At 46.6% G+C, this 60948-nt stretch overlaps 1 long non-coding RNA gene across 2 annotated transcripts; it reads right to left on the reverse strand.

Moving 5' to 3' along the window:
- Nucleotides 1–25209: 25209 nt before the first annotated feature.
- LOC131509705 (uncharacterized) lies at nt 25210–55684 on the reverse strand. Of its 2 annotated transcripts, XR_009260662.1 has the most exons (6): nt 55565–55684; nt 46649–46782; nt 45996–46123; nt 35291–35573; nt 32886–33053; nt 25210–25628 (listed from the first exon to the last, which is right to left on the reverse strand). It is a non-coding gene; the product is annotated as an uncharacterized LOC131509705 (long non-coding RNA). The 2 variants fall into 2 exon arrangements; XR_009260661.1 differs by lacking the exon at nt 25210–25628 and having other exon boundaries at nt 31097–33053.
- Nucleotides 55685–60948: the final 5264 nt, after the last annotated feature.

The following is a 60948-nucleotide window of genomic DNA, read 5'->3' on the forward strand; positions in this document are numbered from 1 at the left end:
AAACATAGATACATACTGAAAAAATATATAAGAAATTAATCAATAAGCAAAGGACTGGAGGAAACGTTATGAGAAAATAACCATGTTTTTCCTAAAAGGGTGATTACACATAAGAACATTTTTAGATTTAGGTAATGCCAGAAAACATAGATGACGTACGTTAGAAGGAAATTGCTCACAAATATAATGCCACGTTTGTCACAATAAAGCAGCCAGTTCAACACACTGCTGTTGTCTGTGTCCATTTTCATTTTTTATTTTTGTGTTTCACTTTTTCACCAATGCCATTCATCCTTCGGGAACCCCTGGACATGCTGGAGCTGGACTCCGGCAGCACGCCAAAGAGGAACTACTTTGAAAATAGAGCAAAAGGGTGAAAATAGATCGACAGAGGGCCAGAGGTCTTCACGAGGAATGAGAATGGGCAGATGTGGATAATGCAGTGACTAGGGCCATTCCTTGTCCATGTTTGAGCCATGGAGCATGCAGCCAAGCAAATGGATGCGGTTGCCCCATGGCAGAGCTCTCTCTACCCCCTTTCTTCTTTCTCCCTAGTCACTTCCCTAGGGTCTACTTTTTCTTTAAAACATCGTCACAGTATGTATGTGCCAATGCACATGTGGGGATAGTAAAAGGGATAGTAAAATGACCGCACATGGACAGGAAGTGAGCAAGATTCTTCTCAGAATATTAGACTTTCTCAATTCTAATCTCTATTGGTAGTGACCTGCACCCAATAATACCTGTGGTCCTGCGGCCCATCTGTGCCCCAGATGGAAGTTAGATCCAAGACAGGTAAGTGCAAGTGCTGTCATTCGCAGTGGTTAGGCTGCTTTGCTGGGCCCCACCTGCAACAGGCACAGGCTGGTGTGAAAAATCTATCCCTGGGCACGGGTCGAGTGAGTGACAGCTCTATGGCTAAGTCAAAACAGGGAAATTTTTAAAGAAACATGGGAGGGCCCAAGTTCCACATATCCGGATATTTCTCTGGGGCAATGGCTCGGAATGGCACCCAGAGAGAAGGGACTTTGTATACAGAAAAAAAGGTATTCATTGAAATGGACTTGCGAATGGCCAAAGTGATTCATTACTGAAGAGACGGGGACACAGGTTAGAATGAAGTGGCAGAATTTTCTGGCAAGGTCCTGCATAAGGAGGAAGAAACACCTGAGGGCAGAGAAAAACTAAAACTCTAAGGGAAAACCTACGGAAAGCCCAGTCTGCAAGAGGTCTGCCAATATTGTTCTGCAAGAGAGGGACAGCTTCCCGCCTTGGGTGTTTTCCCTGCCATTCCCATCAGGAGATAGAGGCAGCAGAGATTCAGGGGTAGTGGGTCCATGCTCCAGGCTGTTGCTCAAGTGTTTGGAACCATTCCTGTGACGCGTTAGGTTGTAAAGGGCCACTGTCTGCACTGACCAGGTCCTGGAATGTAGCTCGTATGCGTGGATTCTGTGCTCCTCAGAATCCGAGGCCAAGCAGTAAGTGCTCTCTGAGAGCATGGCCATCTCTCCTGTGGGTTGTCAGAAAATAATTACTCTTGGTGGGCACAGAAGCAGCGTGAGAACTCACCATCCATGCCTGGGAGCTCACTGTGTGATTGACAGCCTCACTGGCTCACCCAGCCTGCAAACCAAGTCCTAGTTAGCACATAGCATTGGCATGGGAATGGCTCTAAGGACAGCCAAAGTTTCCTTTAAGGTGAGAATGGAAGAGAGCTGAGAGGGAAACGGGTTGTGCCATTGTCCTTGTGCCAGAAGTGAGGTCAGCTGCCTCCCCACACCCTTTGGCCCTAACTACACACATTCTCTGTGGGTACTTTCCCCTGACCTACATCTCATGTTGTCAATATACATCTGGAAGGCATGTTGCAAGGCTCCTAGGGCCTTGCTACCACAGGAACTATTCTGCTATCACAAGAACTCATCCAGAATCCCCAATTAAAATCAGAGGGAATTGCTCTGAACCATGGGCCCTGATGTGTCCATGGGAGATTCTCGTTTTAAAAAGGGTGAAAGGGGGGCACCTCGACGACTCATTCGCCTAAACCTCAACTCTTGGTTTCTGCTCGTGGTCTCCTAGTTGTTGAGTTTGGGTCCCTAGTCGGGCTTCGTGCTGATAGCTTGAAGCCTGGAGCCTGCTTCAGAGTCTTTGTCTCCCTCTCTCAGCTTTTTTTCTGCTTGCACTGTCCTTCTCTCTTTCTCTCACTCTCTCAAAAATAAAATAAATGGTTTAAAATATTAAAAGAGATGGGGCTACTTAGGGGTTCTTGGGTGACTCATTGGTTAGGCATCGCTTCATTGCTAAAGTCATGATCTTAGGGTTTGCAAGCCCACCCCCACATCAGTTCTCTCCTGTGAGCAGGGAGGCGCCTTGGGATCATCTGTCCCACTCTACCCCTCACTGCCTGCTCTCTCTGCCTCTGTCTCCCTCTCCTCTTTCCCTCTGTCTCTCCCTCTCTCTGAGAAGTAATAAAAACACACAATAGAGAGGACATGGTGGAGTTGGTACATAGAGAAGCAGTGTTCTTATGAGAGATGCAAATGGGATAATTGTGTGGATGAAATGACTCCTACAATTTCCTGGCAATCTGGTCAGGAAATAAGAAACACATATGGGCAAGGGCAAAGGGAAACCTCCGCTCATTACAGTAGGAACCTTCACGGCAAGATACCTTATTCTTACTCGGGAAAGAGAAGTAAAGCTTGGGGGTTCGCTATTTTCCCTTTGTCACCTGGCCAATGGGTAGAGGCAGAAGTGTTACCAGGGGAGTGGTTTTGTGTTCAATTGTTTCGAACTGGTCTGTGGTGCAGTAGTTCTTGAATGGTCTCTTTCAGTGCTAACAAGGTCCTCGAGAATGGTGCCACGGGTGAACCAACTGGTCGTCAGAGTGAAAGCATCCTTAACATGCCGGGAGGGAGACAAGTTGGCTAACCATTATTTCTTTTCTCAGCCAGCCAGACACCAAGTACTCCCAGGAAGGCAATCTTTCCTTGGGGATATCAGAAAATGATTGCTCTTGGTTTAGCACAGACAAGAGTCAGAGCTCATTACGAATATCTGGGCACTCACTATGTGTAGGTTGGCCTCCTTAGCCTTGCCTGGGACCGAGGAAATAGTTATCAATGCAACCCGGGAATTGGAATGGCTACACACACGGCCAAAAGTTTTCATTTCAGCTGAGAATGAGATAAAGTTGAGAAGCAAATGTCCAGCTCCATGTTCCTCTTGTCCCAGAAATAAGGAGAGCTCTCTCCTGATACCCCTGACCCTGTGTACACACAAGCATTCCTGTTGGGCACCTTGAAATGCTCTGGGCTTATCTTTGTCAACAGGGTGCTGAAAGGCATTTTTTTTTTTTTTGAGTTACATCCAAATTAGTTAGCCTCTAGTGCAACAATGATTTCAAGAGTAGATTCCTTAACGCTTCTTACCCATTTAGCTCACACCCCCTCCCACAACACCTCCAGGGACCCTCTGTGTGTTCTTCATATTTAAGAGTCTCTTATATTTTTGCCCCCTCCCTGTTTGGATATTATTTTTGCTTCCCTTCCTTCATGTTCATCTGTTCTGTGTCTTAAAGGCCTCAGATGAGTGAAGTCCTATGACACTTGTGTTTCTCTAATTTTGCTTACCATAAAACCCTCTAGTTCTATCAACGTAGTTGCAAAAGGCAAGATATCATTCTTTTTTATTGCTGAACAACACTCCATTGAATATATATATATACACCACACTTTCTTTATCCATTCATCCATTGATGGACATTTGGGCTCTTTCCATGCTTTGGCTATTGTTGAGAGTGCTGTTATAAAACTTAGGGCGCATGTGCTCTTTCGAAACAGCCTTCCTGTATCCCTTGGATAAATACCTAGTAGTGTAATTCCTGGGTGGTAGGGAGGTTCCATGTTTAATTTTTTGAGTAATGTCTAGAGTGGCTGCACCGCTGGCATTCCCACCAGCAATATGAAGAGATCCTGTTTCTCCACAGCCTCGTCAACCTCAGTTGTTGCCTCCGCTGTCGATGTTAGCCTTTCTGGCAAGTATAAGGTGGTGTCCCATTGTGGTTTTGATTTGTAATTCCCTGATGATGAGTGATGAGCATTTTTTCATGTGTCTGGTGGCCATCTGGAAGTCTTCTTTGGAGCAGTGTCTCTTCATGTCTTTTGCCCATTTCTTCAGTGGATTCTTTGTTTTGTGGGTGTCGAGTTTAAGTTCTTTACAGATTTTGGATACGAACCCTTTGATAAGTCGCTGGCACATATCTTCTCCCATTCTATCGGTTGCCTTTAGTTTTGCTGTTTCCTTCGCTGTGCAGAAGCTTTTTATTTTGATGAGGCCCCAATAGTGCATTTTTCCTTTTGCCTCCTGAAAGGCAATTTTTGAGGGATCCTGTGGCCCAACATATCCCAGAGTGACAAGAACGGGGCCAGACTCCCTAGATAAGCATAGAGGAAATGGCTCTGTGACAGTGTGCCTCTAATGGACAACAGGGAGAACTGAGCTTGAAAAAGAGCAACAGGGTGGAGGAGACTACACAGAAGGCCAAAGTTCTTTATGAACAGAAGAGATTGGCACATAGCTAAAAAAATGAAGCGACTAGCAGAATCTCTTGGCAAGATGGTTGTCTCAGCAGTAAGAACACTGTGTGGGCTACAACAAAGGAGACCCCCTGCATTGTTCCTTCAAAAGGAGATGGAAAGTTTCTGGCATTGGAATTTTTTTTTTTTGCCCTATCCTCTGAGAGAGCAGCGTCTAGCTTGTGGCTGACCCTCAAGTGTTTGGAAAGTGCCTCTGTTGCACTGGTCCTTGAATGGGCTCTTCCTGCACATTCTGCATGGCCTGAAGTATTCTGCAATTCAGTGAACTGTCTGCTCTTCAGAATGAGGGCATCTGTAGAAGCCAGTGGTTGCAGTTCTGCTGTCTATTCCCATGCAACTCCAGTCATCAATATGTGTGTGCATGGGGGGGAGGGTGGGGGGACGGGGGAGGTCAGTGTAGCAGACACTGAATGCTTTCAGATAGCATGGGAGCAACAGGGGAACTTTCCACCAATCCTTGCTTTTTCACTGAGTTATTGCCAGGCCCATTGTGCCTAGTGGAAACCAGGATATAATTAGATGAACCACAAGGGATGGGCACATGGATGGCTCAGTCGGTTAAGTGGCTGGCTCATGATTTCAGCTCAGGTCACGATCTCATGGTTGTGAGGCCATGCCCCGCATCAGGCTTTGTGCTCACAGCATAGAGCCTACCTCGGATCCTGTGTCTCCCTCTTTCTGTCCCTACCCCCACACATGCTAGCTCTCTCTCTCTCTCTCCCACTCAAAAATGAAAAATGTTTAAAATCAGGATCCAAAAAGGAAAGCAAACGAGTGACAGAATGGGAATGGACAGATGGAAGGCCAAAGTTCTTCCTTAAAGACGAGAACGAAAACAAGCGACTAGTAGAATCTATGTGAAGCTGGCTATCCTCAGAATAGGAAGCACCTCTGCAGTGAGGAAAGGGGAATAAAACCACTGGTTTTACCTGGAAGCCCAGTCCAGAGGAAATCTTCTTCTGGAATTCAAAAGAAAACGGGATACAACTGGAAAAGTACCGTAAGGCTCATTGATCCTTGTTGCAGAAGCAGGACTCGTTTTCTCCTAACTCCTCTGGGCCCGCATACAGGCAAGCATTCTGTGCTGGGCTCCTCCAATGCTCTAGGTTTCCTGATGTTCGCATGGTTCTCAAACACACGAGGTGAGAGGCCCCGTAGCCCAAAATATCCCAGAGTCAAGAGAACTTGCCCCAAACCCTCACTTTAAAATGAGAAATATTTGGTCATAAAATCTGGCCCCAAATACCTACCAGAGGAAACGTAGTTTGAAAAAAGACCAAAAATGGACATGGATACACAGAAGCCCAAAGATCTTTCTCACAGAGTAGAGACAAGGAAAAAGCAAAGAATAAAGTGACGAGCATAGTCTCAAATGTAAGACACTCTAATGATTTGTACCCGGGGAAATGTCCCCTGACTAAACCTGACGCCCCTACTGCAAGCAGTGTTTATCTAGAAAGTTTGGTAAGCCCGGAATTCTTCTGGCCATTGCCTTTCCTCCTGCCCTTTGCATCAAGTATAGAGTCAGTATTCCTTCAGTGATTGACGGTCAGTCTCCTTGTAGACCTTCAAGTGTTTGGAACCTGGCTCCGGTGCAGGAATCCTTGGCTTGGGCTCTTTCTGCCCTGGCCCATGTGTGGGAGCATACTGCCAATCTGAGAGCCTCCTGCTTTTCAGCATGGAGGCAGCTCCATGAGCCTGGTGAGGGACACAATCAGGGTAAACGTCCCCATAGCACCTGCAGCTTGGGAGGCAGCTCACTTTCCGTCAAAGCAGAGCAAGTTTGTCTTTGGGATGTCAGAAACTGATTGTTCTTGGTTAGCACAAGCAGGGATGGGGAGCTCTCCATTAATCCCCGAGTGCTTTTCATGTGAGTGACGACCCCATTTCTCCTATGACCCAAAACCTTGTTAGAAAATCCGCAAAGGGGATGGGAACAAACGGAGGGCCAGAGTTCTTTATTTTAGGAGACAAATGGGCTATGACAGAATGCGGGGCCAGCTTCATTTCCCCTTTCTGCAGAAGTGAGTCTGTCTGCATCCCACTCCCCTGTCCCTGCCTACATGCATTCTGTGCTGTGCTGCTTACAATGCCCCATGTCTGTTGTGGCCAAAGGGAAGGCTGAAAGGCAAGCCCTGTGGGGGGGGGGGGAGACATGTTGCCCAACTTTTCTCCAAGTTGGGAGGACGTGGCCCCACTCCCCACTTGACAAGAGAGGACATGGCTTTTACATTCTGGCCCTGAATCCCCACAGTGAATGTGCCTAGGTAGAGAAAGGGTGAGGGGATAGGAATGGAGATATCAGTGGCCCACATTCTTCACTGCAGATGAGGACAGCATTGCTGGAGTCCAGCTCCAGCAGGTCCAGGGTTTCCCGAAGGATGAACAGCGTCGGTGAAAATAAAACAGAACTAAAGAAGAAAAACTAAAAGTAAAATAAAAATGAACACAGACAACAGCAGTGTGTTGAACTGGCCGATTTATTGTAGCCAACGTGGCATTGTATTTGCTAATGATTTCCTTATAACATAGGTCATCCATGTTTTTCTAACATTGCCTAAGGTGACGCCTGAGGTGTCAGAAAGGGGCTGAAAAAGCCTTAGAAACCCATGCCTCATACATTCTCAGAGAGACAATGCACCTAGGAACGAATGAACCATTCTGTACCTTAACCGACTAGGTTCAGTCATCATCTCGAATGCCTCCAGAGGGCCAGGTGGGCCTAGGGTTTGAAGTCACCTGTGCCCAGAGATACACTCCTTAGTTGCCGGAGTGAGGCTTGCAAATCCATATGTCTCTTCTTAGTCGGCTGTCTTTGCTGGCAATTACATGAGGCTATCCTTCCTGCAAGTAGAGGAGTCTCTATAGGGGATGGCAAGGGCTATATGTAAGGCCGCTCAATTTCTTGCAGAACCTTTTCTTCCCTAATGGTTCTTTTCCTAGGGGGCCTGTCGAGGGCAATTCCACAACAGACAATACCCCAGGTACTTTATTTTTTAAGGCCAAATTACCTAAAAGCGGAACTACAAGAAGCTTCACTGTCAGTGGGTCGCCTTGTAGTCACCAATCCGTCCAAAGCCCGAGCCTTGCCACTCATCTGGGATAGCTCGGCTTCCCAGCACAACATAATGCTGAGAGTGAAATGAGTAGCCAAGCTCCTTCTGGCCCCGCAAGGGAGGCCCTCCCTCCCAGCTCCTCTGGACTTGGCCCATGGGCAGACATTCTCTTCTGGGCACCTTGCAATGCCTTAGGCCTCCCTTTGTCAATAGACTTAGGAAAGGCACGTCTCAAGGGGCCCCCGTTGCTCAACCTATCCCTAAGGAAGTTGAGCTCAATGCTTACTGTCCACTTAAAAGTGGAGGAGATCTCTCTTGGACGCTGGCCGTGAACATCTTGCAGGGAAGACCCAGTGTGAAAAAGGGCCAAATGATAGAAATGGAGGCATGGAGTGCCAAAGTTCTCCCTTTCAAATGATAATGGAAGAAATGTGAGAATGAAGTGACCAGCACACTGTTTTGGCAAGCCGACTGTCTTAGGAATGAGAAACACCTCTTGGCTGGGGCAAAGGAATCCTCCCTTGGCTACCCTGGCCACCAGTTTTGCAAGAATTCTTCCTCTGGACTTCTGAAAGGGAGGAGAAGCTTCTGGCACTGAGTGGGTTTCTCACCCTAAGCTACGGTGGATGGACACCAGTGGTTTGCGTGTAAATGGGTATTGACACTTAAGTGTTTAGAATCAGGCTCTGTGGAAGTATTCCTTGAACAGGCAAAGCCCTGGCCAGTTCTGGAAGCTAAATGCCCATCTGGAAAGCATTTGCTTTTCCTTATGAAGGCATCTCAAGCAGCCAGGGGAGGGAAGCAAGCTGGGTTACCATCAAGGCCAAGCCCCACAAGGTCAGTCACAGGTAGTGAACCGTTATTTGGGAATATCTGATGCTGATTGCTCTAGGCTAGCATAGGAATGGAGTGGGAGCTCGCCCCCAATCCTCGGGCATTCGCTGTGTGAGTGAAAGCCCTACCACATTTCAGTGTGACTCAAGACCTCCTGAGGAAAAAAAGCTAGGGGACCCGAATGGATCCATGATGGGTCAAAAAGGGTCTTCATTTCAGCAGAGACTAGGATACATCTGAGAAGAAAAGGACAAGCTCTGTTGCTCTTCTCCCCACAATTGACGGTGCTTCCTACCAATTCTTTGGCTTTGCCTAGGCACCAACAGTTTGTGTGGCACCTTCAAGGGCCCTACGTCTCTTTCTTGTCGAAACATTTCTAAAAGGCAAGTCCCAAAGGGCATTTCGCTCAGCGTATGCCAGGGTCAGGATGGCTTGGCCAAGCTCTCCCCTTACAAAGAGGGGACACTGCCCTTAGATCTGGCCTTGAATTCCCTATAGTGTGGACTTACAACAAGGGCAAGGGGATGGGAATGGATACACAGAAAGCCAAAGATCTTCATTTCACACACAGAGACCCCCTACACCAACCAAGGTCCTTGGAGTGGAGGTGAGTTTCCAAGCCTTTCCTGAGGCAATGTGGGGCTTTCAGTGTCTGATATCCCAGAGGAAGCCAAGTCCCTCTGTCTCTGAGCCGTTGGTGCTGGGCAAGCAACGGTATTGTGGGAATGGATAGTCACACATATGCTGCCCTTAATGGATGGAGCTACTCTCATGCGGAAGAACAGACTGTGCGATCAACACGCAAAAAGTCTATTGAATATACACTGCACCAAGCCCTCATTCCCACCTCTTCATCATCACATGAAAGCAACTTCTTTATATCTCAGAATCTCTACTGCCCCTCTCAATGGATGACACATCAGAAGACAAAGTTCCTGGGGCGCCTGGGTGGCTTGGTCGGTTAAGCGTCCGACTTCGGCTCAGGTCGTGATCTCACGGCCCGCGAGTTCAAGCCCCGCGTCGGGCTTGGTGCTGACAGCTCAGAGCCTGGAGCCTGTTTCGGATTCTGTGTCTCCTTCTCTCTCTGCCCTTCCCCTGTTCATGCTCTGTCTCTCTTAGTCTCAAAAAAAAACGTTAAAAAGAAAATTAAAAAAAAAAAGAAGACAAATTTCCTGTCTGTTTCTTAAGGGCCTCTTATTCAGAGGGCTCCAATGAGCATCGTTTGGAGCACTCCTGTAGCAAAAGCCTACTAAAAGTCCCTGTTATTCCTGAGCAAGCCATCTTGTGAATACATTGTGCTAGTCCGGTTCTTCTAAACATGAAGAACTCTGGCCCTCCTTGTATCCAGTTTCATGACGTTGCTGTATCATCCATTACAGTTCATCTTGTCCATATAAATTCAGTCTTTAAGAGTACTATCTCCAGCATGCAGATATCCAAAGGGGAAAGCCCTTATGAGTGTGGGAAAGGTGGAGACAAAGGAGCCCAGCCTTTTTGGTTTCAGAACTGCATGGACATGCAGAGCCCTAGGGCATCAACCTCCCCTAACACCAGCTGAGAGCTCTTTTGGGGGAGGCTGGGCTAGATGTATTAGCTGGGAGTTGGCTTCCTTGCTGGGCCTAGTACAAATGAAGATAAACATCTCCATTCCGCACGGATTGCATTCTCTTGGGATGGAATTATTGAACACCCTTTGGTCCTGGCTGAAGCCATTCCTCTATTTCTCACTGCCTCTTCATTCACCCTTAGGAGCCATGGAGCTGGCACTCACTCCACAGGCATCCAGTGATGGGCGTCAGATTCCAACTGGGTCCCCTGATCCAGCCATGAGCATTGGATATTCCAAAGGAGAATAGGGCTCCTATTTCTGACCTTGGGACTTGGCTGTTGGAAGCAAGGGATGGGCGGGAGAGGAGCCAGCTCACCTTGTTGTTCTGCCTGATTGAGGTGTTTTCCTTCTAAAAAGTTCACACAAGAGAAGTAGGCTCCAGAGGCTTGTCAGCACAGAAAGAGCCCTTCACAAGAAGGCACCAATGCCCCTCTCCACACTATGGGAGAAGGGGGAAGCTCCCAGCTAGAGCGCTGTCACTGCCTATTCCATTTCATGATGGGAAGATCAAGAAAAGCAGGACTCTCTAGGTCTTTCTGAAGGAAGAAGGCAAGCCTGTAGCTGACAGGGTTCCCAGATGGAGACACTGGAGGGCACCTTTGCCTAAGCCCTCTGGTATTTCTTCTTCTGTAGGTCAGATTGCCAGGAGCTGGTGTTGGGCCATCCCTTCTCCATAAATTTCCCCATCCAAGGTCTGCAGAACTGCGGCCCTGCTTATCCACCTTGACACATCTTTGTTCTCTGGTTGAAACAATTTTCTACCCACAATCCATCACACTCAGCATCTCAAAGAGTCCGATCCTCTGCCTTCGACCTGGAAGTCTGGTTCAGTCCTTGTGATTGGGGGCGAGATTTGCCACAGGGCTCCTTCTTCATTAATTCACTGGGTTTCAAAAGTAATCAGCCTTTCAGAATCCCAGAGCACTTGAAGGAACTCAGCAGCGGATGTTTGGTGTGTAGCCTGGGCCAGACATTTGGGCAGGGAGCTGGCCTCCTTCCGGGCCGAGGGCAGTCGAAGCAAGGCATCTTCTTTCCAAGTGGATCCCCATTCCCACTGGAATTGTCAAGCTTTGGTTTACCTGGTGTCCATTTCCTTTCCCTTGCTGAATTTCTGACAATTTATTTTTTTCTCCCTTAGGAGCCATGGAGCCATCAATCACCCCGATGGCACCCCTGGGTGCCCACAAACTCTCTCTGCTTCTGTGCTCAGTGAGAGATATCAGGCTCAGTTCTACCAAAGGAAAGAAGACCTTGAGTCCATGGGTGCTTGGTGCTTGGACTTCTGTGCTATGGAAGGTGAAGGGGAGGCAGCTTGCTTCTCTGACCTGGATGACTGAGTTGACTTCATTCTGAGAGGCAGACAGTTTGCACATGGGCGGTATGAACGAGGAAGGGGTCAACATTGGAAGAGCCCTTGCCAGGAATTAGGGAACAAGCCCTTGTTGCAGATTCCTGAGCAAGAGCCCTCAGAACACAATAGTTACAGCTCAAGCATCACTGCCTCTCTCAGCTGATGGGAAAAGTGACTGGGATAGACCAATCCAGAAACCCCTGGCTCCTGAGAAAAGAATGCAGGCACTTGCTGACAGGGTTCTATGGTGTAGTCCCTCAGAGGTCTTCTTTGGCCTAATCCCACCGACTTTTCTTATTCTGTTTACAACCTGGTTGATAGGAGAGTGTGCTTGGTACTTCATTCTCAACTTTCTCCATCTCATGTGTGATGAAGAACTCTGGCAATATGCATCTCCATTACCAACCCTTAGCCCTTTTAATAGAAGGCTGTTTGCATGGAAAGTATTCTGAGATAGTGTCTCAAAGTCATATCATCTGCTTTCAGCATGGGGGTTTGGTGGTGTTTTTATGATACTGCTAGAGATGTTGTATTTGGCCCTTCCCAATTTGGTTTCAGAATGATGTTGCCCTCTCCAAAACCCCGATATGTGCAGGTATCCAGGGAGAATGTTTGTGGGTAGGCTAACCCAGAGGTTGGAGGTGGATCCCACCTCCTGTGTGGACAAGGGGAGGGGAAGAGAAGGTCTGTGTCTCCTTCCTAGGTTTCCCCCATGCCCATTTGAATACACAGCTTTGACTCACTTTGTGGTCATTCCTCTCCCATTGCTGCTTTCCTAACTTTGTTTCAGTTCACACAAGGAGACCCTGTGTCTGTCTGTACACCACACAAGTTCCCCAGTGTGGAGATGAGTTCCAAGCCTTCCCTGAGCCAAAGAAGGGCTCACGGAGTCTGACATCCCAGAGGAAAGATAGCACCCCGCCCCACCCCCCCCCGTCCCTGAGCCCTTGGTGCTGGGCAGTCTACAGTATAGTGAGATGGGTAGCCACATGGACCCCACCCCTAATGGATGGAGCTACCCTCATTCAGAAGAACAGTCTGTGAATGTGCAGCACATTCCAACACCTGATCAGTGCACAAAATGCCTTTTGAATAAATAGTATACCAAGGTCTCATTCCCACCTCTTGATGCTCACATGGAACAAATTCCTCATATTTCAGAGCCACTGCCACCCCTCTCGATGGATACGATGGGGCACACCAGAAGCCAGTGTTCCGCCCCTATTTCTTGAGGGAAAATGTAGGCCTCTTGTTCACAGGGCTCCAATGGACATCATTTTGAGCACTCTTGTAGCCAACTCCCCCAAAAGGTTCTTATGATTCCTGAGCAAGCCAGCTTGTGAATACATTATGCTCATCAGGTTCTTCTAAACAAGATCCATTCTCATCCTTCATGAACTGTGGCCCTCGGTGTATCCAGTTTCATGACATTGCTTTATTATCCATCAAGGTTCATCTTGGGGTCCACACAAAATCAGTTTTTCAGAGTACTATCTCTGAGTTGCAGATGTCCAATGGAGGGCAGCCCTTGTGACTATAGGATAGGTGGACCAAACCGGGCTGTGGCATTTCATTTCAGGATTATATGGACATCCAGAGCCCTAGGGCATTGGAAGGAGTCCAGATGAGAGATGAGTGTGTGGAAGTGTAGCCAGATGTATTAGCGGCAAGCTGGTCTCCTTCCTGGGCCTAGGGGAGATGAAGATAAGCATTGATCAAATCCCATGGGATGGAAATATTGAAGGCCTTTTGGTCTTGACTCTAGCCATTCATCTATTTCTGACTGTCTCTTCATTCACCCTTAGGAGCCATGGAGCTGGCACTCGGTCATCTGTCACCCAGGATGGATGTCTGGTTCCCACTGGGTCCTGTGCTTAGTAACAGCCATTGAGCATCATCAAATATCCCAAAGAGAATAGCCCTCCTATTCCTGACCTTGGGGCTTGGCTGTTTGTTAGAAGGCGTGGGGCAGTGGAGCCAGATCGCCTCCTTGGTCTGCCTGATTGAGGTGTTTGTTTTCCTTCTAAAAAGCATACAGTTCCCACAAGAGAAGTAGGCTTCAGAAGCTTGCCAGCACAGAAAGAGCCCTTTACCACAAGAAGGCACCAATGCCCCTCTCCACACTATGGGAGAAGGGGGAAGCTCCCAGCTAGAGCGCTGTCACTGCCTATTCCATTTCATGATGGGAAGATCAAGAAAAGCAGGACTCTCTAGGTCCTTCTGAAGGAAGAAGGCAAGCCTGTAGCTGACAGGGTCCCAGATGGAGACACTAGAGGGCACCTTTGCCTAAGCCCTCTGGTGTTTCTTCTTCTCTGGGCCAGATTGCCAGGAGCTGGTGCTGGGCACTCCCTTCTCCATAGAATTCCCAGTCAGGGTCAGGAGAACTCCGGTCCTCCTTATCCACCTTGACACATCTTTGCTCTCCTGTAGAAACAAGGTTCTTCCTGCAAATCCGTTCAGTCAGTGTCTCAAGAGTCCTATCCTCTGCCTTCAGCCTAGGAGGCAGGTTCAGTCATTGTGACTGGGGGTGAGGTTTTGCCACAGGGCTCCTTCTTCATTAATTCACTGGGTTTCAGAGGTAAGCAGTCATTCAGAGTCCCAGGGCATTTGAAGGGACTCAGCAGCAGATGTTTGGCGCACATAGTCTGATATCCCAGAGGACAGCTAGCATCCCTGTCCTTGATCTCTTGGTTCTGGGCAGGCTACAGTATTGTGGGAGTGGATAGACACATGGACCCCCCCCCCCAGCCTAATGGATGGAGCAGCCCTCATTCACAAGAATAGACAGGCTGTTCATGTGCAGCACACTCCAAGACCTGATCGGTGCACAAAATGCCTTTTGAGTAAGTAGTGCACTAAGGCCTCCTTCCCACCTCTTCATTGTCACATGGAAGCACATTCATCTAGAACTGTTATGTTGAGCTGTACCTTTTAAAATTGATCAAGGAATTGAAGTGCTTTATTATTTTTCCCTGGAAACACTTTAACCCATGACACTCCATATTTGTATGTCTTATTCCAATGGTTATTAAGCACAGCACCAAAACAAAATTGCCTGTGGGAGCTAAATTCTCCAAGATAATATGTCTGAGTCAGGATAGCAGAGTCAAAATGGCGGTGTAAAAAGAGCAAGATTAAACCATGTGTTCATTTTTTCCCAGTTTTATGCCACATTTTCATTCTCGTTAGTTAATATCCAGTGCAATATTGGTTTCCGGATTAGAATTCAGTTATTCCTCACTTCCAGACAACACCCTGTGCTCCTCATAACAAGTGCCCACCGCCCACCTCAGTACCCATCATCCATGTATCCAATACCCCACCCACCCAAAGAAATCAATGAATTGATCCCATTGACAATTGCACCAAAGATATTTTGTAAGATACTTAGAAATCATCCTGACCAAAAACCTATAAAATATGTACTCTGAAAAGTTATGAAGGAAAAGGAAGATGATACAAAGATATGAGAAAACATTCCATGCTCATGGTTTGGAAGTACAAATATTGTTAAAATGTCTATAGTACCCAAAGCAATCTACACAGTTAATGCAATCCCTATCCAAATCCCACCAGCATCTTTTACACAGGTACAACAAACAATCTTAAAATTTGTGTGGAATACCAGGAGACCCCGAATAGCCAAAGTAATCCTGAAAAAGAGAAGCAAAGCTGGAGGCTTCATTGTGGAACATATTCCAAAGAGCACTAAAAAGAAGAAGAAAAAGGAAAACAAAAGCTTAATGATATACTATGACTGACTCATGAGTCCAAGTACGTTTTTTTTCATTTTGTCTTTATGCTTATAGTTCGTTCATCAGTAAAAAAAATCATAAAATCATCATAAATCATCAAAATCATCAAAAATCATCACAAAATCAACTGTCACTCAAATATTTAGAATACATTAAGAAAAAAATGAGAACAGAATGTGACATCATGAAGCTTCAATGTTTCTTTATGACATTTTCTAATCAGAAGTGTTTCAAAATATTCAAACTCACCATTCCCAGGTGACAGTGAGTAGAATTTAACAAAATTCAGCAGCCACCAGTGACAGACTGCCTTTCATGTGAACTTAGATATTTCTATGCTGGTGTCAGATATCACTTACATGTTTGGAGATCACACAGAATTACTCAAAGCTCAACATCCGGAAGGCTTCCCACTGTGTATATAGCCAAAGACATAAAACAGAGCGATGTGTTCCTGTGTGTTTAATTCAATCCAAAGAAAGGTATCACGCTGCCAAGCAATCCGGTTAGACATGAAATAGAGAAGAGAATATAAAGCCCAAATGCACTTCAATGCAGGTGGTGTTGGCAAGAGCCCACCTCACTTCAGGGGGCAAGAAGAGACTGAGATCAGGGGTCAGAGTAAGGAGCAAATTGTCTGTCCTCAGACAGTGACAAGAAACACTAGGTAAGCTCTCACTCGGGTGGTGGGCTGCCACACAGCAATTAGTGTTTGATGTTGGGGAAGAAAGGTTGTTCTGTTCCTGAGAGCTCAGTGCTTGGCAGCATTGCGTTGGCCCAGATGGCCACTCCCTGCTCTCTACCCACCTTCTGGAATGCCTGAGCTTCCTTCCTTCTGAGACACTAAAGGTTTGTCCGTGCAAAGTCAATACCTTGGAGAGGTTAGGATAGAAAAAAGTAAACTTAATAACTAAAAGAACAGAGCCCATTTCCACAGAGCCAGGAGCCAGAAAAGAGCCCCCAAGCCAGCACTGTTCTATCACTGAAAGAAAGGAATGGAAAAGAGTGAACACCCCTTTGTACACAGGGCTCCTAATTGTAGCTCAAAGATATTCCCCTTAGATCTGGCCCACTTATGTTGGTGATGACACCAAACTTGCCTCGGGAAACGTGCTGGTGCCCTCATGTGAAGCTTGATACCATTTTCCTCTGAGATGAAGACATTTGGCCCCCGGTGCATCCCTTCAGATTCCCTTCCTCTTTCATTAATGAGGATTTCATTAGGGAACATTCATAGACATAATCAGGGAGCATTTTCTGATTTTAATCATGGAGCTGTAACTAGTTCCCAGTATCCTGAAATAGGTTGAGCAACAGGAGTCCATGGAACTCTTCTGCAAGTTAAACCTTGGCAAAAGGAGGAAGAGGGCCTTTGAAACTGTTCAGCAGAGGAGGTTTGCATGTGCACATGGGCAGATGGGCAGATGATGTTGGGAAGGACAGGATCTTCTTTCTGGAGCAAGGGCCTAGCGCCAAATTCAGGAGCTACAGGGCTGTCACTCAGGGCCCAGTAATTCCCAGGGAGCCTGCACTCACACTGTGTGTCATCACATAGCAGTTAATTTTTGATATCGAAGAGGAAATCTGGACCTCCTGCCAGTAAGAACTCTGTGTTCAGGATTCTGTTGGCATGGGACCATTGTCCTTCTCTCTGTCCCCCTCCAGGAAAGCCTGAGCTCCTGTAAGGGTTAAATTGTAGTGTAGAGCTAACGCTTAGCTTGAAAAATAACAGCTTTGTGTTGACACTGAAGGTTAAGAGATAACAGCCTTGCCTTACTCGTGTAAATTACACCTCATACTCTTGTAAATTAGGCTTCGCCAATTAAGGAAACAAACACTCAAAGAAAAGAGCATCAGAGGCAGGGTCAAAGAGATCCTGCTGGTTGCAACTTAGAGGCAGAAAGTCTAAAATAAACACCTCATTAGGCAACTGTTTCTAACTCATCTGGAAACTGTTCTGTTCCCAGGTGATGATAAAACAATGTGATCAGCTATAAAAACTCTGTACCCTGGCTGTTCGGGGCCGCACTCCTATCAAGAGTGTTGGTCCTGATTGGTCGGCCTTGCCTCTCATTGTAATAAACTTTGCTGTGACTGTCACTGGTGGCCGTAGCATTATGTTTCAGGAGTCGTGTGGATGCAACACTCCCTACCTCCTGAGACACTCAGGGTTCATGCATGTCAGGTCCATTCCCCAAGCAGCTTAGGGCACAAAAATACTCAAAGACTGAAATCCACAGACTTGCCGGGAGCAAGATCCTACCTTGTGAGTCACAACTGTATCTTTCCACAGAGAGGCAGTGCTTGAAAGCTGGTGATGGCTTGACGCATTCCAGCCCTTATTGAAGTTAGGGTGCATGACTTTTGCCTCTACTGGTATAGCTCCCTGGTATAGCTCGTGGATGTTTCACTTCTCTTCAGGCCACAGGTCTTTTTTACTCCTTGGACACCAAACTTGCCCAGGGAATTGTGCTCGTAACATTATCTACAGCTTCATAATATTCTCATCTGAGATGAAGAACTTTAGCCCTCACTCTATCCTTTTCAATTCTCTTACACTTATCCTAACCGTGTGTTCACTGTGAGACATTCAGTGCCAAAGTCTGGCAGCAGTTTTCATGGTGGAGTCGTGCCAAGTTCCTGTAAGTTTGGAATAGCTTTGGGAACAGGTGCCCCTGGGATGTCTGCCAGATCTACCTTGGGAACAGGAGGTATTTGGGACTTGAATGTGTTAAGCACAGGAGGATTGCTTATGGGTATAGGCAGGTGATATTCGGAGACAGTTGGCCTCACTTCTGTGACAAAAGCTGATGGAGATGTGGCCTTCAGGGCCACAGTCAGAAGGAAAAAACGTCACACAGATTGAGCTGAATAACTTCCAGCGAGCGTACATGAAGATTGTTTTCTATACCCAGAACAACTAATTTCTGATATCAAGGAGAAAAGGTTTCCCTCCTAAAAACTTGGGGCACTGAGGTCTTAGTTTTGTGCAGTAACTATTACTGTGCTCTGTGCCCCTGCCATAGACTGTCTGAATATCCTGCTCTCTGAGCCTCTAAGGGTTCCCAGTTGTCCACTTCATTTACACAGCAGGTCAACATGAAAGAAACTACTCAACACCCTAAAACTCAGAACCCAGTCCCACAGACTTGGGCATCAGCCCATATTGAGACTCTGCCTTCCAAATCATACTGCTTTACCTGCTGGCAGGAAAAGCTGGAAAGCTGGCAAGTGCCCTAGCCCTCCTACACTATTTGAGTTCAAATGTAGGGTTTTTATGCTACTTTAGGACTCCCAGGGGTAGGTAAAATATGTTCCGCTTCTCTATAGCACACAGGTTTTGCACAGTCTAGGACAACAAGCTTCCCTGGGAATTGTGCCAGTCACTTCATTCACAGCTTTATTCCATGATCATCTGAGACAAAGAATTTGGACCAAAGTTCATCCCTTCCAATTCCCTTGATCTTTTTCTATCCATGTTTTCCTGTGAGGGACTGAGAGTCCGAGCCTAGAAGTATTTCTCTCCAATTTTAATTATGGAGTCCTGCTAAGTTTCCCTAAATCTTAGCAATGGGTTCTCCACTGGCTCACCTGTGAGACCTATCTTGGCAACAGAAGACACAGAAGTCTTGGAAAGAGGTAAGTGTTATTGGGAGGGAGGCATCCTCACTTGTGTGCAAGGGGAGATGGGGATCAGAGGTCAGAGTCAGGAAATATGTGGCTTTGTCTCAGAGAGTGCCCAGCATTCACAACCAGCTAACACATGAGGATCGCTTACTAAGGACATATTGCCCTCCTTTACTGAGACCTGTGTGCTTGGCAGGCTTCTGTTGGCCTGAGGGGTGTTGGTTACCCTGATTCCACTTACCCCTGTGAGGTTCCTGCTGAAACAGGGTGCTGTCGAAAAAACCACCAGACGCCGAATAGAAGTGAGGCAAGATTTTATTCACGGCCGGGCCAAACCTGATCTCCTTCTTGAGAAAAGTGCAGAGATTGGTTCCGAGCAAAGGTAGCGGTGAGCTTATATGGATTTTAGCAAGTCAGAATACATCATTATTTGGTTAACCAATTACAATTTACAGCATTTCATGGTAGCCAATTATACTGTGACACACAGACGTTAGTTAGCTTTGGCGGGAACCTATCAATTTAAAGTTCTTTGTCTTAAGAGGGTTTACAATGACCAATCATAGTTAGACACCTGAGATGCTGTAGGAGAGCGAGAACGTGACTTTTTACGTGTTGGTCTTGCCTAGGCCAGATCTTGGTAGAGGGGGTGGGGGAGCGTTTGCATCCTAAGTTATCTATTTAGCAAGCAGACGAGGTCCCAGAAGCGAAATAGGGCGGTTAGTAATTTCTGATAACCCTAATCGGGAACTACATAAGCCTTTTTATCTCAATTATTCATGAAAGGTGAGTTTAAGCCAAATTTATATACAATACGCTTTCTGATATCTTATAAGTTGACCTATTACACTACATTCTGAGAAGACCAAAGTCGGAGCATGAGCATTGTTCTTCCCCAGGTGGTCAGGGAAGAGAGTCCATTCAAGGACTCTCGGACCACCACCTAATTCCACAGACATGGCTGCCAGCCAGCACAAAGAAGCCAAAATTCACGAGTGCCCCCACCTACTGAATGGAAGAGTAAGGCAAGATCCAGAAGCCTTTCTGCCTTATCTAGGTCAGTATGCAATGTTCTTGTGACTGGTGCTTCCTTTCATCCCAGCCCCCCAGGTGTTTCCTTCTTATTCTCAGGATAGCAAGCTTGCCTAGGAAATGGTGCTCATGTCAGCAGTCACAGCTTCATTCCATTTTAACCTGAGTGAACAACTTTGGCCCTCAGTGTGTTTCTTCTGATTTAGTTATTATTGTTATTATTAATGTGAAGGAAGCCTATTTATATACCAAGGGCTTGGGCAAGGTAAAGTCAAATGTTAAGTTTACAAGGAGACTTTCATATGCTAGTGACTCACAGATTGCTGGAGGCCTAGCTAATTGTCAAGCTAAAATGGTTTTTCCCTCTAGCAGAACATTGACGTTAAGACAGAAGGGAATCCCTGGAGAAACATTTGACTCTACTAGCCTCAAGTATTTGTGAATAGGCTGAAGGCAACAAGGAAATGAAGAGTTTATTTTTTTTTAATGTTTATATATCTTTTGAGAGAGAAAGATGGAGAGAGAGAGAGAAGAGAGAATTTGCGCCGCTGAGAGGGGCAGAGAGAGAGGGAGACAACAGAATCTGAAGCAGGCTCCAGACTCTGAGCTGTCAGTAGAGCCCCTGTGGACCTCACAGAAACTGAGATCCTGACCTGAGTTAAAGTCTGAGGCTTAAGAGACTCAGCCACCCAGGCACCCCAGGAAATTCAGTTTTATATGCCATTTCCTTCTTGCCTTTGTTACTCACATCACTATGGAGGGCAGGGTGATGTTGGAGCTCTAGGAAACTGAGTCTATAGGTTTCTGGAGATTATGCTGTAATGCCCCTGATTTCGAATCCGAGAGACCACCAAGGAGCCGATACCGATGCAAACGCACGAGGGTTTATTTGCAAGCTCGAGCTTGGGCCCAAGTATACCCGACACAGCGGAGCAGGGACTTGGACCCCTAGGTTAAGAGGCGTAGCAGTTTTATAGGGGCCAGTGGCCAATGAGATTGTAACACACACAGAAAGTTGCATAGTCATGTCAGTCCGCACGCAGGTGGCCAAATGAATTACAATTTACTCTATAGTAACTGTTTGAACTAGCCTATCACTCTGGTCAGAATTGGCACGCAAGTTTGGCGGGCAAAAGGCGGAGTTTACATTCTTTGGCGGTTAGGGGTTCCGCATTCCTGTATGAGCCGGTTTCCAGTAAGAGTGTGCTCAGCGGCTTGACTAGGGTGGGGGATTGTCTTAAGCAATAAGTAGGTCATGTGGGGGTTATACATGAGATGGTGGGTGTAGCACAAAATGGAGTTAGTCTTGCTCTGCTTGTCCAGGGGTAGGGGGTTTTTGTTAAATTCCTTGGGTCTCACAATGCCTCTGCCTTTTTCTTGTGATTTACTAAGATACTTGTCCATTGATGGAGTCTCCATTTGTTTTCTGTCATTTTCTTTGCCCTTGGGCAGCCAGGAGTGCCTGAGGAATGTCACACATATCTTATGTGGGGGTGGTCAGGTAATGCTAGCTTGTGTTTGGCCCTCAGCTTTCCTTCTGCTCCCTCATGAAGCAGATGGATGATTCCCATTTACCCAGCCCACATGTGTTTGTTCCTTCAGAAAACAGCGAGCTTGGTAGGAGACTGTGCTATTCTCTTTCTTCCCAGAATTATCCTATTCTCAGGTGAAATGAAGATCTTTGGCTTTCTGGGTACCCACTCCCATCCCCTTGCTTTTTTTGAAGTCCCCACTATGGGGAATTCAAGGCCAGACCTAAGAGCAATGTCCCCTCATTTTAATTGGGGAGACTGGCCAAGTCATCCTGACTCTGGCATAGGTTGGGCAAAAAGCCCCTTGGGGCTTGCCAAGAAAAAGACATAGGGCACTTGAAGGTGCCAGACAAAATGTTGGTGTATATAGGTAAAGCCAGAGAATTGGGAAGAAGCATCATCAACTGTGGGCAGAAGAGCAACAGGGCACGTCAGTTTCCTCTCAGTTTTATCCTATTCTCTGCAGAAATGAAGACCTTTGACCCATCATGTATCCACTCTGATCCCCTAGCTGTTTTTCTAAGGAGGTCTTGAGTCACATTGAAATGTGGTAAGGCTTTCACTCACACAGCGAATGCCCGGGATTGGTGGCCGGCTCCCACTGCATTCCTATTGCTAGCCTAGAGCAATCAGTTTCTGATATCCCCAAATAATGATTAACTACCTATGACTGACCTTGTGGGGCTTGGTATTGGTGGTTGCCTGTCTCCTGTGGCTGCTTGAGATGTCTTCATATGGAAAAGCAAATGGTTCCCAGATGGGCATTTAGCTTCCAGAAGTGGCCAGGGCATTGCTTGTTGAAGGAATACTTCCACAGAGCCTGATTCAAAAAACGTAAGTGTCAACACTGGTCACTCTCCACTGTAGGTCAGAGTAAGAAATTCACTCAGTGCCAGAGGCTTCTCATCCCTTTCTGACATCCCAGAGGAAGAATTCTTGCAAAAGTGGTTGCTGTTATGCCTAGAATTCGTGATCCCCAAAGACCACCAGGGAGCCGAGTCCGATGCAAAAGCAAAGAGCCTTTATTCGAGCTAGCTCGAGCTCAATCCCCTACCTGCACCCACGCAGCGGTGAGATGCCGGAGAGAGCCAGCGAGTTTCAAAAGCACAAAGGTTTTATAGGGGTCTAGGGGCAGTTGGTGAGGTAATGGTTGTGGCCTTAGCCTATTGGCTGGTGAAGGGTCGTGGCCTCAGCCGATTGCCTGGGAAAGGGTCGGAGTCCCGTTACGCAGGTTGCCGGGCGTGTTTTGATCGGGAAGTTTGAACGGGTGAGCAGGAGGTTACTCAAGGGGAGGAGGCGTGGTCTGAGGTTTCTGCGATTTTCCCCGAAAGGGGGCCAGGTCAGGGACATAGTCACTCAAGATGGAGGACGCAGAACAAGATGGAGTCGGCCGGCGTAGGTCCGCTCTTTCAGTTGCCAGGGTAGCCAATGGAGAATTCCTTAGCCCCAGCCAAGAGGTGTTGTTTCTCATTCCCAAGACAGCCAGCTTGCCAAAAGAGTGTAATGGTCACTTCATTCTCAGATTTATTCCATTCTCATTTGATAAGGAGAAATTTGGCACTCTATCCATTTCTATCATTTTTCCCTTTTTCAAACTAGGTCTTCCCTGTGAGAGATTCCCAGCCAGTGTCCAAGAGAGATCTCTTCTGCTTTTAACTGGACAGTCGTATTGAGCTCTACTTTCTCAGGGATAGCTTGAGCAATGGGGCCCCTTGAGACCTGCCTTTCCTAACTCTATTGACAAAGGGAGGCCTAAGGTACTGCAAGGTGCCCGGAACAGAATTTCTGCCCATAGGCCAAGTCCAGAGGAGCTGGGAGGGAGATGGACTCCCTTGTGGGGCCAGAAGGAGCTTAGCTACTCATTTCACTCTCAGCATTATGCTGTCCTCATCTGCAGTGACAAACTTGGGCCATCGATGTCTCCATTCCCATCCCCTGGCACTTTTTCTACCTAGGCATTCACTGTGGGAATTCAGGGCCAGAATGTAAAAGCCATGTTGTCTCTTGTCAGGTGGGGTGTCGGGCCACGTCCTCCCAACTTGGAGAAAAGTTGGGCAACATGGGCCCACCCACAGGGCTTGCCTTTCAGCCTTACCACTGGCCACAAAGACATAGGGCATTGGAAGCAGCAGAGGACAGAATATTTGCATGTAGACAGGGACAGAGGAGGGGGATGGAGCCAGCCTCAGTTCTGCAGAAAGGGGAAAAGAAGCTAGGTACCACATTCTCTGTTATATCCTATATCTCTCCAAAAATAAAGAACTCTGGACCCCCATAAGTTCCCATCCCCTTGAGGATTTTTTTTAATGTTTATTTTTGACAGAGAGAGAGAGGGACAGAGACAGAGACAGAGCATGAGTGGGGGAAGGGCAGAGACAGAGGGAGACACAGAATCTGAAACAGGCTCCAGGCTCTGAGCTGTCAGCACAGAGCCCGACGCGGGGCTCGAACTTACAGACCGCAAGATCATGACCTGAGCCGAAGTCGGACGCTTAGCCGACTGAGCCACCCAGATGCCACCCCCCACCCCTTGAGGATTTTCTAAGGAGGATTTGGGTCACACACAGGAGAGATGGAGTTGTCATTCACATAAAAAAGCACCCAAAGATTAATTGAGAGCTCCCCGTCACTGCCTGCGCTAACCAAGAGCAATCAGTTTCTGACATCACAAAGAGAATATTGCTCTCCTTGGACTGAAAGTGTGGTGCTTGACAGGCTGCAGGTGGCATGGGAATGTTTGCCCTGATTGTGTGCCTCACCGGGCTCCTTCAGCTGCCTTCATTCTGAAAAGCAGAAGGCTCTCAGATGGGCAGTTTGCTCCCAGACATGGGTCAGTGCAGAAAGAGCCCAGGCAAAGACTCCTCCACCAGAGCCTGGTTCCAAACACTTGAAGGTCCGAAGGGAGACTGACCTTGAATCACTGAAGGAATATTGCATCTATACTTGATGGAAAGGGCAGGAGAAAGGGCAATGGCCAGAAGAATCCCTGGCTTACCAACCTTGTGGATGAACACTTCTTGCGATAGGGGCATCAGGTGTAGTCAATGGACATTTCCCTGGGCCCAAACCATTGGTGTGTCTTACACTTGAGATTATGTTAGTCACTTTATTCTTTGCTTTATCCAATTCTCCTCTGTAAGAAAGAACTTTGGGCCTCTGTGTATCCATGTCCATTTTTGGTCTTTTTTTTCAAACTAGGTTTCCTCTGGTAGACATTTGGGGCCAGATTTTAAAAACAATTCTGGCTCATTTTAACTGAGGGCTTGGGTCAAGTTCTCTGGACTCTGGGATACTTTGGGCTATGGGGCCTTGCACCACATGTGTTTTATAACCATACATACATCAGGAAACCTCGTGCATTTGAGGGGCCCAGCATGGAATGTTTGCCTGTAGACAGGTTGAGAGGAGTAAGGAGAAAAGCAGTCCTCCTTCTGCAACAAGAAAACACTGAGCCATACATTACATGTTTAGTTGTACCCCATTCTCACTTGAATTCCAGATGAAGGTTTCCTCCAGACTAGCTTCCAGGTAAAACCAGTGGTGTTTTTACCTTTCCCCAGTGCAGATGTGCTTCCTATTCTGAAGACAGCCAGCTTCAAATAGATTATACTAGTCATTCTATTCTCTGCTTGATCCCTTTCTCATAGGAAAGGAAGAACTTTGGCCATTCCCATTCCATCACTGATTTTCTTTCTTTTTTTTGAAACTTGTTATTAAACATTTCTCATTTTTGATGAAAGAGAAACACACACAGAGAGAGAGAGAGAGAGAGAGAGAGCATGAGTGGGGTAGGGGCAAAAAGAGGGACACAGAGGATCCAAAGCAGGCTCCACACTGTGAGCACAAAGCCCATGTGGAGCTAGACTTCACAACCATGAGATCATGACCTGAGCTGAAATCAAGAGTCAGCCATTTAACCGACTGAGCCACCCAGGTGCCCCATCCTCTATGCTTTGTCGAATTATATCTTGGTCCCCCCTAGGCACAGTGAGTCTGTCAATAACTCAGTGACAAACCAGGCATTGGTGGAAAGTTTTCACGCTGCTCCCATTCTAACTGAAAGCATTCAGTTTCTGATACACAAAAGGATGCACTGACCACAGTCACTGATGGCTTGGTGCTTGAAAGCCTGGAGTTGTTGTGGTAATAGTTAGCAGAACTCCAACCATTGGCTGCTACAGATGCCTTCATCTGAAGCACAGACAGTTCACCCATTTGCAGTATTCTTCAGGACCTGAAGAATGTGCAGAAATAGCCCATTTGAGGACCAGTGCAACAGAGCCACGTTTCCAAATACTTGAGGGTCAGCCACAAGCCAGAAACTGGTAACTGTGTAGCATGACTGCCTCAGAGGTCAGGGGAAAAAAAAAAAAAATCAATGCCAGAAACTTTCCCTCTCCTTCTGAAGGAACAATGCAGGAGGTTTCCCTTTGTCCTAGCCTACACAGTATTCTTACTCCTGAGACAACCAACTTGCCAGGAGATTGTGCTAGTCACTTCAGTTTTTGTTATAACCCATTCTCTCCTGTTGATAAAGAACTTTGGACTTCTGTATATTCTCCTCCACCCTGTTGCTCTTTTTCAAGCTCAGTTCTCCCTGTTGTCCATTAGAGGCACACTTTCACAGAGCCATTTCCTCTATGCTTATCTAGGGAGTCTGGCCCCGTTCTTGTCACTCTGGGATATGTTGGGCCACAGGGTCCCTCAAAAATGGCCTCTCAGTACTCTGTGGACAAAGATAAGCCCAGGGCATTTCAAGGTGCCCAGCAGGAATGCTGGTGTGTAGTCAGGGTCAGAGGTGTCAGGAGGGAGCTATCTTCACTTCTGGGACAAGAGGAACATGGTTCCTCCAAAGTCTTCCTCCAAAGTGTGGAAAGGGGCATTTGGGGCCCTCTTCCTGTAAAGGGCTCTTCTTGTGCTGACCAGCTTCTGGAGACTCCTACTCCTGTGTGAACTGTCTGCTTTTCAGAAGGAAGGCCCCTCCATCAGGCAGAACAATGAGGCAAGCTGGCTAGCCTCCCCCACCCCTTGCTACAAACAGCCAGTCACCAAGCCCAGGAATTGGAGGGCTATTCTCCTTTCGGATATGCTCATGGATGTCACTGAGCGAGGGACTGAGTGGGCAACAAAACCTCATCCTTTGGTGCCCTCTGTGTCAGTGCCAGCTCCATGGCTCAGAAGGGTGAACACAGACTGAGTCAGAATGACAAGAAGGAAAGGGAATGGCTCCAGTAGACCAATGTACGTTCACCATTTCCATCCAATGGGAATGTGATCCATTTGCAAGGGCATGTTAAACTCAATTTTCTATGGGCATCGAGGCCAGCTTCCCTCAGTTACATGTGGCTCAGCCTCCACAGAAACAGTTCTCAGCTGGACCCCTTCGAATGGCCTAAGGCTCTGGATGTCCACGGAATCCTGAAACCAAAATGCCAGGGCCCCTTTTTACTCAACCTGTCCCACAGACACAAGGGCTAGTCCACATTGCACATTTGGGAGCCAGTGCTATGACTCTGGGCAACTGAATTTGTGGGGATCCCAAGAGGAACCGTGGTGAAGAAAGCAATGTCATGAAACTTGGTACACCGAGGGCCAGAGTTCTTCATTAAAGGAGATCGGGTAATGTTTAGAACAGTGTGATCAGCACAATATATTAGCACGCTGGCTCGCTAAGGCATCAGAAGAACCCTTGTTGGGTTGGCTAAAGGAGTACCTCAAAGGATGCCCCTTGGAGCCTTGTGAGCAAGAGACCCACATTATCTCTTAAGAAATAGAGGGAAGCTTTGGCTTCTCTTGTCCTTTTGCACATCATGTCGGGAGATAGGGGCAGCAGTTATTCTCAGTCATGAAGAATATGCTTTCCTGTGATGATCAATAGGGTTGAACGAGGCTATGGTGCACCATTGATTCAAAAGGCTTTTTGTGTGCTGATCGGTTCACTGTGCACATTCACTGTCTTTTATTCCAAACGAGGGTATCTCAGTCAATTAGGGTCTGGGGTTCATGTGTCTACCCATTCCCATGATAGTGTGGCCTGCTATGCATCGAGGGCTCAGGGACAGGCGTGCTAGCTGTCCTGTCAGGAATCTGACTCTGAGAGCTCTACAGTGACTCAGGAAAGGCCTGGTTCTTCACTCCAATCCTTGGACCTTGGTTGGTATGGGACAGAACGTTGGTCTTGGTGTGTGAACTGAGAAGAAGTTAGAAAAGCAGCAATGGGATCGGAATCACCATGAGGTGAGTCATGGTCCTGCATTTCAAATGGGCATTGGTCAAATCTAGAAAATAGGTATCTGCCTTCCCTTTCTCTTGTCGCACATGGGAGGTGGGATCTGCCCCTAACCACTGGCATAGCCTATCTACAAGCATTCTCCCTGGGAACCTTCAAATAAACTAGTGTTTTGGTTGGCCACACATTTCTGCCCATTTCTTCACTGGATTACTTTTCGGGTGTGGTGTTTGGTGAGTTTTTTATAGATTTTGGATACTAGCCCTTTGTCTGATAGGTCATTTGCAAATATCTTTTCCTATTCCCTTGGTTGCCTTTTAGTTTCAGTGATTCTTTCCTTTGCAGTGCAGAAGCTTTTTATCTTGATGAGGTCCCAATAGTTCATTTTGCTTTTAATTCCCTTGCCTTTGAAGATGTGTGAAGAAATCGCTGTGGCTGAGGTCAAAGAGGTTGTTGTCTGCTTTCTCCTCTAGGATTTTGATGGTTTCCTGTCTCACATTCAGGTCTTCCATCCATTTTGAGTTTATTTTTGTGTATGGTGTAAGAAAGTGGTCTAGTTTCATTCTTCTGCGTATTGCTGTCCGGTTTTCCCAGCAACATTTGTTGAAGGTACTTTTTTTCCATTGGATACTCTTCCTTGCTTTGTCAAATCTTAGTTGGCCATACATTTGTGGGTCCAATTCTGGGGTCTCTATTCCATTGGCCTATGTGTCTGCTTTTTGCCAATACTATACTGTCTTGGTGATTACAGCTTTATTTATTTATTTTTTAATGTTTTTTATTTATTTTTGGGACAGAGAGAGACAGAGCATGAACGGGGGAGGGGCAGAGAGAGGGAGACACAGAATCGGAAACAGGCTCCAGGCTCCGAGCCATCGGCCCAGAGCCTGACGCGGGGCTCGAACTCACGGACCGCGAGATCGTGACCTGGCTGAAGTCGGACGCTTAACCGACTGCGCCACCCAGGCGCCCCGATTACAGCTTTATAGTACAGGCTAAAGTCTGGGATTGTGATGTCTCCCACTTCGGTTTTCTTCTTCAATATTACTTCGGCTATTTAGGGGCTTTTGTGGTTCCACACAAATTTTAGGAGTGTTTGTTCTAGCCTTGAGGAGAGCGCCCGTGAAATATTGATTGGGATTGCATTGAATGTGTAGATTGCTTTGGGTAGTTTTGGCATTTTAACAATGTTTATTCTTCTAATCTGTGAGCATGGAATGTTTTTCCATTTCTTTGTGTCTTTTTCAATTTCCTTCATAAGCTTTCTATAGTTTTCCACATACAGATCTTTTACATCTTTGGTTAGGTTTATTCCTAGGTATTTTATGGTTCTTGGTACAATTGTAAATGGGATCAGTTTCTTTATTTCTCCCTCTGTTGCTTCATTATTGGTGTATAAAAATGCACTGATATCTGGACATTGATTTTGTACCCTGAGACTTTGCTGAATTCATGGATCAGTTCTAGCAGACTTTTAGTGGAGTCTGTCGGGTTTTCCATGTAGAGCATCATGTCGTATGCAAAAAGTGAAAGTTTGACTTCTTCTTTGCTGAATTTGATGCCTTTTATTTCATTTTGTTGTCTGATTGTTGACCCTAGGACTTCCAACACTATGTTAAACAATAGCAGTGAGAGTGGACTTTCCTGTCGTGTTCCTGATCTCAAGGGAAAGCTCTGTTTTTCCACATGAAGGATGATATTAACTGTGGGCTTTTCATAAATGGCTTTTACGATGTTTGAGTATGTTCCTTCTATCCTGATTTTCTCGAGGGTCTTTATTAAGAAAGGATGCTGTATTTTGTCAAATGCTTTTTCTGCATCGATTGACAGGATCATATGGTTCTTTTCTTTTATTAATGTAATATATCACATTGAATGATTTGTGAATACTGAACGAGCCGTGCAGCCCAGGAATGAATCCCACTTGATCATGATGAATAATTCTTTTTATATGCTGTTGAATTTGATTTCCTGGTATCTTGTTGAACATTTTTGCATCCATGTTCATCGGGGACATTGGCCTGTAGTTCTCCTTTTTTGTTGGGTCTCTGTCTGGTGTTTGGGAATCAAAGTAATACTGGCTTTTTACATGGAGTCTAGACATTTTCCTTCCATTTCTATTTTTTGGAATAGCTTGAGAAGGATAGGTATTAACTTTGCTTTAAATGTCTTGTAGAATTCCTCTGGGAAGCCATCTGGTCCAGGACTCTTATTTGTTGGAAGATTTTTGATAACTGATTCAATTTCTTCACTAGTTATGGGTCTGTTCATATTTTCTATTTCTTCCTGTTTGAGTTTCGGTAGTGCGTGGTGTGCGTGTTTAGGAATTTGTCCTTTTCTTCCAGTTTGTCCAGTTTGAGGGATTGGTTGTAATAAATCCATTTTTTATTTGTGATTTTATCTATTTGGATCCTCTCTCTTTTCTTTCTGAGAAGCCTGGCTAGAGGTTTATCAATTTTGTTTATTTTTTCAAAAACCAACTCAGTTTCATTGATCTGTTCCTGTGGGGTTTTTGTTTTGTTTTGTTTTGTTTTGAATTCTATATTGTTTATTTGTGCTCTGATCTTTAATATTTCTCTTCTGCTGGGTTTGCAGTTTCTTTGCTGTTCTGCTTCTAGTTCTTTTAGGTGTGCTGTTAGATTTCTTATTTGGGATTTTTCGTGTTTCTTGAGAAAGGCCTGGATTGCAATGTATTTTCCTCTCAGGACTGCCTTTGCTGCATCCCAAAGGGTTTGGATTGTTGTGGTTTCATTTTCATTTGTTTCCATATATTTTTTAATTTCTTCTCTAATTGTCTGGTTGACCCATTCGTCATTTAGTAGGGTGTCCTTTAACCTCCATGCATTTGGAGGTTTTCCAGACTTTTTCCTGTGGTTGATATCAAGTTTCATAGCCTTGTGGTCTGAAAGTGTGCATGGTATGATCTCAATTCTTTTATACTTAGTAAGGGCTGTTTTGTGACCCAGTATGTGATCTATCTTGGAGAATGTTCCATGTGCAATCGAGAAGCAAGTATATTCTGTTGCTTTGGGATGCAGAGTTCTAAATATATCTGTCAAGTCCATCTGATTCAATGTATTATTCAGGGCCCTTGTTTCTTTATTCTGTGTCTAGATGATGTATCCATTATTGTAAGTGGGGTATTAAAGTCCCCTGCAATTATCAACAAGGTTGCTTACGTTTGTGACTAATTATTTTATATATTTGGGGGCTCCCGTATTCGGCACGTGGACATTTATAATTGTTAGCTCTTCCTGATGGATAGGCCCTGTAATTATTATATAATGCCCTTCTTAATCTCTTGTTACAGCCTTTAACTTAAAGTCTAGTTTGTCTGATGTAAGTATGGTTACTCCAGCTTTCTTTTGACTTCCAGTAGCATTATAGATAGTTCTCCATCCCCTCACTTTCAATCTGCAGGTGTCCTCAGGTCTAAAATGAGTCTCTTGTAGACAGCAAATAGATGGGTCTTGTTTGTTTTTTTAATGAATTCTGATACCTTATGTCTTTTGGTTAGAGCATTTAGTCCATTTACATTCACTGTTATTATTGAAAGATATGGGTTTAGAGTTATTGTGATGTCTATAGGTTTCATGCTTGTAGTGATGTCTCTGGTACTCCCCCTTAGGATCTCTTGTAGGGCTGGTTTAGTGGTGATGAATTCCTTAAGTTTTTGTTTGTTTGGGAAAACATTTATCTCTTCTTCTTTTCTGAATGACAGACTTGCTGGATAAAGGATTCTCGGCTGCATATTTTTTTCTGTTCATCACATTGAAGATTTCCTGCCATTCCTTTCTGGCCTAAGTTTCAGTAGATAGGTCTGCCACTACTCTTATGTGTCTACCTTTGTAAGTTACAGCCTGTTTATCCCTATCTGCTTTCAGAATTGTCTCTTTATCCTTGTATTTTGCCGTTTTCACTATGATATGTCGTGCAGAATATCGATTCAAGTTACGTCTGAAGGGAGTTCTCTGTGCTTCTTGGATTTCAATGCCTTTTTCCTTCCCCAGGTCAGGGAAGTTCTCAGCTATGATTTGTTCAAGCCACCTTCAGCCCCTTTCTCTCTTCTTCTTCTGGAATTCGCATGATATGGATATTTTTCCATTTGATTGCATCACTTAGTTCTCTCATTCTCCCCTCATACTCCTGGATTTTTTTATCTGTCTTTTTCTCAGCTTCCTCTTTTTCCATAATTTTATCTTCTAATTCACCTATTTTCTCCTCTGCCTCTTCAATCCATGCTATGGCCAGCTACATTTTATTTTGCACCTTATTTATACCATTTTTAACTCCTCATGACTATTTCTTAATCTCTTGATCTCTGTAGCAATAGATTCTCTGCTGTCCTCTATGCTTTCTTCAAGCCCAGCAATTAATTTTATGACTATTATTCTAAATTCTTGTTCTGTTATATTGCTTAAATTGTTTTTGATCAATTTGTTAACTGTCACTACTTCCTGGAGTTTCTTTTGAGGAGAATTCTTCCATTTTGTCATTTTGGGTAGTTCCTCCAGTGGCTCCAAACTGCAGGACACTTCCCCTGTGCTGTCTGGAGTTACTTGTGTTGGTGGGCAGGCCACAGTCAGACCTGATGTCTGTCCCCAGCACACCACTGGGGCCACAGTCAGACTGGTGTGTACCTTATCTTCCCCTCCCCCAGGGGCAGGACTAACTGTGGAGTGGTGTGGCCCCTGTCTGGTCTACTTGCACACTGCCAGGCTTGTGGTGTTGCTTGGATGGAATATGGCATATTAGCTGGGGTTGATCCGCAAGGTGCACAGGGGTGGGAGTGGCAGGCTTAGCTCGCTTTGCCATCAGTGGTCGCTTGTGGGAGGGGCGCTGCAGCACCGGGAGGGAGGCAGACCCATTGGAAGGATGGATCCACAGAAGCACAGCATTGGGCGTTTGTGTGGTGCAAGCAAGTTCGGTGATGGTAACCGGCTCCCTTTGGAATTTTGGCTGGGGGATGGGAGAGGGAGATGGTGCTTGCCAGCACCTTTGTTCCCCCACTGAGCTGAACTCTGTCTTCGGGGGCTCAACAACTTTCCCTCCTGGCATCCTCTTGCCCTCCCTGCTCTCCAAGAGCAGAGTTGTTTACTTTTAACATTCCAGATGTTAAGTCCCACTGGCTGTCAGAACCCATGGAGTCTGGCCCCTCTGCTTTTGCAAGGGGCTCTGCCTTGCCCAGCGGGCTGCCCCTCCACGACCTCGGCTCCCTCCCACCAGTCCGTGTAGCAGGCACTGCCTCTCCACCCTTCCTACCCTCTTCCATGGGCCTCTTGTCTACACTTGCCTCCGGAGAGTCCGTTCTGCTAGTCTTCTGACAGTTTTCTGGGTTATCAGGCAGATGCGGGTGGAATCTAAGTGATCAACAGGACGAGGTGAGCCCAGTGTCCTCCTAAGCTGCCATCTTTCCAGGTCTCCTCAATTCTAATTTACAGATTAGAAAACAGGGGAAAAAAGAACAACTTGTGTAAGTGACAAAGGTTGGACTCAAACCCAGTGGGACTAGCTCTAGACTCTGCGCTCTCAAGCAATTCATTTCACTATTGTACTGCCTCTCCCTATATAATTTATAAACCTGTGTGTGTACATTCTAAACGAATATGTGTATGCTTAGGGGGTTGATATATATGGATGTATATACAAATATAGAAGTGTGAGGTATGTGTGTGTGTATAGAGGTTACATGCCTCAGTGACACCATACTGAGAACATTCAATAAAATTGAGAATGGACTGCAGGGAACAGCACCTGAAGTAAGTAGGGCGGCAAAGAGGCTGGGACACTGAGGTGCTCTTGAGGCTACCACAGTGCTGACTGACCATGTCACGAAAGATGTGGACTAGGTCACCAAGAAAAAGGAGAGGACTGGGGTCTGGAGGGCACAGAGAGACCAAACATGCAGGCAGGGACTGAATCAGACTGGGATAGGGGCTCTGGTTTAAGAGACCGCCATCCTGGGGCCGGGCAAGGTCCAGGTGGATTCTGGGAGTGAGCTGGTGGTCACTGGTGCTGTGACATCATGAGGAACTAGACAGCTGGGTACTGGAAGGGTCTTTGAGAACTCCAGACTGGGGCAGGGCCAAGCAGGTGACGGAATGCAGTGGGATGGTGGGGACTGTGGCAAACCAGAGAACGTGGCCACCTAGAGGCAGCTGCAACCACCCACTGTGCCATGAGAGGAAGTGGGGCCAATGCTGTGAGAGTTGCCAAGTTTTCAACAGAAAACAGAAATTCAGACTTTTACATGAAATCTCTTGATTTTAGTGTTGGTTTAAAAAGAATTTAGGGGCAGCTGGGTGGCTCAGTCTGTTAAGTGTCCGACTTCAGCTCAGGTCATGATCTTGTGGTGCGCGAGTTTGAGCCCCACAACAGGCTCTGTGCTGACAGCTCAGAGCCTGGAGCCTGCTTTGGATTCTGTGTCTCCCTCTTTCTGCCCCTCCCCTGCTCACACTCTCTTCCTAAAATGAAAAAAAAAGCATTAAAAAAAATTTAGGGATAGTTGGCTCAGTAAGTTAAGCACCCAACTCTTGATTTCAGTTCAGGTCATGATCTCATGGTTCACGGGTTTGAGCTCCACATTGGACTCTACACTGACAGTGTAGAGCCTGCTTGGGATTCTCTCTCTTCCCCCACCCCCCCACCTCTCCCGCACTTGCTGTTTCTCACACTCAAAATAAATCAACTTAAAAAATACTTTAAAAAAATTTAAATCACCAGACTTACTGCTAAGTAGTAGAACTGGGACTTAAATCCATGAGGGGCAGGGCCTAGGTTACCAGGCACAGACACCGTGGAGCACTGAGTGAGGCACAGGCCAGGAACTGTCACACACATCAGCCCTGCTTCTCCCAGCCTGCCTCACTCTAGAAAGCCTTTGTTCTCTGCTGACTGCTAACTAATAGGACAGATCTAGCCAGTTATGAATTATAATATTCTTAGGGACTATGCCTTTCCAGGAAGAACCTCTGAAGACCACACCAATGAAAGTAATGACAGTAGAAGAACAGGAAAGTCAGGGTACACTGGCAACTTTTTTGTCTGATAGGTAACTCCCAGTTCCTCACTCTGTGGAATTCTGGTAGGGCTGCAAATCAAGGTGCCCTGCCTCCCCTCCAAGAGTGGTGACAATGTAAGTCAGGTGAGCCAAACAGAGAATGTTCTCCCTCAGGGAACAGGAACTGGAACAGGAGTAGACCTGACATTAGGATCAATCTTTAGAGGCCGATGTGGACATTGACAAAGAAGTCTCTCTTTTTTCTAAGAACGCATGTATTAAGTTGAAATTAAATGCCAAGGGCCATCTTCCCCTCTAGGTACAGAATCCTACCTGAAAATAAATCATAGATGAGTGACAGAGAAAAAGCCAGCATCCTGTTAATCATTTAAGCACCTGGATCATGCCATGCCTAAAATCTAACCCCTTACATATTTCAATTATATGAGCTAATAAATTCTCTTTTTTAAGCTTAACCTGGGTTAAATTTAGTCCCTGTCACCAGTAACTAAAAGAATCTTACTCAATTTGTAGAAAAATGGTATTTAAGAAGAGGACGTCCTGTCCCTTGTCCCTCAAGCTGGATTCAAAGTGTAGAGGCCTACTCTTCAGGGATGGCATTCAACAGTGCCCCTGACACCACCATTCCCATTTATTTCCCTCTTACCTGGAAATAGTTCAAAAGCACACCAGCCCCGGACAGTCCCGGTCCTGCAAACATGAAGGGCACCATCACCTGAAGGCCAAGGGACAAGGCAGTCTCCCTGCTGAACTCAAACCCCAGTGGTTCAGGGACCACCCTGTGGCTCTCAGACACACTCATAGGTCCATCATCTGAGGCTCCAGTCTTCCAGGGCTGAAGGCGTGTGGCAGAGCCAGGTCCTCTGGCCTCTGCTGTCGGATCTCTGTCCCATCCATGTGAGCAGAGCTGAACCCCTGGCAGCCTTAACCTGGGAGACACAAAGCAACAACGGCTGATCAGCAAAGTTCCTGACTGCCATACAGCTGACACCCTTTAAGCCCTCAGGCCCTTCTGTCCAGCAGAGGCTGGCATCATTCTACCCAATCAATAGCCTCTTCATGTGTTGGGATGAGCACTGGGTGTTGTATAGAAACCAATTTGACAGTAAATTATATTTTAAAAAATAGTCCCTTGCTCAGGGACTGCTCCACACGGTCTCCTGCAACCTCAATTCAAACAGTTTTTATTTAATATGCACAGGTTTGAGAAAAATAACATATCAAAGAAGAGAGCGCTAAATATTCATGAATTAGAGTCAGCAAAACTGGTGGTATAGGGAACTCTGAAAATTCTTTCCTCCAGAGAAGAACAAGATAGCTAGCAAAAAATGTCAGAATCCACTTTTCAGAACTCTGGAAATTCACCAAAGGCTTGGAACAATGCAGGAGTATTTACTCAATAAAAAAATGCTGAATCCTCAGCAAGAACAGCCACACTGTAGTATCCATGGTGTTTGTGATGTTTTTACTGTGCCTTAGTCCCAACCCCTGCTCTGTGGCTCTGCAGCTCTGCAGCACCCTTAAAAACCAATATCCTGGAGAGAGCAGAATGGGCTGGAGCTCCTTCAAAGCCTCATTCTCAAAGGACTGTCATCATTTGACCTATCAGGTGGTTCACCAGAAAATGTCACTTACAGACTATCTGTATTTCACCTGATTTATTTTTTTTTATTTTTAACATTTATTTATTTTTCAGAGACAGAATACGAATGGGGGGAGGGACAGAGAGAGGGAGACAGAATCTGAAGCAGGCTCCAGGCTCCGAGATGTCAGCACAGCACTTGATGCTGGGCTCAAACCCATGAGTGAGATCATGACCTGAGCCCAGGTCAGCAGCTTAACCAACTTAGCCACCCAGGCGCCCCTCACCTGACTTATAAAATTCACTTCGTGTAAAAAGCTTTTTCCCTGGGGGACATTTGTGGAAAACAATCACAGGCACTTCACAACTACCTAAAGCAGTGGGTAATAGCTGAGGTAAATAATATGCAAACCAAAAGCCTAAAAGGAAAAGCTGGGGAATGAGATGCCTAAATTTTGAAAAGTTCCTAAAAATTCCTGGGAATCTAGAAGGCCACTCATAGTGATCTGGGCATATGCTCAGGAAATAGCTGAGAAAGCTTGAAACTGTAACCCCCCAGCTGATCTGGAGGCTCTTCATAAGCACACCATGAAGGCTAAGGCAGGGCGGTGAATGACAGCACTATGTACTGAAGGTGTGCCCCAACAGGCACACAGAGCCTCCAGGCAAAGACTGGGGGACTCATCACTTCCACACATGGCATTCAAGGAAATCTCTATTCAAGAATTGCCTGACCACAGAGCAGAGTCCTCAGGGGCGAAGTACAACACAGAATACAAACCAAAGAAGTCACTTAGAAAAGTCGCTAAACCAACAACAGCTACAGAAAGCAGCAATAACAAGAATCCCTGAGAAGGGGGAGAACCTTATTTCCAGAGTCGTCACCTTATAGAATTTTAAGCGTCCAGTTTTCAACAAAAAATAGGCATGCAAGGAAACATGATACTGTGACATATGCATAGGGAAAAAGCAATTAATAAAAAATATGCTGAGGAAGCCCAAATATTGACTAACTAGACGAAAACCTGAAATCAGCTATTTTAAATATGTTCAAAGAACTTAACCATCCCTGAAGAACTAAATAAAGTACAAAAAAACGAAGTCTAACCAAAATGGAGAATATCAAGGAGGAGATAACTATTTTAAAGAAGAACTAACTCAAAATTCTGGAGTTATAAAATATAATGGCCCTAGAGGAGTGCAATGGCTGATCTGAGCAGGGAGAATAAAGAACCACTGAACTGAAAGCTAAGTCAACAGAAACCATCCAATCTGAAGAAAAGAAACAAAACAGAATGAAGAAAAATGAATAAGTCCTCAGGGCCCATGGGACAGCATCAAGCACGCCTGCATGTATAACGGGAGTCTCAGAAAGGGACGAAAGAACAAAGGAGTCCAAAATAATATTGGAAGACATAATGTGCAAAAGCTTTCCAATTATGATCAAACTTCCATATTCAAGAAGCTCAACAAATCACAAGAATACACAAATTACAAGAGATCCACCACAAGACACATCATTATCAATCTGCCATAAGTCAAAGATAGAGACAGAATCTTGAAAGCGGGGAGAAGTGACTCTTCTTGCACAAGGACTCCTCAGAAAGATTAACAGCATACTTTTCATTGGAATCCATAGAGGCCAGAGGCAGTGGGATGACATGTTCCAAGTGCTGAGGGAATAAGAACTTCAACCAAGAGTTCTGATAAGCAGAAAAAGGATCCTTCAAAAATGAAGAACAAATTAAGAGATTCCCAGATGAACAAAAATCAAGAGAATGTGCCACTGGTGTGCACCTGCCCTACAGGAAAGACCAAGACCGAGAGGCTGAAATGAAAGGACCTAGATAGTACTTTAAATTCATATAAAGAGTGCTAGGCAAAGGTAACTACATAGGCAAATTAAAAAAAAAAAGTATAGGGGTACCTGAGTGGTTCAGTCGGTTGAGCATCTGACTGCAGCTCAGGTCATGATCTCATGGCTCGTGAGTTCAAGCCCTGCATCAGGCTCTGTGCTGACAACTCAGAGCCTGGAGCCTGCTTCAGATTGTGTCTCCCTCTCTCTGCCCCTTCCCCAATCATGCTCTCTCTCTGTCTCTCAAAAATAAACATTTAAAAAAATTTTTTAATAGCCAAAGAAAAGAAAGTATAAATGCACTGTTGTTAGTAACTCCTTTCTCTCTTATCCAATTTAAAGACAACTGCATAATTCAGTAATTATAAATCACTATGTATGGGTACAGAATATATAAAAATGTAATTTGCATGACAGGAGGAGCACAAAGGAGAGCACAGAGCTATATAGGAACAAAGTTTCATATATTAGTAACATTAAGTTGCTATTAATTTAAAATTTTTTTAATGTTTATTTCTGAGGCAGAGAGAGACAGAGCATGAGTGGGGGAGGGTCAGAGAGAGAGGGACACAGAATCAGAAGCAGGCTCCAGGCTCTGAGCTAGCAGCACAGAGCACGACACGGGGCTCAAACTCACAAACCGTGAGATCATGACCTAAGCCGAAGTCGGTCGCTCAACCGACTGAGCCACCCAGGCGCCCCAAGTTGCTATTAATTTAAATTGCAATGTTATCTAAGGTGGGAATTGTAATCCTCAAAGCAATCACTAAGAAAATAACTAAAAAATATATATTTTAAAAATAACAAAGGAATAAAAATAATACACTAGAAAATATACATCTAATACAAAAGAAGATACTAATGAAGGATAGAGGAACAGAAAGAAACCATAAGATATAGAAACAAATGGCAAAATGGCAGATAGAAATCCTATCTTATCAGTAATTATACTAAACATAAATGGATAGGTTGAAAGTAAAAAGGCTTTAAAAGACATACCAGGCAAAGAGTAACCAAAAAAAAGGTAGGGGGGGAGGGTGGGAATGACTTTCCTAGCATCAGGCAAAATAGACATTAAAACAAAATTGTTATTACAGATAAAGAAGGGCATTTGATAATGGTAAATGGGTCAATATTATCAAAAAACATACCAATTACACACACCTAACAATATAGCCCCAAAGTACATGAGGCAAAACCTGACAGAATTGAAGGGAGAGAAATACAATTCAATAATAGAAGACTTCAACACTCTACTTTCAATAATCTACTGAACAATTAGAAGATGGACAAAAAAGGGAACTTTTTATTGCTGAGAAATTAAGGCTATTTGGACCTATTGGAAAACATGCTTTGTACTTAATTGGTTCATGAATTTACCATCTAAAAAAATTCTGATGTAAACACGTCTCAATTGGTTACTAAGTCCTCCACTGGAGACTAAGGTTTCCTAAGAGTTAAAATTCTGCTGAATGTACTTAATACTGATGAAAATAAAGAAAACAACACTGTATGTAGGAAAATAGGAGGTATATAAGAAAGATAGAAGGAATGGAAATACAGTTTTGTTGAGGGTAGAAGAAAGTAATTTTGTCCTAAATGAGACTAGTTATTTGGAAGGAAATGGTTTTGGGACAAAATTTGGAAGCAAAAGAAAGTTGTAGAAGGTTGATATGAATGGAATTTTAAAAGTATACTGGTATAAGGTTGAAATTCTGCTTTTCTTTCTGCTAAAATGACAAAGTTTTCTTGAATTGTTCATCTGCTCTTGATAAGACAAGGCAAAAAAAGGTTTATCCTCCAGGAAAATCAAAGTTTTAGGTCTCCTCTCTATCAGGTCTTTGATTACTTAGTTAAAACTTCTCAATGTTAAAAGACTTAGGTTTTGATAATTGTATAATGCTATACATTCACCTATGAGATCTTTTATTGCCACTTTGGTTGAATAAATAAAATTGTAAGATTTGTAATGATCTTTATTTAGGATGCATTTATGACTTCTGGGGTTTTAACAAACTTCTCAGGATTTAAATGGTAAATGAAGTCTTCTTGACCAATTAGGCCCTTTTATTTGGGATGCTAAATTACTTGGAAAAGCACTGTCATACAATGGTAAACCTTAGGTTGTATTGCACAGGTAAATGCAGTAACTGCCCAAATATATGCAATTCCTAAAGTTTTAATGTTTTGATATAAGGTCAACAATATTCTGATTACTTGAGATGTTATGTGTCACAGAAATAACCACATTTCTTTGTCAATTGCATCGTAATGAACTCCCATCAAATCTTTAACGATGTCTATTTCTGAGATTTTGTCATTTATAATTGTTCTTATTCTCTCACAAAACGTATATCTTCTTCAAGGAGATTTATTCAAAGGACTTTGTGGATAAATACAGGTATCTGACATCTTAAAATTAATACTAAAATGGGTAAGAATTTCCAGAACTAAAAAGCTGCATTCAAATTGAACAAGAATTAGGAACATGGGATTAAATGAACTGAGGAAATTTAGTTTTATGATTCTTGTTGAAAATATTGTTGGTTCTCTAATATTTCATCTCCCAGATTAAGGAAACTTTCTCTTAAGATATCTATGATATACAAAAATGTCATAAAGTATGCATTTGTAAACTGAAGCATTTATCTTTTTCTCTACATAACTCCCCTGAAATTCAAAACTCTCAATGAGTATTCTTTCTTTCATGGGAATTACAATTTTTTGCATAAATTCAATAATAATCTGTTCATCATGTAACAGGTCACCATTGGAAATACTGGTTATTTTACCAAGGCTTCACTGGAATGTCATATTTGAGGATGACATTCATAAACTCAGATATGACCAGACAGCTTTAAGGAATTAGGGTTGGCTTTATAAAACATGGAGCCATAATGCCCCTTGGAAATGTTGGCCTGGTGCCTTGCTTGCTGAGTTCCCAGCAGCCTCAACAGGTAGGTAAAGACGGCCACTTCCTGGCAGGTGCAGGAAACTCAGGATATCTTGGGAACCTCACAAAGAGGAATTTGCCCAATTCTACAGGTATTGCAGGCCTGTCTGATGGCAAGTATTTGGCTTGGCTCCTGGCCTGGATAGGCTACTAAAAATTCAACCCAGAGATTGGTTATAAAAAGCTCCAACAAAGAAAATTTACAAGATCCTCATGACCAATTGCTATTCTTGCTGAGCTAATGTAAATAATTAGGTCAGATTTGTTAAGACTGGATTTGTTCTACAGATGCATTGGTCTCTATTTAGCTATCTCTGGAAAGGGAGGGGTGTGTGTGTGTGTCTTTAGAGAACAACTGTTTCAACAATGCACCGTTAAGAATGTTAAATTCTAGTCATGATCACCTTTAAATGTTTGGTTTTTGCCTAAACAACTTGAGGTAAATGTCAGAAAATTGTCAAACTATTTCATGTATAGGAAATTTTCTGTGCTTGTTATTCTATAGGGATAAAAATAACACCCCATGGGCATATGATTATTTACACAACTGGAAAACAGGATGGATCCCTAAATATGCAAATCATATCTTCCCTAAACCTGATCTGACAGTTACCAGAAATCCGCCCTTTCCAAAACTTGGAGATAGACTTTACAGACATACAACCAAATAGAGGATTGAGTTTCAGGTATCACCCCCCATGGGACCATCACTCCAGAGCTAAGAAGGACAACTCAGAAGAACCCACAACCTGGCGAAGTGATCCAGATCCAGTCAACCCGCTTAAACTGACCCTCAAAAGGGAAACTGGCCCTTGAGACCTCCAGCCCTGCTCCAGCCACACCCCAGAAGCTGGCTGGCCTGTGCATGGCAGAAGCTTGAGGAATCAATGCGTGAACCTAGCCCAAGGGTTTGGATGCAACTCTGCCAGCCCTTGCCCCTTACCGGTGTCATAGCCCTGATCTTACTTCTTACCATTGGGCTGAAAGAGACTGCACCAACAAGCTGGACATGGGACAAAAAGATGCATTCTGGGCCTTGCATACCTCCTCTGGATGGGAGGATTAGTAAGTATTGCCTGTATGCTAGGATAACCTCTCTCACCCTCACAACTGCCACTTACCCACTTTGCCCCCAGGATTGTTATATGACAATAAGGGGGTCAAGGGCATCCAGCGCCTTCACCTCCCTCCACAAAGATCACTACAGGGGAAAAACACGCACTGTCAGTCGCCTGGTGTCCCAAGGACTAAGTATTGGATCATAGAGATAACCCGAAATGTCAGGAACCCATGTCACAACAAGGGCCTCTGGAGAGGGAAGTGAGCTTGCTACACTTACCTTCCTCAATGGGGGAATCTCAGATGGGGGAGGGGTGCAAGACAGGGCCCTTCAAATAGTTATAAAGGATAGGGGAATGCAAGCCATAAAGGCGGCCACTCCCCTGGCAGCCTACCAAGGTGTGAACCTTTCAGCCCTCAGTCAGATGCTTACCAATTCCCCACTCCAACGTTGGGCCAACACTACTCTACAAGTCCTCCATAAAATATATAATCACATACAAATCTGCTGGATGTGCTTGCCCCCTCAGCCGGAGGGCTTAACTTAGCCACTCCCATCCCTTTGACCTGGGAAGCTCCTGAAAATCTCAAAACCAACACCTCTGTCTTAATTGGACCCCTGGCCACTGGGATCTATCTCAAATGCCGACAATCTAATCTGTACAGTCCCTGAAGGTATGAATGGTACCTCTCTATGTGGAAGAAATATAACCTTAAAGAGGAATGCAACCCTATGTTCAACCCCTGGGGTGGTCCATCTGTGTTCTAAATCGGCCTACTGATGCCTAGAGCCCAAGTGGACTCAGCTTTGTTATTCCATCTTCCCAACCCCAGAAGTATCTGTATACACTGAAGATCAGCTCTTAACAGCCTGTAGCCCCAAGTCCTGGGCTAAATGGGCAGTCCTGCTACCCATTCTGATAGGCACAGGAATTGCGACAGGAATAGGAACTGGAAGAGGGGGCATAGGTTCATCCATAGGACTATACCATAGACTATCTGAAGAGCTAAGTGAAGACATCGAATGGGTGGAAGATTCTCTGGTAACCTTACAGAGCCAAATAAACTCTCTGGTGGCACTGACCCTCCAAAACAGGTGAGCCCTTGACCTCCTTACTTCAGAAAAGGGAGGGACTTGCATCTTTCCAGGGGAGGGATGTTGCTATTGTGTAAACCAGTCAGGAATAGTCACAACAAAGGTTAAGGAGCTCAAGGAAAGAATTCAACATAGACCACAGGAAACTATCAATCAATGGAAAGGATGGGACCTCACGGATTGGGCATCCTGGCTTCCTGCCCTGGTGGGGCACCCTCCTCTCCATAATTTTACTTGGATCCATTGGCCCCTGGATACTGAATGCTGTGGTACGTTTTATTGAAAACACTGTTGCTCGCCAAATGACTGCACGTATCTTAGTCTTCCAAGAGCACCAACCTGTAAAACTGAAAGATTATGCCTACTAAAAGTTTTTTAAAGGGCACCAAAGGGGGGAATGTTGGACAAGTGAATAAAGTATGCCAAAGATGGCCAACGGAGCTAAAACAGACTCCGGTCTCTAGCTTCGAGACCCCCCTCCTCTGGGTTCTTCTTCCTTTGTTTGCTGTGTGCGCCAAAACCCCCACCCACAGATATGGAAGCTGACAACTATAAATTACCCTCCCCACTTGCATTCGGTGCTCAGATCTTTGGAGAGACAGTCTTCTCTGAGCCCGCTGGTGTTAAATAAATCTCCGATGCACCAAGATCTCCGAGTGCCACTTGGTTGTTCCGCCAGTGTTCCAGCCTGGTTCCGTAACACACTTGGTTCCCTGATCAGGAAACCCAACCACACTGGCCCATTGTTGCCACCTGTTTGGGAGAACGGCGAGGCGGTGACAGAGCGAGGGATTGCAAGGGAGAAGGTGCGCCCTGCCTGGATTTTGGCAGTCTCCTTCTCGGTTGCCTCAGGCTGGCCCCGCTCCCTTGTTCCCGCCGGACTCAAAGACAGCTGGTAGGTGAGGACCTGGACCCAACATTGGAACCAGTAAGGCCGGGGCCCCAAAGAAGTCAGGCCCACCCAAGAGCCTGGAAGAGGGACGTGATCAATCTCCGGAGGCCTTAATAGGTCTCACCGGTAGAAAATTTTGTGGAAGGCAATGTAATAGACTCTGGTGTGTGTGTGTGTGTGTGTGTGTGTGTGTGTGAGAGAGAGAGAGAGAGAGAGAGAGACAGAGAGACAGAGAGAGACAGAGAAGGAGAATGAGCAGCTCGGCCAGGATTGCCAGCCGAGTTCGAGTTTGTGGCTCCATGGACAGGCACCCTTAAGGTCCCCAAAAGTCTATGGAGTCTGAATGGGCTCTCCTGTGTCGTGGTGAGAGTATAAGGTCTGGGGCAGTATTGGATCAGATTCTGATCACAAGTCACAAAGCTGAGTCCACTACGGCCAAACCTCACCTAACGTTTCCCTCGGGAACATGACCAGAGGAGTATCTGATTGGCCCTCTTATCTAAAGGTCATCTCATTTGTCTGTGTTTGTGACACTGAACACGAGATAGGAATTAATAATGGATCAAAACAGAGTAAGCCTCTGCTTTTAGAGGTCATGCTCAAAAATTTTAAAAAGGGATTTTCAGGTGATTATGGGGTGAAAATGACACCCAGGAAGTTAAAGACCTTTTGTGAACTAGAATGGCCCATATTCAATGTAGGATGGCCCCCAGAAGGGACATTAGATGCTCAAATGGTGCAGTGGGTCGGGCTAATAGTCACTGGGAACCCAGGCCACTCTGATCAGTTTCCATACATCGATTCCTGGCTTGAAATTGCCCAAAATCCCCCACCTTGGGTGCGATTCATCGTTAGCAAACAGAACCAGGCACAGGTTTTAGCCACCTTATCCGGAGGCTCACCCAGGGAGCCAATGAAGCAACCTGCCACTCCTCTAAGATTCAAAGGAGACACGAAGGAAGATATTGTCTTTCCACCTCCTTATGACTCATCAAGCTCCCTCCCTGCTCCCCCTGAACCTGAAACTCCTCCCCCATCTGTCTTCCCCCCCACCCCCAAGGCCGCTGGCTGCTCTCGCTGCTGCTGCCAAAGTCGCCGCCAAGCAATGGGCACCACCGCTGCTGCCGCTGCCGCCACCACAGTTGGCGCCACCCATCTCCCTGCCCCTCTCACACCCGGAGAATCCTCCCCAACAGGGGCCAGCAGCCAAACTCTGCCCCAGACCCAGACCTAATGCTCTCCAAATGCCTGTAAGGGAAATGAGAGCCTGAAAGACAGAATGAGGACAGAACCATCCAGCCCAGCCATTCCATGACGTATTATCAACCTTTCTCTACAACCAACGTCCTCAATTGGAAACACAACACTCCATCATACTCTGAAAAGCCTCAAGCAATGGCCGACTTGGAGTCCCTCTTCCAGACCCGCCAATGGACTTGGGAATATTGTCACAGTTACTCCGTACTCTGTTTAATACAGAAGAAAGAAGAAAGAAGAAAGAAGAAAGAAGAAAGAAGAAAGAAGAAGAAGGAGGAGGAGGAGGAGGAGGAGGAGGAAGAAGAGGAGGAGGAGGAGGAGGAGGAGGAGGGAAACACAACACTACCTAGAAGATCACGCACTGCCGGGGATCAATGACCCTGCTGTCTGGGCTCAAGCTGCCATGCGTGAAGAACACCCAACATGGGATTTCACCACAGAAGAGGGGCAGGCTCACATCTGATGACACCAGGAAGCCCTCCTTCGGGGAGTCCTAGTTGGAGCCAAAAAGTCCATGAACATGACTCAAACATCAAACCCAGTCACATAGCACCCTGGGGAGTCTCCCAGAGACTACTATGAAAGATTATGTGAAGCATGCCATGTACACACCCCATTTGACCCCAAGGCACCAGAAAGTCAACAGATGGTAAATACCTCCTTTGGGGCACAGGCTTCCCCAGATATCAGAAGAAAACTCCAGAAGTTGGAGGGCTTTGCCGGGATGAATATCACTCAGTTGATAGAGGTCGCCAATAAGGTTTTCATGAACAGAGAAGTCACAGCTGAAAGAGAAGCGGAGAGAAGACTAAGAAGCCACCCTTCTCACAGCAGAACCAAAAGGAACAGATGCTGCAAAGGTGGGAAGACCCCAACCACCAAAAGGGCGGAAGCCCAGAGCCCCCTTAGCAAGGGACCGATGTGCATACTGCAAAGAGAAGGGACACTAGGAGAATGAATGTCCGAATCGGAAGGGACCCTCAAAACCCAGCCAATATTGGGAGGAACCTCGAGGTGAGAACCTCGTTGGTCTGGCCAGGGTAGAATCGGACTGAGAGGGGCCAGGCTCTTTCTCTCTTGGCCCCCATGAGCCCACGGTCAAAATGAAAGTAGGGGGCCGAACAATAACTTTCATGGTTGACCCTGGGGCTGAACACTCCGTTGTTACTTCCCCTATGGCACCCTTAAGCCAAAAGGCAACAGCCATATTTGGGGCTACTGGGACACGGGCAATACAGCAGCTCTTCTGTCAAGCTCGACAATGTGGACTTGGGGGGGTCACAAGGTCCGGCATGAGTTCCTCTACTTACCTGACTGCTCAAGTCATCTCCTGGGCCAGGATCTGCTCTCCACACTTGGGGCCCAGATGACTTTTGAACCCACTGGATGCACTCACCTTCAATTAAACCCAAGGCAGAAGGAAACCTTGGTCTTGGCGATTACCCTGCCAAGCGAAGAAGAATGAAGACTATTCTGCACCCAGGCCTTATTCTGTAACCCCTCAGAATTCAGGCTCACATTCCCCTCCGTATGGGTTGAAGATAACCCACCTGGACTAGCTTGAAATCGGGCCCCCATCATTGTTGACCTGGTCCCTGGAGCCCAACCTCAGAGACAAAGGCAGTACCCCCTCCCACTCAAGACTAGAATGGGTTATACAAGAGCACCTGACCAAGCTCAGAGAAGCAGGTATTCGAATTGAGTGTCAGTTGGCTTGGAATACCCTGCTCTTGCCAGTCAAGAAGCCAGGAGGAGGAGACCGACCAGTACAGGATCTGAGGGCCATTAACAAAGTGACTGTTTCCTTACACCCAGTGGTTCTGAACCCATATACTCTCCTCAGCCAAATTCCGGGGTCAGCCACATGGTTTACATGCCTCGACCTGAAGGGTGCTTTCTTCTGCCTCCACCTGGCTCCTCAAAGTCAACCATTGTTTGCCTTTCAGTGGACTGAGCCCGTTACAGGGTGCCAGATGCAGCTGACCTGGATAGACACAACTTCCCCAAGGTTTCAAGAACTCGCCCACTCTTTTTGGGGAAGCACTAGCCGCAGACCTCGCCAACGTTCTGAGGGAAACCACAGGGTGTGTCCTCCTCCAATACGTAGACCACCTCCTCCTTGCCAGCGACACTGAAGACAACTGTATGAAAGGTACCAAGGCCCTCCTGCAGCTCCTATCCTACTTGGGGTACCGGGCCTCTAGGAAAAAGGCACAGATTTGTCAGCAGCAGGTCCGCTACTTAGGCTTCCTCCTCACAAAAGGAAAAAGAGAACTAGGACTGGAAAGGAAGGACGTTATCACTACACCGCCACAGCCCCAAACAAAACTAGGCTTGCATGAATTTTTAGGGGCCGCGGGGTTCTGTCGCATTTGGATTCCTGCATCCTCAGCCATAGCGAGGCCCCTCTATGACCTGTTGGGAGGGCCAGACCGGGAGCCCCTTGCATGGACTGAGGAGGCAAGGACCACTTTCACAGAAATAAAGTTGGCTCTGGGATGAGCCCCAGCCCTGAGTTTGCCTGACACAGAAGGCCCTTTATCCTCTTCGTGCATGAAAAGGAATAAATATCCCTTGGAGTGCTCACTCAGGGCATGGGGCCTTGGCAACAGCCAGTAGCCTACCTGTCAAAAAAACTTGATCCCGTGGCTGCAGGATGGCCACCGTGCCTCAGAGCACTGGCAGCCACAGTCCTGCTCATCAAGGAGGCAGACAAATTCACACTGGGACAAACACTTAATGTTAAGGTTCCACACATGGTCGTGTCCCTCACAAGCGCTCAAGGATATCATTTCCTCTCCAATTCTCAGCTAACACAATACCAAGGCCTTCTCTATGAAAACCCAGGGGTCACTCTTGAAACATTAAGAACATCAACCTGGCCACCTTCCTTCCCACGGAGGAGGGAGAACCTGACCATGACTGTTCCAAAGTAGTGGATGAAGTCTACACCAGCCGCTCAAACCTCCAAGACCAGGTTATAACAAGCCCAGAGATCACCCTGTTCAGCGATGGGAGCAGCTATTTACAAGAGGGCAGCTGAGGAGCAGGATATGTGGTAACCACAACCACCGACGTTCTGGAAGCCAAGGCCTTGCCGGAAGGATGGTCAGCACAACAAGCTGAACTGTATGCCTTAACCCGGTTCCTCATCCTTAGCAAAGGTAAACAAGTTAACATCTACACTGATTCCCATGAAGCTGATGCCTTCGCTACTGTGCAGGTGCACGGGGCCGGCTATAAGGAAAGAGGCCTCCTTACCACTGCAGGGAAAATGATCCAAAGCAAGGAAGAAATACGAAAGCTTCTTGAGGCCACCCGGCTGCCAGACAAGGTAGCCATCCTACACCATAAGGGACATCAGAAAGGAGACAACCCCATAACTCAAGGAAGTCACCCAGCTGACAAAACAGCCTGAGCGGCCACCTGTGGTGACCCGGGTGAAGCTCCTGCCTACACTATGACTCTTGCACCCCAGAGGGAAGCCTCCCCTCCCCTGTATACCAAAGAAGAAATAAGTTGGGCCTCGACAGAAGGGGGCACACTAAGCAAAGAGGGATGGTGGGTCATGCCAAATGGGCACATCTTTGTCCCCTTTGTTTTCTGTGGGAAATCACCTAGTGAAGGAACATCACCAACTCACACACCTAGGAAAAACTGCACTAGAGGCCCTCCTCAAAAAGAACAACTCTGTCAGCCAGCTGCCAGCATTATGCCGAGCTGTCAGTGAACAAGGTGGAACGTGTGCCAAAACAATGCTTCGTCTGTCCCCACGGCCCCTGCCTGGCACGTGATGGATGGGGGCCACCCCTTTCAAAGACTTAGAGGTGGACTTTACTGACATACAACCAAATAAAGGTTTCAGGTACCTTCTTGTAATAATCTGCACATATTTGGGATGGGTCGAAGCATTCCAGACCAGAACGGAAGGAAGTCGCAAAGTGGCCAAAGCTCTTCTACAGGAGATTGTGCCTTGGTTTGGTCTACCCTTAACCATACACAGTGATAATGGGCCTGCATTTGTGGCAGACATTATACAAACCCTAACAAAATCCCTCAATGTTACCTGGAAACTGTGCATTGCTTACCAACCCCAGAGCTCAGGGAAAGTAGAGCGGATGAATCGCACCCTCAAGGAAACCCTGGCTAAGTTCCACCAAGAGATTAATCTCCCATGGCCAGATCTACTACTGCTGGCCCTCCTGTGTGCCAGGTTTTTCTGCCAGCATTCTAGTCTGGTTCCATACAGATTCACTAGGGCATGAGAGACTCAAGGACTTGAGACTTGCCCACTGTGGTGTCCCCCCCACCCCTCCTGCATGTGACTTTAGCCCCTGCTCCTTTTCATCCCTTCTCCTCTTTCCTGATTAAGTTTAGTCCATCCTGCACAGAAGAGCTGCTGACTATCAAGTACAATGCCCTGCTCTCATTTCCGAAAATGGCCGCACTGGTGCTGACCCCTTCCTGCAACATCTACAGGAACTCTGACAAATACCTTCCCCCTAAAGCCCTTAAAACATTCTGCCCACCTCCCCTTTGTTAAAAGCTCTTCTGGAGCTTTCCTGTGTTCAGCACTCTACAATAAAGTCTAGGTTAATTGTGCTGGGACTGATTTTGTTTCTCCTGGGGCTCCTAGTGTGTGCATGTCAAGAAGCCTTTGATTGCTGAGGCATCCATGTCAAAGGCAGCCAGCTCCTAGCAAACCAACCCCACAAGGTCACCCACACACATAAAGCTCCCCTTTTAGCAAGTCCTGGGTAATCTAGATCACTGACTGCTTGAGTGACTCTGCTTCTCCCTTCCCTTATCCTACTTCTTGTTCTCATGTTTTAAGCCATCCGATAATCAGTGAACCCATGAAACCCTAATTATCTCATCCCAACAAATGCAGAGCCCCAGGCCCACGCATCCTCCCTCCCTCTCCACCTGAGACTATACTGTGTGGCTGTGTGGCCCTCGCACGTGCCATGGACCTGCCAGGACCTGTGAGTAATAAACCTTGTTCTCCAAAGTTCCCTGATGATTTTGCTGACGCTCTTCCTACAATATAACAAGAACCACAAGGGCTGATCCAGCTTCAACAATGGCTCCAGGAGGGGAACCCGCTGGGGGATCATCACAAGTAGTATAGGTCCAGCGGGCATTCCTGGCCTGTAGCATCACTGTGGAAAGGCTGAGATGCCTTCTTCCAGCTTAGGGTTGTCAGATTTTGCAGGTAAAATGGGACATACTTATGCTGAAAAGTGAGTCACTGTTTCTCTCAAATTCTGTGTTTTATCTGGCAGCCCTTCCCAGGTTTCCATGCATGCCTCATTTTGTCCTACTCCACGGGTGTCCTGTCTCTTTTCCTGGTGTGGCTTCTTCCTCTGATCTCTAACGCTGACACTCCAGACTCTCCTCACTTGTTTTCTGTCTACAGCCTGTGTTTGGACCTCCCCCAGTCCCACAGCCTGAAGTAACAATGATATGCTGCTACTACCTCCCAATCACATCTCCCAGCTCGGCCCTCAGCCCAGGATCCAGACACGGAGAGCCAACTTCCCACTCAGCGGTCTGAGAGGCATCTCAGGCACCCTCGGTCTAACATAGAGCTCCCAGTATCCTCATTCCACCTCTCAATCTCATCTTTCCCGTGAAAGGCATCACAGCCACCCAGCCAGTCAACACAAGAGGTGCGGATATAAACAGAAAGGGCTTGGGGTACAGAAGGTATGGATGTAATCCTCTGGACTTTATATGTATGTCTATATTGTTCAGAATTCTTCCCAATGGATGTGCACTATTTAAAAAAAAGAAAAAAACACCTTTATTTTTTAGAGCAGTCTTAGGTTCACAGAGAAATTGAGAGGAATGTACACAGAGTTCCCATATACCCCTGCCCCCAACATCCCACACGAGACAGGAGCATGTTACAACTGATGAACCCACACTGGCACATCATGATCACCCCAAGTCCAGTTTACAGTAGGGGTCACTCCTGTGTTGTACAGTTGATGGGTTTGGGCAAATGTAGAATGACATGCATCCATCATTATATCACACACAGTAGTTACACTGCCCTAAAAATCCTCTGTGCTCCACCTATTCATCCCTCTCCTCTTTTGGTGCATGAATGATTTATCATCCATTCAACAAATGTTTTGTTCCTTCCTTTTATGCAAGGAGTTTTCTAGGCACCAAGAATGCAGTGGAAAGCAAGACAGATAAAGTCCTGCTCTCAGGAAATTTGTATTCTAGAGGCAGAGACAGAAACAAACAAGAGAACAAGTAAGTGAACAAGATAAATTAAATACTGTGAATTGACAGGGACTATCCTGGGAAAGTGTAGGGTAGGGTGTGGATGGAGGATCAAAGACTCAAGAAGAGAGGGTGACATTTTAATGAACCCTAAGTATAAAAAAATTTCCCCTGAGCAGGGGTGCCTGGCTGGCTCAGTCAGAAAAGCATCCAGCTCTTGATCTCAGGGTTGCAAGTTTGAGCCCCACACTGGGTGTGGTGATTACTAAAAAATACATAAATAAAACTTAAAAAAAAAAAAAGCCAACTGTGCAAAGATCTAGGAAAGGAGCCCTGCAAGCAGACAACACCGAGTACAGAGGCACTGAGGTAGGGCAAATTTGGTGCTTCCAAGGAAGGAAAGGCAAAGAGGCCAATAAGTCTGGGGTATGTAGATACAAGAGGATGGCAGGAAAGAAGGACAAGGCAGCCGGTCACGTAGGGTCTTACAGGCAGAGCAAGGAGTACATGCTTCTTCCTCAGAGTGACTGTTTATGTTTTCAAAAGACAACTCTGTTGCTTCCCCCACTAAAAAGGGATCAGGGCCCCTGAGTGACCCCAGATCACCCCCGTGAAGCCAAAGATACACCCCAGCAATCCACAGAACATTGAGAAATGATAAATCACTGTCTGTTTAAGTCCCTAGGTTTGGCAGTACTTTGTTATGAATCAAAAGATAACTGACAATGTTCCAGCTCTGTGATTTCATTTACAGTTTAGCTGCCCTCCTCTGGGGGTGAGAGATGGTGCTGAGCTGAGGACTGCCAATGTGGGAGAAAAATCTTAGCTGCCTGTGACACTATGTACTTCAAAGATAGTTGGGTACAGAGCATCAAACCGCTGGAAGTCCATGTGAACTCTAACCTTAAAACAAGATGTATTTTCTGGCTCTGACACTTCTAAAAGTAGTCCAAAGCAACAACATGTCCCCCTAGCCTGGGGGCCATGTATCTCTGCACTCAGATTTTCATGTCTAATACTCAAAACAGGACTCTTGGAGGACAATGAATCCCATAACTTGGGGCAGGAGAAAAGATGAGACGGCTCTGGAACCCTCTGGGGTTGCTAGAAAATAAGATGCTTTCAAAGGTGTCAGAGGAGGGACTAAAATGACAAAGGAACAAAATTGTAAACAGACTACCACTGTCAATCGGTGACAACTTCAGCATCTAATAATAATATAGTATAGTTACCACTTCACAAGTTGAGTCTGCAAAGGACCATGAGTTCATTATGATATCAAAACAGAAAAGTTAAATTAATACAAAATGTATAAAGCCAATAATAAACAAAATAAATTAGCAGACAAAATCATTCACTAATTAAAGTCAGCAAAGGATGAGATACAGCCTACCAGAGAATCCTTCCTTTGTTGACTTTAGTCAGCTGCTTTTGACAACTTAATCACAACTGCTTCACTTCAGGAAGACTCACGCATGTAAGCAGGAAGGAGGGGAAAAGTCAAGACAGCACTGGGAAAAGCAGGAACCAGAGGAAGGGGAGGAGAAATCACCCATCACCACAGTCACAGGATAACCAGGGAGCGGGAAGGCTCACCGGCTGAAGGACACAGATCAGACAAGATAACCAATTAAAAAGAGGCCCAATGGGGAGCCTGGGTGGCTCAGTATGCTAAGTGTCTGACTTCAGCTCAAATCATGGTCTCACAGGTATGAGTTCAAGCCCCAGGTCGGGCTGTGTGCTGAAGGCTCGGAGCCTGGAGCCTGCTTCACATTCGGTGTCTCCCTCCCTCTTTGCCCCTCCCCTGCTCGTGCTCCATCTGTCTCTCTCTCTCAAAAATAAACATTAAAAAAAGAGGCCCAAAAGCGTTCACAAACATTAGACAATTAGACAAGCATGAACCACAAAGCTTCGTTCTCTCCTCCCAAAATGAGTAAAACCCTCTGGATGACTCACTCATGGCGGTGGGATTCAGACAGAATACAAATGAGTTTCCAAATACGCCAAGAAACCAGGTAGGCACCAGGAGGCAAGTGCCAGCAGCCGAGCTAAACTGAAGGGTTCCCTGACTGCTAAGAAAGAGGCCTCCTCTCAAGGTATAGGGCAGAGCTATGAGGACCACACAGAACAGTTCCAGAAGAAACTTGTGTGAGGGAAGCACACTGAAGAATGCCCTCTAAACTCATCAAATGTGCACCAGAGGCCCATTGGGTCAGCACCCAGCACGCATTCCTACCTACCCTGTGCCCCTTACAGTGTGGGGCCTCCGTGATCCCCCAGCAGGGAACTCACAACCCTGTGGATGGTAGTCAAGGGCACTCAGCTTCCTTGGGAACGTGGGGGTGTGTCAGAAGGAGAATGTGTTCAGATGTCATTTGCATCGACAGAAGAATACGGATGAACACACCAGGTCCTGAAGGACAGGCCTGCTGGTGAAGGCGGCCTCTGTCGGGAGAGTGGGCTGTGGACGCAGGAAAACCCTGTCCTGTAGCCCCCAGAGAGGGGGAGACCTGGGGGGGTGGCACTGACTCCAGGGCAGAGGTTCCCACCCAGCCTTTCCCCCAGAGGACACAATATGGAGACAGTGCCCCAGGACAGGCCCCCACAATAAAGAACTACCAAGGTGTCAGACCCTGCCAAGGTGTCAGAGTGTGGAGTGAGAGCCCTGCACAGCCCGTGTGCTTGGAGCCCCTTCCTCGGGCGCAGGCCTTGAGAAGGGCTGGGCAGGGGGACCTGGGCCCACCTGGCTGCCAGTCACAAGAATCTGTAAGGTCATTGCTCTTGCAGATGCCTCCTGGGGAGTCTGCCTCCACCAGACTGAGGAGGACACTGATGCGGAGCCTCCCCGTGAGTCAGGGAGAAGCTGGCCTTGAATTTAGGGCCTTTGGGCACCATGGGGCCAACACATCAGGTCTGAGACCTGGTCACCAGTACCTCATACAAACTAGTGCTCACCCCAAGGCAAGAGACAAGGCCAGTCCTAACTATTCACTGCACAGCCAAAATGCTGGAATGGATAGGCTCCACTCAGCTGCCCACTACCTGCTGTGAGGCCAAACTACCTCTGGTAGTTTTATAGGAGACCTGGTTCAGTGGGAGCACCCTGAAGTCTGCCCTGAGGGTCTGAATCCCAGCTCTTCCTCTTCCTAGATGCTGGTCCTTGGAAAAGTGAAATTTCTGTGCCTCGTCTGTTCAATGGGGACTAGAGCACCAACTTCACAAGGCTGTGAAGATTAATGTAATAATGCACTTGCATCACAGGGCACCTGGCTGGTTCTCCCACTTCAAATCCCTCAAAGCTCTAATGTTTCAGACCAGTGCCTCTTAAATTATAGCTGCATCAGAATCAGCTGGAATACTCACCTGGGTAGTTTCTGATAAGTAGGTGGGGGGACAGCAGGCCTAGTAAGCCAAGATACTGGATATGCAGGAGAGAGAGCCTCAGAAATACGTGAAGACTTGCCCAACCCTCAGTCTGGATTTCCCCAGCCTCCCCGCTCCCGCCCCAGGCACCAAACCCGCCTTGGGCCCTGGGTTTGTCTCCCTCCACCCCAGGTCCGTCATCCAGGACCCAGCCCTGGGCCCTTACCTGGATACCTCCCCAGGTGCCCCCTCTGCCCGAGGCCCCTCTGGGACCACTTTCTCTTTCCCCTTCCCGCTTTCCCTTACTTTCGCCTATTTGCAGGCCCCTGGCGTCCCACCGGACTCCCCCAGCTCTGGGTTCACGTCCTCTTCTGCGTTGCCCAGGCCCCGGACTTTCCAGGTGTGCCCCACTCCGTCCCGAGGTCCCCCTCCAAAGGCCCTGGGTTTACTCCCTCTACTGCTCATCCCCCACTCCGCGCCCCAACCCCAGCGCTTCCCCAGGGCCGGGCCTCCTCAGTGTGACATGTCCATCTACCCAGACCGCCCCCTTTGGACTCCATCGCCGCTTTACCCCAGACTTCCCGCACCCCTGCCCAGGCCCGCTTGGGGCGCAGCGCCACGCTTACCCGATCCCCTCCCGGGCAGCAGCGCGCAGGAGGCGAGCAGAAGGCGCGCGGGCCAAGGGGGGGGTTCAATGAGGAAACAGGGAATGCCAGATCTTCAGGCCAACTTGCCTGGCGGTTTCAGGACCCGGCGAAAGCGTGACGGGGCGGGGACTGGGCGGGGCTACCTGGAGGCGGGGCCCTGTTGCCCAGGGCCCGAGGGGAGGTGGGGAGGGGGTGTCCCCAGTTCCAAGGTCTCGCTGCTCGACGCAGAGCGCGCCAGAAGTCAGGGCCACGCAGACTCTGCCCCCGGGACCCTGGAGCTTGGCCTTTGTGGTGGGGACACGTGGAGCCAGAAGTCTTTCTGGGCTGTAAACCCGATTGTTTCCTGAGCGTGCCAAGCTCCTCTCCTCCTTTGCTGCAGTTAATGCTCGAAACAGCCCTTAGGGGGAGGTCGTGTGCTGAGGCCTGGTTTACAAAGAAGGAAACCGAGTCTAGGGCTGTAAAACCACTCAGGAGGAAAGGGGGCTTGAGGATCCCGTCTGTAAAGGGTGTGGGAAGACTGGCCATTCTTAAGGGACAGCTGCTTCGCCTGCAGCCAGAGCTCCATCAGCTCTCCAGGACAGCGTTTTGTTCTTGTGTTTTAACTTCTTTATTATGAGAAATGTTCACTCACGCCAAAAGTAGAATAATAAAATGGTCCCGTAAACCAATAGGCCAGCTTCCGTCATGGTCTGCATCTTGCCCTTTTTTTCCCCCATCTATATCCCTCCCCCTACACACACACTTTTTTTTTTTTTCCTGGAGTAGTTTTAAAGCATTCTGGCAGACATATTTCACCTTTAAATTCTTGAGCATGTTTCTCCAATCATTAAGGTTTTTTTTTTTCAAACATCCTCAATAATACCAGTATCACACCCAACAAACTTAGCAATACCCAGTCCAGTTCTATTTTTCCTAATTGACTCAAAACAGTCTTAACTGTTGGCCTCTTCTGACCAACATCTAAAGAGGGAGGAGAGATTTTGGGGGGACACAGCCTCAGGCAAAGTTCATCCTCATGGTTTTTGCCACAAACCTGTTCATGACCACAGAGCCGGAACATCAGTGGAATCAGACGAAAGTCCAAAATGAATGGAAACACAGGGCATGTGAATGCTAGATATTTAACAAGATTTAGTCCTATGCTATATTATTTCAGCAAAAGACAAATCTGCATGTTAAACACAAATACATATATAGATATATATAGATATATTCTACAGGTTTACAGACACCCTGATTTTCAGCAGGTGTCCTGTCCTATATCTGGGTTGGGTACTGCCTGCACACCTCCTTATCCACCTAGGCTTCTGGGGCCAGCCATCCTCTGGCACCTCCTGCCCTCCCCAAGGAAAGAGGATTCATGTCTACTGGTAGCCAGTAATCCTGCCCTAAACTTTCCAGACAATGCTCCAGCTCCCAGTCCTGGGAATTCTGAATGGCTCCAAGCCCACTGCTAGGATATATACTCAGATCAGTGCCCCAGAGAATGAACCAGTTGTGGGGCATGACCTGTGTCTTTATACAAGAGTCCAAGAATTCTACATTTGAACCTGACCTCCCAAGTTGCTATGGAAGTACATTTGTCAAGGCCAGAAAACAGAATAGACTCTATTTTACAGCTATGTTTTCCTTGCATATGTATTTAAACATATGGTTTGTGGGGCCCCCATTTGTGTTTTTTTTAACTTTTTTTTTTTTTTTTACTTTTATTTTTGAGAGACAGAGCACGAGCAGGAGAGGGGCAGAGAGAGAGGGAGACACAGAATGTGAAGCAGGCTCCAGGCTCTGAGCTGTCAGTATGGAGCCCGATGCGGGGCTTGAACCCAGGAACCTGAGCCGAAGCCAGATGCTTAACTGATCCACCCAGGTGCCCCTGTGGGCCCCCGTTTGTAATCTTGCCCTGTAAATTTTGAGGTGGGCTTATCTTGTGTCAATATACTTATGAGTATAAGAAACATTTTATTTTCTACTTACCTCTAATGCAAGAAAAATAAACCATCAAAAGCATGAGGATAAATGGCAACTTAAATAGTAAATAGTAAAAATAGTTGACTTAAATAGTAAAGAAACCATAGGGAGAATGTAGCACTCTTGCAAAGGGGGCAGCCCCAGCTAAGTTCCAAAGGACAACTGCAATGCTCAGATACAGGACCCATTCTTCAGGGCCTTGGTAAGTGGCCGGCAGTGTGCACCAAATCCTGCAAACTAGCTCGTGCCCCATTCTCTTCCCCTCACTAACGGGCATCTAGAAGTGCCCAGAGTGCTGCCTTGGGAGTCCACAGGCCTGGCTGAACTTTTGGCAGTGAGTAGCTTTACAAAGAGATACTATACCAAACTGTAGTCCTGGGATGGAAATTTAAGATATATAGACACAAAATACATTTGTAAATGATAAAATGTTAGCAGATATTATGGACCGAGTTGTGTTGTTCCCTACCCTGAATTTGTATATTAAAGTCCTAACTCGCAATGTGACCGTACTTGAGGATAATACCTATAAGGATGTTATAAAGGTTAAATGAAGGGCACCTGGGTGGCTCAGTCGTTTGAGCTTCTGACTTTGGCTCAGGTCATGATCTCACAACCGTGAGTTCGAGCCTCTCATCAGGCTCTGTGCTGACAAGGCAGAGACTGCTTGGGATTCTCTGTCTCCCCCTCTCTCTGCCCCTCCCCTGCTCATTCCCCCTCCCCTCTCTCAAAAGTAAATAAACATTTTTTGAAAAGTTTAAGGGGCTCTTGGATGGCTAAGTCGGTTAAGCGGCTGACTTCAGCTCAGGTCATGATCTCATGATTCCTGACTTCGAGCCCCACATCAGGCTCTGTGCTGACAGCTTGGAGCCTGGAGCCTGCTTTGGATTCTGTGTCTAACTCTCTCTCTGCCCCTGCCCTGCTCTCTCTCTCTCTCTCAAAAATAAATAAACATTTTTTAAGTTAAAAAAAAATTTCACAAGCTGAGCTTAGGAAAGATGTGAACCTCAGTTTTCTCATCTGTAAAGTGGAGTTAATGTTAGTACCTACCTCAAAAGGTTGAGGATGACAGGAAGCAATCCAGGTAAAGTCCTCACATCGAGTGCCTCACATATAGCAAGGGTTCAATTCATGTTTCCTGCTACTATGTTTACTGTTACTATTAATGTTCTAACAGGACAAATCACAAGCAGGGGTGATTCTACGCACATGGATGGACCGTTGTAGCAGGCTTGGGGCACAAGGAGGGCCTTACCCTGCCACAGCTTTCTCATGCCTGTTCCAGTTTCCTGCTATTGCTCTGCCATCATACCGTCTATCCTTCATTCCCAACCAGTCCTTGTCTTCCCCAAATGGCCTTCAGCCTGGAGGCAGCAGCCCCAGTTCAAATCCTTCCCAGCCCCCTGCTCCACCACTGCACTGTCCCCCACAGTCTCAGAGGCCCATATGATGGGCTGGCCAAGCTCTGACTGCCCCACTGCCCAGACTGGAGGGCCATCGCCCGGCCTCGCAGACTGACCCCACAAAGACATACTATAGGTACTACAAATCACTTTGGAGTTTAGGAACCTCACCTTCTTTCCACAATCCCACCAACGTCTGTGCTGCCACTCAGCCATCCTTTCAGAGACCACACCTTGCAGCAAGGTCAGCCTCCTACCTGGTCCTGCCCTGTAGTGGTTGCCCTCTGCAATGACTCCCTTAGCCTCTGCTCAGGCTTGTCCTCCCCTGGGAAGTGTCAAGCACATGCCCCTCAGCCTCTTTCCTTGGAATCCCCCAACACCTCTTAACTATGTCATTGTGCTATATTAGGTGGGATATTTTTGCCTCTCAGACTGTGAATTCCCCAAGGGAAGAGACCTTGTTCATCTCTGAACATCTCCACTAGTACATAGTAGACACTTGCTTTAGGTTGCCCCCACTCCCAGCCCCCAGAAGTGACCTTGAGATGAAGATTCAAGTGCAAAGAGTTTATCTGGGAGATGATCCCAGAAAACGTTGGTGGGAGAGGGAGGAGGTGAAGCAGGGAAAGGAGGGCAGCCAATGAAGTTTCGTTACCAAGCAAGTTACCTCCGTGGGCATCTGGAGCTCAGTCCTGCCTGGAATTCTGGGAGCCTCGGATATTGCCCCTGAAGGGTGTACAAATCCTAACTCCCACCCAACTTTACATGAGGACTACTTCCAGGGGACAATGGTGCCCCGGTCCTTCAGGCCTGATGGACTGTCAGGCAAGGTGGGCCAAGTGGCTCCCACAGGCAGAGAAGGCCTTCCTGGGAATCACTGTGGGCCCACATTAAGAAGTCAGGCAGGTATGCCCGGGGCTGGAGGGGGAACCTGAGTGGGGCAGTGGCAGGGACATCTGCAGCACTGGAAAGACATTTGCTGATTGCAGAATAAATAAAAAGGTGCAATGATGGAGGGCAAAGGGTGCCTGCCAGCCACTTACTCCAGGTGCAGATTGTCATCTGCAAATCAGTGCTGACCTCTGGATCAAGCCTGTGAGGGGAATATCTCCTACCTTTTTTATGGATGAGGAAACTGAGGTCCTAAAGAGTTCCTCCACTTGCTGGAGGTCACAGCCCTGAGAGGCATAGCCAGAATTCAAACTCCATTCCAATTAAATCTAAAGATGACATTTTCCATTCCATCAACCAAGCTGCCTCTCTCACACAAGGGAACAAGAGAATGAAGGCATGAACGGATGAGTGCTTTATAAATACGGGGAGGCTCCGATTCATCTAGTGTTCTGGCTCAAAGATGACTACTGACTGAATTAGCTGCTCTTTGATTTATAATCAAATTTACACAGAAAACTATAAAATTCCAAGTAAGAAATCTGTTGTCTGGTGAGGAAGATATCTTAAAATCAGGGCCTGCCCCTCACCACCCCTGCTTGGCATGCTGAATAATCCAGGGCTGGTTTAGTTGCCCTCCATCCCAGCCTGCCCACCCACACCCAAAGGCCATTCCTGGGCTTCATGCACACGTGGAGAAATGAGCTATTGTTATTGTTGGTCCTGCCAAATCCATGACCCCATGACTCAGTGACAGCAGGACGAAGCACATGGGCCTCAAGGTGGGACAGGACTGCAGCAGTTCTCTCTGCCCTAGGCCCGGACCACCACCCTTGTGTCGAGAGCTGCCAGGAAGGAAGACAGTGCCACTACTCAAAAGCCTCTTATAATTTGCATAAACATGAACAAAAATATTTATGCCCAGTCAGTTAAGCGTTCAACTCTTGATTTTGGCTCAGGTCATCATTTCATGGTTTGTGAGTTCGAGCCCCACGTTGGGCTCTACGCTGACAGCACAGAACCTGCTTGGGAGTCGCTCTCTCTTCCTCTCCCTCTGCCCGTGCCCTGTTCGTGCTCTCACTCCCCGTCTCTCAAAGTAAA

This window comes from Neofelis nebulosa, chromosome 4 (genome assembly GCF_028018385.1).
Source record: "Neofelis nebulosa isolate mNeoNeb1 chromosome 4, mNeoNeb1.pri, whole genome shotgun sequence".
In the NCBI taxonomy this organism is placed as follows: Eukaryota; Metazoa; Chordata; class Mammalia; order Carnivora; family Felidae; genus Neofelis; species Neofelis nebulosa.